Here is a 72,089-nt window from a genome sequence, read left to right as displayed (position 1 = left end):
GCTTAGAGAAATAGCTGTTCAATCGAAGGGATTGCACGAGGACTCGAGGGCATACAATGCGATTAGAGGAGAAGCGTTTTAACCTCAGGCAACGTGGGGGGTTCTTTACTGTGAGGGCTACAAGATTGTGGAATTCTCTACCACAAGAGGTGGTTTCTGCGGGTAGTATAGTGGCTTTCAAAAGACTCTTAGACGTACATCTCAGGGATCAGAACATTCAGGGCTATGTGAGATGATTACGGCCACACACACCTACACAGGTTGAACTGGATGGACTATTGTCTTTATTCACCCTCATCTAATATGTAACTATGTAACTATGTAGGGTTCCACAGAACTTTGGTTGCAGATGGATGACCCCATAACTATTCAGGCACCATCAGATGAAAGGTCAATCATGGTTTAAGAGGAGGTCAGTCAACAGAACAGTAGGGTTACACAGAACCTTGGTTAATGATCGATGGCCCCAGAACTATGCTGGCACCATCAGATGAAAGGTCAATCACGGTTTAATAGGAGGTCAGTCAATTAGCTCAAGGAACCCCGAGCAACCTCTAGAGGAGCTATAGAGTTCCACACAACCCTGTTTGAGAATGGTTAGCCCCAAAACTATTCAGGCACCATCAAATCGATGGTCAATCACGGTTAAATGGGATGGTAATCAATTAGCTTCCGGAACCCCTAGCAACCTCTGGAGGAACTCATAGGCTTCCTCAGAACCTTGGATGAAGATGAATGGCCCCAGCACTATGCAGGCACCATCAGATGAAAGGTCAATCTCGGTTCAATCAGCTCAAGGAACCCCTAATAACCTCTGGAGGAGCCATAGGGTTTTACAGAACCCTGGCTGAGAATGGATGGCCGCAAAACTATTCAGGCACCATCAAAGGGAAGGTCAATCACCAATAAATAAAAAAAAAAAAAAAATTCCTGCGAGCTACCTCTCACTATTAGATTTTTAAAATGCCGCAAACACCTCACCTCTCACTAAAAGTGTAAACAATCTAAAATATACAAAATGTGTTGCGCAGAATAAAAATCTATGCCATATGATAAATATCTTCAATAAATGGTTAGTGCATAAAGAAAACCTTTTTTTTATTTTTACCTTTTATGCACTAACCATTTATTGAAGATATTTATCATATGGCATAGATTTTTATTCTGCGCGACACATTTTGTATATTTTAAATTTCAATCACCAATAAATGGTATGTCAATCAATCAGCTTCAGGAACCCCTAGTAACCATTGGCTTCCACAGAAGCTTGGTTTAAGATGGATGGCCCCAGAACTATGTAGGTACCAACATTTTAAGGGTCAGCCATGGTTTAATAGGAGGTCAATAAATCAGCTCAAGGAACCATAGGCTTCCACAGAACCCTTAATGAGAACGGTTGATTCCAGAACAATGCAGGCACTATAAAATGGAAGATACATCAACCAGCTCAAGTAACTCCTAGCAAACTCTGGAGGGAACTGTAAGCTTCTGAGAAACCCTGGTTGAGAGTGGTTGGCCCCTGAACTATTCAGGCACCATCAAATGGAAGATACATCACCATTGAATGGGGTGTTAATCAATCAGCTTCAGGAACCCCTAGACACCTCTGGAGGACCCACAGGCTTCCACAGAATATTGGTTGAAGATGGATGGCCCCAAAACTATGCAGGCACCATCAAATGGAAGGTCAATCAATTATCTCAAGGAATCCCTATAAACCATTGGAGGACAGACCCTTGGGTAAAAAAGGATGAATCCAAAACAATACAGGCACCATCAGATGGAAGGTCAATCATGGTTTAACCACTTTACCACCGGAGGATTTTGCTGTCTTACGTCCAGGCCACTTTTTGCGATTCGGCGCTGTGCGACTTTAACTGACAATTGGGCGGTCGTGCGACGCCGTATCCAAACGAAATTTACGTCCTTTTTTTCCCACAAACAGAGCTTTCTTTTGGCGGTATTTGATCACCTATGCGATTTTTACTTTTTGCGCTATAAACAAAAAAAGAGCGTTTATTTTGAAAAAATAACAATATTTTTAACATTTTTTAATATGAAATTCCCCCCCCCCCCCCCCAAAATGTAAAAATCAATTTTTTTTTACATTTTTGGCCAATTTGTTTTCTGATACCTATGTTTGGTAAAAAAAAATCACAATAAGCGTATTTTGATTGGTTTGCGCAAAAGTTATTGCGTTTACTAACTAAGGGAAAGATTTCTGTCATTTTTGGTGTTTTTTTTTTTTTAACGAGTAATGGCGGCGATCTGCGATTTTTTTTGCGGGACTGCGACATTGCGGCGGACAGATCGGACCCTTGACTGACATTTTTGACACTTTTGGGGGTACCAGTGACATTACTGCAGTAATCAGTGCTATATATATGCACTGTTACTGTAAAAATGACACTGGCAGGGAAGGGGTTAATTTTATTGGAGAGGGAGGGGTTAATGTATGCCTGGTGCTTACTGACGTGTGGGGGGGGAGGTGACTGAGTGACACAGGGACAGATCGGATGTTCAGCTATGCTGAACACTCCGATCTGTCACTCCCTGTCACTGAGGAGATCCGCCCGCTCTGTTAACACAGGCGGGCGGATCTCCAAACTGGATTCCCCGACGATCGGGGAAGAGCAGCGGCGATCGCCGCCGCTCCTCCCCTGGCCCGACTCCCGCTGTGAATGAAAACAGCGGGAGCGCGCCTCTGGCGGCACGCGATCGCCGCCTACAGGGGGAGGAGTCCAGCAACGTAGTACTACGTCGCTGGATGATAACGAACCACTTTGCCGCAGTACAGTCAACGTGGCCGGTCGGCAAGTGGTTAAAAGGAGGTTGATCAATCAGCTCAAGAAACCCCTAGCAAACTCTGGAGGAACTATAGGCTTCCACAGATTCCCTGATTGAGAATGGTTGGCTCCAGAATTATGCAGGCACCATCAAATGGAAGGTCAATCAATCAGCTCACGCAACCACTAGCAACCTCTGGAGGGCTTAGAGAAACCCTGGCTGAGAGTGGTTGGCCACAGAACTATGCAGGCACCATCAAATGGAAGGTCAGTCAATCAGTTCAAGGAACACCTAGCTGGAGGAGCTATAGAGTTCCACAGAACAGAGGCGTAACTAGAACCTCCAGGGCCCCGGTGCAAGAAACCGTGAAGGGCCCCCCGAACCCCTGACGAGGCCCTTCCCTTCAAGCCTGGGGCTCTTCCCACTGATCCTGGGGCCCTTTACTCTCATTGCGGGACCCTTTCACAAGTTCTGCAGTGGGCCCCCTTCCTGCCATCTTGGGTCCTCCCCATGGTGGTGGAATGCAAGGGCCTGGTCGCAACCTTTGACCTTTGCGATCCTGGAAGTTCATCCACTGGTGTCAGTAGTTTTTATTTTTTGGTATTTTAATTGTATTTTTTTTTTATCACTTAATTTATTTAATTTTTTTTACAATGTCACTGACTATGACTCTGTCCATTCAGAAAAGGAAGCAGCTGGTAAATTACATATTTACTGATCCTTTCCTGGTTCTCTATTGTGACATCCTATCCTATCCTATCCAGGTGTACAGGGGAGCCGCACAGGCCCCCTGGAGCATGGGGCCCGGTTGCAAATGCAACCCCTGCAACCCCTGTAGTTACGCCCCTGCCACAGAATCTTGGTTGAAGATGGATGGCCCCAGAACTATGCAGGCACCATCAGATGGAAGGTCAATAACAGTTTAATAGGAGGTCAATCAATCAGTACAAGGAACACCTAGCAAACTCTGGATGAGTTATAGGTTTTCACAGAACCCTGGCTGAGAATAGTTGGCCCTAGAACTATTCAGGCACCATCAAATGGAAGGTAAATCGCCATTAAATAAGATGTTAATCAGTCAGTTTCAGGAACCCCTAGCAACCACTGGCGGAGCTGTAGGGTTCCACTGAACCTTGGTTGAAGATGGATGGCCCCAGAACAATGCAGGCACCATCAGATGCAAGGTCAATCATAGTTTAACCACTTGCCGACTGCCTAACGCCGATCTACGTCGGCAGTCAGCCCCTCACAGGCAAAGTGACGTAGGGCTACGTCACTAGCTTGTGAGGGTCTAGGGAGCGAGCGCGCGCCCCCGGAGGCGCGCTCCCGTGTGGTCACGGACCCCCCCCGCGCACGTGACCAGCGGACCCGATGTCCGCCGGTCACTCGGCGATCGGCGGGGGAGAGGGAGAAAGTCAGGCGGCTTGTGTAAACAAGCCATCTGTCATTCTCCCCGGGGTATGAAGGCTGATCATACGGTTCTACTATGTAGAACCGTCGATCACTCTTCATACATCTGAAGCCACAGCCAATCACAGTAGAAAGCACGCCCCTAGGGACACACATAGCCCCTCCTTCTCTAATAAATTTAACCCCTTCACTACCAGTGTATTTTTACAGTAACAGTGCATATGTATAGCACTGATTACTGTAGAAATGTCACTGGTAACCCCAAAAGTGTCAAAAATGTCAGTCAAGGGTCCGATCTGTCCGCCGCAATGTCGCAGTACCGCAAAAAAAAAAATCGCAGATCGCTGCCATTACGCGTTAAAAAAAAAACAACAAAAATGACAAAAATCTTTCCCTTTGTTAGTAAACGCGATAACTTTTGCGCAAACCAATCAAAATACGCTTTTTGCGATTTTTTTTTTACCAAACATATGTAGCATAAAACAAATTGGCCGAAAATGTTAAAAAATTTTGATTTTTACATTTTTTTTTGGGGGGAATTTCATATAAAAAAAATGTGAAAAATATTGCTATTTTTGCAAAATTGACGCTCTTTTTTTGTTTATAGCGCGTGATCAAAAAATCGCACAGGTGATCAAATACCACCAAAAGAAAGCTCTGTTTGTGGGAAAAAAAGGACGCCAAATTTGTTTAGGTACAGCGTCCAACGACCGCGCAATTGTCCGTTAAAAAACGCAGTGCCGAATCGCAAAATACCCCCTGGTCGGAATGGGGGTAAAATCTTCCGGGGCTTAAGTGGTTAATAGGAGGTCAATCAATCAGATCATGGAACCCCTAGCAACTTCTAGAGAAACTGTAGGGTTCCACACAACCCTGGTTGAGAATAGTTGGTCCCAGACTTATTCAGACATCATCAAATGGACGGTGAATCACTGTTAAATGTGATGGTAATGAAGCAGCTCCAGGAACCCCTAGCAACTTCTGGATAATGTACTTATCTTAAACCCTAACAATCAGTTTCTCTTATTTGCTTTGATTTTTTTCTGTTAAATATGCCATTGACACCAGTTTATTGAAAGTGTTTTGCTATACCTGTATACATGTTAATCCAGCCAGACTTCTTGTGCTGCTCTGTTTCCAGGATGCAATCTCAAAAAAGCTTCATCTTTCTGCAAAGATTTCCTCTGGAGATTACAGAACATCTCCACCCTTCATTATGGAGGTGCAGAGATTGGGGGGTGATCAGCAGTCCCAACACACTTTCCTACGGTGACAACACTGTGTCTCTAAAGATACAGTATAGTAAGAAAGCATTGTCACCCTAGGACAGGAAATGTATTATTGGCAGGATCACCAGGTAAAAATAAAGGAAACTAATGCAGTCAACACATCCAAGGATCCAAGGTACATTTTTGTTAATATGGGACTTATTAGGAGAATCCTTACCTTTCACAACAAAAGTTTACAACATAAATACAATATACATAATTTAATTAGCCATTTGGATACCTTGTCTAGGATAGGGGAAGCCTCAGATATCACAACAAAAACATCAAAAATTAAAAAAAAGTTACAAAAAAATCACAGATACTGGAATTCACAGTGGGAGGGATTCAGCGGGAGAGGCAGTGCTCTCAATCCAGAAAGCAGTGAACAGGAGTGGGTGTGGCCAGGTGCTGACTGGCAAGTTATAGGCTGAATCAGCAGTGACAATAGTCACACCCCCTAACCAGTGCTGTATCCTGGCCTAGGCCCAGGCCTAGGGTGGCACTTTGCAGGGGGGTGGCAAAAAAGCTGGCCCTGTCTCCACCTGAGACTCCACTGGCCACTGGTTGCTAGACTCGCCTGGCGTCTAGTAACCAGTAGCATCGCGGATGCGACTCCCTGGCCCTGCCCATAATTTAAAGCGGAGAAAGATTTTACTTCCTCCTCCTCCGCACTTAGTGCTCATGGGGCCCAAAGCAGCTGCCAAGAGAGTCTCGCCTGTCCGGTGCCAGCAGGGTGCAGGGCAGTGGAGTTAAATCCGTCAATCCGATGCCGACAGCAGCGTCTGGTACTGAGCTACAGCGTCTTCACACAGCGAGTGAGTGGCACTGGAAGCTGGCTAGTACCAAGATCCCAGGAAGGAGAAGACCTCCACCGCTACCCTTACCTAAGCAGCAACGGGCACAGCATCCCTGGCGCCTCCTAATGCCTGCCCATCTTCTCCAACCTTCTCTCCACTCCCAGCTGTGACATCAACAGGAAGACAGGCTGACCGAGGGCCCAGAGGACGAGAACAGGCGAGAGGTAGGTGCATCACACACACCTACCCACAGGCAGGGGGGCACAGGAGGGACTGCAGGCAGGGTTAGGGGGTCTCCAGACCCCCCTTTCTCTCTTAAAGCCCTCTTTCTCCCACCCCCTCTCTCTCAACCCCCTCACCCACCCCCTCTCGCTCTCTCTCACCCCCCTCTCTCGCCCCTTTCTCTCCCAACCCTCTCTCTCACCCCCCCTCAGTCTCATCCTCCCTCTCTCCCACCCCCCCTCTCCCTCTCTCACCCCTCTTTCTCTCCCACCCCCCATTGTATCTCACCGTCTTTCTCTCACCCCCCTCTCATTTTCTCACCACCCTTTATCTCTCTTGCCCCCTCTCCCTCTCTCACCCCCTCTCTCTATCACCCCTCTCTATCGCACCCCCTCTCTCTCTCTCTCTCTCACCCCCTCCCCCTCTCTCACCCCCCTCTCTCTCATCCCCCTCTCTCTCTCACCCCCCTCTCTCTCATCCCCCTCTCTCTCTCATCCCCCTCATTCCCCTCTCTCTCTCTCACCCCCCTCTCTCTCATCCCCCTCTCTCCCTCATTCCCCTCTCTCTCTCTCACCCCCCTCTCTCTCACCCCTCTCTCTCTCTCACCCCTCTCTCTCTCTCACCCCCTCTCTCTCTCTCTCTCATCCCCCTCTCTCTCTCTCATTCCCCTCTCTCTCTCTCTCTCACCCCCCTCTCTCTCTCTCTCTCTCTCTCACCCCCCTCTCTCTCATCCCCCTCTCTCTCTCTCTCTCTCATCCCCCTCTCTCTCTCTCTCTCATCCCCCTCTCTTTCTCTCTCATCCCCCTCTCTCTCATCCCCCTCCCCCTCTGATCCTCCCGCTCTCGTTAGATCTCAGGGGTTCATGCTGGCACTTGTAGTCCTTCAATTTTGGAAGGAGTCACATCCATTAAACAGGAAGGGGTTAGGCAAATTTACATAGGAGGGGGGCGCCCAATTTTAGTTTTGCCTAGGGCAGCACAAAATCAAAATACACCACTGCCCCTAACAACATCATCTCCTCCCACTGTAGTACAGCCAGGCACAGCCTACATGAGGGTGGCAACTCTGCTTTTGAATTCAGGAACAGTGCAGCATCATTGCTTCCCCATCACAGGAAGCTGCATTAGGTGGACTTCATTGGCAGGATCAACAGGTGTTTGCAGGAGGACTAAGAGGAAATTGTAAGTGCAGATACACATTTAAAAGAGCTAATGATGTCCAATCACAGCTGATCACATGTAAACATGGAAGTGCCGGTAATCGGCTCTCCTCGCCACACACTGATAGAGTGTGAGGAGAGGAGAGCCGATCAGTGGCATCTCCTCACAGGGGAGACCTGTTCAGATAATCAGGGCACTGATCATCAGTGCAGGCCCAGCAGTGATGCCAGTCTGTGCCCATTAGTGATGCCAATTTGTGCCCATCAGTGAAGCCATTCTGTCCCCATCAGTGATGCAACTCAGTGCCCATTGGTGCCTGCCCATCAGTGCCGCCTATGAGTGTCCATCAGTGCTGCATATTAGTGCCTCCTCATCAATGCCCTTCAGTGCCGCCTCACAAGTGCCCATAAGTGCAGCCTCATCATCGCACATGAGTGAAGGAGAAACATTTTTTTATTTACAACATTTTCTGACAGAAACTAAGAAAACATTTTTTTTTCACAATTTTTTGGTATTTTTCGTTTTTTTAGCAAAAAATGAAAAACCCAGTGGTGAATACCACCAAAAGAAACCTCTATTTGTGGGGGAAAAAATGGAAAAATGTATTTGATTACAGTGTAGCATCACTGAGTAATTGTCATTCAAATTGCGACAGCACTGAAAGATGAAAATTGGCCTGGGCAGGAAGGGGGTGAAAGTGACCTGTAGGCAAGTGGTTAAAGAGACAATTCGCCAGCTGTCAGCCAGTTTTAAAATGTGTGCTTGCTAATTTGACCACTAGGAATAGGAGGCCACCTCCTCTGAAAAGTGATCTGCAGTGGATTGCTTTTTAGAAGCATTTGATAGGCAGTGGGGAGGTGATATGTCGCTTTCTCAGGGCCTGTTTTAACCTTGGAAATGCCAACCTATCACATTGCAACTGCGTGCATTGAGTGTCTTTGGATGACCCCACTTTCTCATTGGATATACAACCCAAACCCTTTGATGGTGCTCCTGGGTAGTGACCCATTCATTTGAATGGATCACGTTCAGTATTAGTACCGCCGGGCAAATGTGACATGCTGTTCATTTTTTATCACAAAGGAAAGTACGGTGTCTGTGGCATGTATACAGCACTGAGCAAATGAATGTCTTTGTTTGGGTTGGCAGTCAGGGGAGCGGTAAAATCTCAGCTAATATTCCTGCTTTTGCCACATGCTTATACGAGCCCTTAAAGGGCACAACACGGGTCACAGTGGATTTATGGCTTGGGGTAGATCAAGTAGCAGCTATAGGTGATGTTGGTGGCCATGACAAGTGTGGTGACAACAGTAGATGGCATTGGACTGGGCAACTCAGTGGCTTTGTGGTTAGCACTTCTGCCTTGCTGTACTGGGGTCAGCAGTTTGCTTCCCAACCAGGACACTATCTATACCAAACAAAATTATAAACTCAACACATTTTTTGCCCCCATTTTTATGAGCTGAACTCAAAGATCTAAGAAAACCAGGGCCGGACTGGCCTACTGGGATACCGGGAAATTTCCCGGTGGGCCGCCCGCCCTGGGGCCGCTTCAAGATAGGGTCGCAGGAGCAGCGCCGCTTTAAGCATTGGGGCCGGCCGCGCTGCTGCATTGGGGCCGCTGTGATAATGATGGCCGCTGCAGCCCCGTCCCCGGCCCCTGCTGCGCTCCAGACAGAGACATGACGGTCTGTCCAATATGTACGTCTGCCGCTTTGAGCGGCATTACATCACGGGGCGGCTGCGCGGCCGGCGGTGGATCAAATGAGACTGAGTGGCTGTAAGACTGTTATGGGCGCGCCAACGCCGATCCCTCCTCCCCCAGGCTCCCAGATGGGACGTCACGACTCATGTGCCAGCAGCAGCACGATCGCAGGTGAGCCTGAGGTCAGTGCAGACAGACTGAAGACAGAGACAACCTTTGTCAAAGTAAAACTGTTACAGAAATGCAGCAGTAATGTCAGCTAAATGACTCCATGGACAATCTACATTCTGTCCCTGGAATTAACACAGTGCACTTATCTCCCATAATAGTTCATGTAACTTCAGTATTTTTTGTTTTTTAGTTTTGGATAGAGTAGGGTTTTTTTTTTTGCCATCCATGTCCCAATCAAGCCATTTGAATAATTTCCTATCTATTGGACACAAATGGAAGTGAGAGGAATTCCCTCTAAAATAAGCCCTGCACCATACCCTCAGCCCTGTATCTCAGCCCTGCATCTTCTGCACCATGCCCTCATCCCTGCATCTCCTGCACCATGCCCACAGCCCCTGCATTATGCCCACAGCCCCTGCATCTCCTGCACCATGTCCGCAGCCTCTGCATCTCTTGCACCATGCCCGCAGCTTCTTCCTCTCCTGTACCATGCCCGCAGCCTCTGCATCTCCTGTACTATGTCCGCAGCCCCAGCATCTCCTGTACCATGTCTGCAGCCCCTGCATCTCCTGTACCATGTCTGCAGCCCCTGCATCTCCTGTACCATGTCTGCAGCCCCTGCATCTCCTGTACCATGTCTGCAGCCCCTGCATCTCCTATACCATGTCTGCAGCCCCTGCATCTCCTGTACCATGTCTGCAGCCCCTGCATCTCCTGTACCGTGTCCACAGCCCCTGCATTTCCTGTACCATGTCCGCAGCCTCTGCATCTCTTGCACCGTGCCTGCAGCTTCTTCCTCTCCTGTACCATGCCCGCAGCCTCTGCATCTCCTGTACTATGTCTGCAGCCCCTGCATCTCCTGTACTATGTCCGCAGCCCCTGCATCTCCTGTACCGTTTCTGCAGCCTCTACATCTCTTGTACCATGTCCGCAGCCCCTGCATCTGCTGTACCATGTCTGCAGCCCCTGTATCTCCTGTATCATGCCTGCAGCCGTTGCATCTCCTGTACCATGCCCACAGCCCCTTCATCTCCTGCACCATGTCTGCAGCCTCTGGCATGTCCTCCTGTACCATGCCCGCAGCCCCTGCATCTCCTGTACCATGCCCACAAAGCCTATGACCACCTCCTGTACCATGTTAGCACTTTTACAGCTTTTACCTGGAATTTGCTTTTATATATATATATATATATATATATATATAAAGCCCTATATGCTTTCATATCTGTCTTATCTATAATACATTCTTCAAATGTGCTTTAAAATGCATGTTTTTTCCTTTTATGAACAAGAAAATAATGACGTTATGCTGTTGGGGTGGTATAATAATGCTATGGGGCTGGTATGAAATTATTTCCAGGGCTGAATTTTATTCCCAGTCCGGCCCTGAAGAAAACCGAGATTCATCCGTGAAGAGAACACCTCTCCAAAGTGCCAGACGCCATCGAATGTGAGCATTTGCCCACTCAAGTCGGTTCCGACGAGGAACTGCAGTCAGGTGGAGACCCCGATGAGGACGACTAGCATGCAGATGAGCTTCCCTGAGACGGTTTATGCAGAAATTCTTTGGTTATGCAAACGGATTGTTGCAGCAGCTGTCCGGGTGGCTGGTCTCAGACCATCTTGGAGGTGAAGATGCTGGATGCGGAGGTCATGGACTGGTGTGGTTACACGTGGTCTGCGATTGTGAGGCTGGTTGGATGTACTGCCTAATTCTCTAAAACGCCTTTGGAGACGGATTATGGTAGAGAAATGAACATTCAATTCACGGCAACAGCTCTGTTTGACATTCCTGCAGTCAGCATGCCAATTGCACGCTCCCTCAAAACTTGTGACATCGTGCTGTGTGAAAAAACTGCACATTTTAGAGCAGCCTTTTACTGCGCAATAATAAAGCCGTCCAATCAGCATCTTGATATGCCAAACCTGCCAGGTGGACGGATTATCTCGGCAAAGGAGAAGCGCTCACTAACACAGATTTAGACAGATTTGTGAACAATATTTGAGAGAAATCGGCCTTTTGTGTACTTTGAGTTCAGCTCATGAAAAATGGGGGCAAAAACAAAAGTGTTGTGTTTATAATTTTGTTCAGTGTACATGGAGTTTGCATGTTCTCCCCGTGTTTGCATGGGTTTCTTTCCACACTCCAAAAACATGGAGTAAAGCCCCGTACACACGTACCGATTGTCGGCCGTAAATATTCGGCCGACGACCGATCAGCCGATTGTAGGCTTGTTAGTATGATGCTTCCGACAGCCGACAGCGCATTTTCGGCTGAACAGAATCTGTCGTGCAGGCATTAAAATTTTTGTTGGCCAACACCAGAACGGCCGATTGTTCACCAGTCAGTATAGAATTCGGCCGACAGACAGCAGATTAGCAAGACTGGGCATGCTCAGAAAAGAAAAAAGACCAGGAAAGTTAACCAGAACATGACATCACTTCTGCAGTCGGCTGTTGTTGGCTGACAAAATTCGTGTGCAGTCTTTTGCAGTTTTCAACAGACGCGACAGCCCTGGACAAAAGACGGCCGATCATTCGGCCGACGATCAGTACGTGTGTACGGGGCTTTAGCAAACCGATTGTTGCAGCAGCTGTCCGGGTGGCTGGTCTAAGACCATCTTGGAGGTGAAGATGCTGGATGTGGAGGTCCTGGGCTGGTGTGGTTACACGTGGTCTGTGGTTGTGAGGCCGGTTGGATGTACCGCCAAATTCTCAGAAACGCCTTTGGAGACGGCTTATGGTTAGGGCTGCCACCTCATCCCTTTAAAACAGAACACATATTAATTACACAGGTTCTGTGGCTGATTAGGGTTGTAATTAAACTCATTTGGTGCCTTATCTACATTAAATTGGCCCCAGAACCTGTGTAATTAATATGTGTTCTGTTTTAAAGGGGTGAGGTGGCAACCCTACTTATGGTAGAGAAATGAACATTCAATTCATGGGCAACAGCTCTGTTTGACATTCCTGCAATCCGCATGCCAATTGCACGCTCCCTCAAAACTTGTGACATCTGTGACATCGTGCTGTGTGATAAAACTGCACATTTTAGAGTGGCCTTTTATTGTGGCCGGCCTAAGGCACACCTGTGCAATAATCATGCTGTCTAATCAGCATCTTGATATGCCACACCTGTGAGGTGGATGGATTATCTCGGCAAAGGAGAAGCGCTCACTAACACAGATTTAGGCCCCATTCACACTAGTGCAACTTGTCCCACGATTTTGGACCGCAAAAATCGCATGACAAGTCGTTTTCCATTATTTTCAATGAGCCCCATTCATATCAGTGCGTTTTGAAGTCGCACCGACTTCAAAGTAGTTCCTGCACTACTTTGCCACAATTTTAATGCGTTTTGAGGCATATAGCCTTGCCATTGCTTTCAAAATCGCGTCAAAATTGCGGTAAAATTGCGTTGCATAAGTGTGAAAGGGGCCTTAGACAGATTTGTGAACAATATTTGAGAGAAATCGGCCTTTTGTGTACATAGAAAAGTCTTAGATCTTTGAGTTTAGCTCATGAAAAATGGGGGCAAAAACAAAAGTGTTGCGTTTATAATTTTGTTCAGTGTACATGGAGTTTGCATGTTCTCCCCGTGTTTGCATGGGTTTCTTTCCACACTCCAAAAACATGGAGTTAGACATATTGTCTCCTGTCTAAATTGGCCTTGTATGTGAGTTAGGGACCTTAGATTGTAAGCTCCTTATGGACAGGGACTGTTATATAAAAAGTACAGTATATAAAAAGCTAATTGATCTGCTGGTGCTAAAAAAAAAACTGGTGGGGCATAGGGTAGAATGTCCTCCTCCTGGAGGCCTACAGATTGTAGTTCAACCTGTTAAAGGAGAAGGACAATACTGACTTATGCCGTACTTACGTCCACCGGTTTTGTGTGTGCCTCAAGCTACGACTTCAAAGATCGTGACTTCTTCCCTTTAATATTTCTAGAGGTCCGATTAGTAAACACACCGCTGGAAATCGGTCTATAAATAGAAACTACATTTCCAGAATCTACATTTCTGAGCTTCTTTTCTAAAGATAGAAACTTCAGAAGTCCTTCTAAATGTGTACATAAAAGTATGGCGGTCCTTCTAAATGTGTACATAAAAGTATGGCGGTCCTTCTAAATGTGTACATAAAAGTATGGCGGTCCTTCTAACTGTGTACATAAAAGTATGGCAGTCCCTTGTACCTCGGAGGGAAGAGAATGTCTGTTTTTAATAATATTTAACATTTTCGTTCGGCCTTGTTTTTCATAAAATGATTTTGATTATTTTTGTTACGTTTTTATTTATGTGTTAACCACTTAAGCCCCGGAAGATTTACCCCCTTCCTGACCAGGGGGTATTTTGCGATTCGGCACTGCGTGACTTTAACGGACAATTGCGCGGTCGTGCGACGCTGTACCTAAACTAATTTGGCGTCCTTTTTTTCCCACAAACAGAGCTTTCTTTTGGTGGTATTTGATCACCTGTGCGATTTTTTGATCATGCGCTATAAACAAAAAAGAGCGACAATTTTGCAAAAATAACAATATTTTTCACATTTTTTTATATGAAATTCCCAAAAAAATAAAATGTAAACATCTAAATTTTTTAACATTTTCAGCCAATTTGTTTTATGCTACATATGTTTGGTAAAAAAAATTGCAAAAAGCGTATTTTGATTGGTTTGCGCAAAAGTTATCGCGTTTACTAACAAAGGGAAAGATTTTTGTCATTTTTGTTGTTTTTTTTTTAACGTGTAATGGCGGCGATCTGCGATTTTTTTGGCGGGACTGCGACATTGCGGCGGACAGATCGGACCCTTGACTGACATTTTTGACACTTTTGGGATTACCAGTGACATTTCTACAGTAATCAGTGCTATACATATGCACTGTTACTGTAAAATGACACTGGCAGGGAAGGGGTTAACTTTTTTTTTTGAGAGGGAGGGGTTATGTGTGTCCCTAGGGGCGTGATTCTAACTGTGATTGGCTGTGGCTTGAGCTGTAGGAACAATGATCAACGGTCCTACATAGTAGAACCGTATGATCACCATTCTTACACAGGGGAGAACTGACAGGCGGCTTTGTTTACATTAGCCGCCTGCCTTTCTCCCGCTGTCAGGAACGATCGTGAGTGCCCACGCGCGGGGGGGGGGGAGGGGTCCGGTGGCGCGCGCTCGCTCCCCAGAGCCTCACAGGCTAGTGACGTACCGATACGTCACTTTGCCTGTGAGGGGCTGACTGCTGCAGTATATGTACTTGAGGCGGTCGGCAAGTGGTTAAATAAATATTACATTCTATTTTTTAATGTAGCAGTTATTGGTTTCAATCATTTTATATATATATATACACACACTCACTGGCTACTTTATTAGGGACACCTGTTCAGTTGCTTGGTAACAAAAATTGCTAATCAGCCAATCAAATGGCAGAAACTCATCAATGCAGCAGTGGTAAAGACGACTTGCTGAGGTTAAAACTGAGCATCAGAATAGGGAAGAAAGGGGATTTAAGTGACTTTGAACATGGCATGGTTGTTGGTGCCAGACGGGCTGGTCTGAGCATTTAAAAAACTGTTGATCTATTGGGATTTTAACACACGACCATCTCTCGGGTTTACAGAGAACGGTGGGGAAAAGAGAAAATATTCAGTGAGCGGCAGTTATGTGAAGGAAAATGCCTTGTTGATGTCAGAGGAGAATGGGCAGACTGGTTCGAGATGATAGAAAGGCAACAGTAACTCAAATAACCACTCGTTACATCCAAGGTATGCAGAATACCATCTCTGAACGCACAACACATAAAATCTTGAAGCAGATGGGTAACGGCAGAAGAAGACCACACCGGGTGCCACTGCTGTCAGCTAAGAACAGGAAACTGAGGCTACAATTGGCACAGGATCACCAGAATTGGACAATAAAAGATTGGAAAAACGTTGCCTGGTCTGATGAGTCTCCATTTCAGCTGCGACATTCAGATGGGAGGGTCAGAATTTGGTGCATGGATCCATCCTGCCTTGTAACAATGGTTTAGGCTGGTGGTGGTGGTGTAATGGTGTGGGGGAGGAGGGGAGGGGGGGTAATGGTTCAGGCTGGTGGTGTAATGGTGTGGGGGATATTTTTTTGGCACACTTTGGGCCCCTTAGTACCAATTGAGCATTGTTTAAACACCACGGCCTACCTGAGTATGGTTGCTGACCATGTCCATCCCTTTATGACTACAGTGTACCCATCTTCTGATGGCTCCTTCCAGCAGGATAATGCACCATGTCACAAAGCTCAAATCATCTCACCACTGGTTTTTTCACCATGACAATGAGGTCACTGTCCTCCAATGGCCTCCACACTCACCAGATCTCATCCAATAGAGGACCTTTGGGATGTGGTGGAACGGGAGATTGGCATCATGGATGTGCAGCCAACAAATCTGCAGCAACTGTGTGATACTATCATGTCAGTATGGACCAAAATCTCTGGAGGAATGGTTCCAACACCTTGTTGAATCTACGCCACAAAGAATTAAGTAAGTTCTGAAGGAAAAAGGGGGTTCAACCCGGTACTATCAATGTGTACCTAAGAAAGTGGCCGGTGAGTGTATCCTGGTGAATACTGGAGATCCTGGAAGACTTGGCAGGGATCCTGTGAATACTGCAGGTCCTAGGAATCCTGGAAAACCTGGCAGGAATCATATAAATACTGGAGGTTGCAGGAATCTGAAAAACCCAGCAGGGATCCAGTGAAGACAGGAGGTCCTTGAAATCCTGGAAGACCTGGTAGGAATCATTGAAGACTCAGCAGGGTCCTTTAAATACTGGAGATCCTAGGAATCTTGGAAGACCCACAGAGATCATGTGAATACTGGAGATCCTAGGAATCCTTGAAGACCCGACAGAGATCATGTGAATACTGGAGGTCCTAGGAATCCAGGAACACCCAGAAGAGATCCTGTGAGTACTGGAGATCCTAGGAATCCTGGAAGACCCAACAGAGATCATGTGAATACTGGAGATCCTAGGAATCCTGGAAGACCCAACAGAGATCATGTGAAAACTGGAGGTCCTAGGAATCCAGGAACACCCAGAAGAGATTCTGTGAGTACTAGAGATCCTAGGAATCCTGGAAGACCCAACAGAGATCATGTGAATACTGGAGATCCTAGGAATCTTGGAAGACCCAACAGAGATCATGTGAATACTGGAGATCCTAGGAATCCTGGAAGACCCAACAGAGATCATGTGAATACTGGAAGTCTAGGAATTCTTGGTAGACCCGACAGGAAACCTGTGAATACCTGAGGTCCTGGGAATCCAGGACGACCCAGCAAGGATCCTGTGAATACTGGAGGTCCTTGAAATCCTAGAAGACCTGGTAGGAATCCTTGAAGACTCAGCAGGGTCCTTTGAATACTGGAGGTCCTAGGAATCTTGGAAGACCCACAGAGATCATGTGAATACTGGAGGTCCTAGGAATCCAGGAACACCCAGAAGAGATCCTGTGAGTACTGGAGATCCTAGGAATCCTGGAAGACCCAACAGAGATCATGTGAATACTGGAGGTCCTAGGAATCCAGGAACACCCAGAAGAGATCCTGTGAGTACTGGAAGTCCAGGAATTCTTGGTAGACCCGACAGGAAACCTGTGAATACCTGAGGTCCTGGGAATCCAGGATGACCCAGCAAGGATCCTGTGAATACTGGAGGTCCTGGGAATCCAGGACGACCCAGCAAGGATCCTGTGAATACTGGAGGTCCTGGGAATCCAGGACGACCCAGCAAGGATCCTGTGAATACTGGAGGTCCTGGGAATCCAGGACAACCCAGCAAGGATCCTGTGAATACTGGAGGTCCTAGGAAGCCTGGAAGTCAGGACAGAAATCCTATGAATACAGGGGTTTCTTGGAATCATTGAAATCCTGGAAGAGCCAGTAGGGTACTGGGATACTAAAGTTTCTGAGATTCCTAAAAATTCTGAACAACCTAGCAGGGATCCTGTGAATACTGGAGGTCCTTGAAATCCTGGAAGACCTGGCCGGGGAGCTGTGAATACTGGGGGTCCTAGGAATCCTGGAAGACACCGCAGGATCCTTTGAATACTGGAGGTCCTAGAAATCCTGGAAGGCCCGTTAAGAATTCTGTGAATACAAAGTCAAAATCTTCAACCACGTCACTTCCAGTGACTCCCCAGCATCAGTAATTGGAGATTTCGACGAGTTGACTGTTTTGACAGAACACCGTCAGCGTAAACACTACGGTACATGTCGAGTTGGCTGTATTGACATAAAGAGGAAAAAAGTTGTCGCCGCCTTGGAGGCGGCCATGTTGTTGGTTACTAGCAAGCAGACCAACAATCTTCATTATATCGTGCACCATAGTGTATACGCTGCCGGTGTTCTGTCAAAATAGCCAACTCTTCTAAATCGCCTATTACCGATAATGGAGAGTCACCAGAAGGGACGTGGTTGGAGATTTTGACAAGTTGGCTATTTTGACAGAACACCAGCAGGAAACCTGTGAATACCTGAGGTTCTGGGAATCCTGGAACCTGGAAGACCCAACAACGATCCTGTGAATACTTGAAGTCCTAGGAATCCAGGAACACCCAGCAGAGATCCTGTGAGTACTGGAGGTCCTAGGAAGCCTGGAAGACCCAACAGAGATCCTGTTTATACTGGAGGTCCTGGGAATCATGAAAATCCTGGAAGTGCCAGCAGGGTATTGTGAATACTGAAGGTTCTGAGAATACTGAAAATTTGAAACAACAACCCAGCAGGGATTCTGTGAATACTGGAGGTCCTAGGAATCCTGGAAAACCTTGCAAGGATCCTGTGAAAACTGGAGGTCCTAGAAGACTCAGCAGAATCCTTTAAATACTGGAGGTCCTAGGAATCCTAGAGGACCCGTTAAGAATCCTGTGAGTACTGGAGGTCCTAAGAAACCTGGAAGACCTGACAGATATCTTGTGAATACTGGAGGTCCTAGGAATCCAAGAACAACCAACAGAGATCCTGTGAGTACTGCAAATCCTGGAATTCTTGATAGACCCAGCAGGAAACCTGCGAATACCTGAGGTCATGGGAATCCTGGAAGACCTTGCAAGGATCCTGTGAATACTGGAGATCCTAGGAATCCTGGACAATTCAGCAGGGATTCTGTGAATACTGGGGATCCTAGGAATCCTGGAAGACCTGACACGGATCTTGTGAATACTGGAGATCCTAGGAATCCTAGAGAACTCAGCAGGGATTCTGTGAATAGTGGAGATCCTAGGAATCCTAGAGAACTCAGCAGGGATTGTGTGAATACTGGAGATCCTAGGAATCCTGGAGAACTCAGCAGGGATTCTGTGAACACTGGAGATCCTAGGAATTCTGGAAGACCTGACAAGGATCCTGTGAATACTGGAGATCCTAGGAATCCTGGAGATCTCAGCAGGGATTCTGTGAATACTGGAGATCCTAGGAATCCTGGAAGACCTGACAAGGATCTTGTGAATACTGGAGATCCTAGGAACCCTGGAGAACTCAGCAGGGATTCTGTGAATACCGGAGATCCTAGGAATCCTGGACAACTCAGCAGGGATTCTGTGAATACTGGAGATCCTAAGAATCCTGGACAACTCAGCAGGGATTCTGTGAATAGTGGAGATCCTAAGAATCCTGGACAACTCAGCAGGGATTCTGTGAATAGTGGAGATCCTAGGAATCCTGGAGAACTCAGCAGGGATTCTGTGAATACTGGAGATCCTAGGAATCCTGGAGATCTCAGCAGGGATTCTGTGAATACTGGAGATCCTAGGAATCCTGGAAGACCTGACACGGATCTTGTGAATACTGGAGATCCTAGGAATCCTGGAGAACTCAGCAGGGATTCTGTGAATACTGTAGATCCTAGGAACCCTGGAGAACTCAGCAGGGATTCTGTGAATACTGGAGATCCTAGGAATCCTAGAGAACTCAGCAGGGATTCTGTGAATACTGGAGATCCTAGGAACCCTGGAAGACCTGACAAGGATCTTGTGAATACTGGAGATCCTAGGAACCCTGGAGAACTCAGCAGGGATTCTGTGAATACTGGAGATCCTAAGAATCCTGGACAACTCAGAAGGGATCCTGTGAGTATTGGAGGTCCTAGGAATCCTGGAACTCCTGTAAGACCCAGCAAAGATCCTATGAGTACTGTAACTGTCCCATTAATATTTCTTATTGGTTCTAGGTGTATGGGACTCAGAATGGGTGAACTGTAAGTACACAGTATTTTAATCCAACAATACAAACGATGGACAAAAATGAGGACCTGGCTGGATTGCACTTACAGGTAGGTTGGGTCTATGGAAAGTTTTATTATACACAGGAATGTGTTATTGCCAGCAGCATGATGTGTGGGCTGTGTGTCTCCCCTGAAAGTCCTGTTGTCCTAGGCCACAGCCAACATTGGCTATGATGACATCCGACCCTGTTTTATAATTGTTTGGCCTTTGACGTCCCCTGAACACCAGCAAAGTTGTGAAGTTGTGTTATCTACCTAAGGCTACCTTTGGACAGCCTGCAGGCACGCACAACTGCAGTTCACCATTAACTTGGTGAGAAGGACGGGATGGCGCACGTTCTTGCTGGACCTGTTTGTTTTATATGAAGCAAATAGCAATGTAAGGTGGAAGCCTCAGTGCACCGCCACTATTCCCCCGGATTCCTCACATCACTTCAAAACTAATATAAAGAGCAACAAGTAAGACCAGTTAGTGAAGTGCAAATGACACGAGATATGACACAGCTAATGCGATACAGCGTGCAATCCGTTTTATTTTATTCTGAATGTAAAATAACCCTATATTGGGAAAATCAGCACATTTCTCAGAGTGTATCTGCAGGGATCTGCAGCTTCTTGTCACATGATCGATGCCATGCTACATTACCCATGGAGAATTATGTAGCAGTATTCCCATGGGAGCCGCTGAGTGTGGGTTCCCCTGGGTTACCATTAGCAACAGTAGGACATCTAAGCATGTTTCCAAGTGTGATTAACTCAGACAAGGACCAGTCCAGTTTCTTTGGTTTTTAGGGTTTATTGAGAACTTGGATAGGAGAAGGGATGAGTTGGATACTCCAACAACTGAACTATGACCAAATAGGCAGGGACTGTACAGAACTGCTGATTGATGCTGGTTAGCGCTGACCAGGGCAGGACTGGGTATGAAAACCAGCCCTGGAAAAAATTACATACCAGCCCCATAGCATTGCGGCATTATACCAGCGCAACGCCCTCCGGCCCCTCCCCCCAATACAATGTTGATCCCCCCTCCCCCTAATACAATGCTGACCCCCCCGGCCCCCTCCCCCTAATACAATGTTGATCCCCCCTCCCCCTAACACAATGCTGACCCCTCCCCGGGCTCCTCCCCCTAATACAATGCTGATCCCCCCTCCCCCTAATACAATGCTGATCCCCCCTCCCCCTAATACAATGCTGACCCCCCCGGCCCCCTCCCCCTAATACAATGCTGATCCCCCCTCCCCCTAATACAATGCTGACCCCCCCCCGGCCCCCTCCCCCTAATACAATGCTGATCCCCCCTCCCCCTAACACAATGCTGACCCCCCCCCCCCGGGCTCCTCCCCCTAATACAATGCTGATCCCCCCTCCCCCTAATACAATGCTGATACCCCCCCTCCCCCTAATACAATGCTGACCCCCCTCCCCTAATACAATGCTGATCCCCCTCCCCCTAATACAATGCTGATCCCCCCTCCCCCTAATACAATGCTGACCCCCCCTCCCCTAATACAATGCCGACCCCCCTCCCCCTAATACAATGCTGACCCTCCCGGCCCCCTCCCCCTAATACAATGCTGATCCCCCCTCCCCCTAACACAATGCTGACCCCCCCCGGCCCCCTCCCCCTAATACAATGCTGATCCCCCTCCCCCTAATACAATTCTGAACCCCCTTTCCTTAACCACTTACCGCAAAGTGACGTAGGGCTACGTCGGTAAACTTTGCGGTAGTATACCGGGATGATGCCTCTAGCTAGAGACACCATCCCGGTACCGTGGTTTAGAGCCAATGGTCGGCTTTCCGTCGGTAACGACCGATGCGGCTCGATCGTTACCCAGGTGAGCGGGAGGGGACGTTCCCCCCCTCCCGCCGCCTTCCGTGACTTTGCTCGGGGCTCCCGTCCCACCGGTTGGATGGAGTCCTGATCAAAGCTGGAAACGGCTTCGATCGGGTCTCCGATGACGTAACATGGAGGCGGCGTCCAGGACGTCACTTCCGGGTTACTGTGCTGCAAAAGGCGGCAAATTTAAAAAACGGCTGTATGCAAAAATGCAGTTTTTGGGGTTTTGCATACATGAAAGTGTAGTGGAGGGGTTTGGGGTCTTTTGGACCCTCGATCCCTCCATAAAGAGTACCTGTCACTGCATATTGGTGTCACAAGGGATATTTACATTGCTTGTGACAGCAATAAAAGTGATCAGATTTTTTATTTTTTTTTAAACTGTAATAAAGTTAAAAAAAAAAAATAAATAAATAGGAAAAAAAAAAATTTAGCCGTCACCGTTAGCTCGCGCACAAAAAAAAACGTATACAGAAGTCGAGCCGCGAATGAAATCGCTGTTCAAACCACACATGTGAGGTATCGCCGCGATCGCCAGAGCGTGGGCAATAATTTAAAAAAAAAGAGCTACACTCTAACTCTAAACTGGTAACTGTTAAAAAAATTAAAAGCGTCGCCTATTGAGATCTCTATTGACCGTAGTTTGTCGCCATCCCACGGGGGGCGCAATTTTAAACCGTAACATGTTGGGTATCTATTTACTCGGCGTGACATCATCTTTCACAATATTCAAAAAAATGGGCTAACTTTACTGTTTAGTATGTTTTAAAATGCAGTGAAATGTGATTTTTGCAAATTTTTTCCAAAAAATGGCGTTTTAAAGACCGCTGCGCAAATACCGCGTGACAAAAAATATTGCAATGACCGACATTTTATTCTCCAGAGTCTTTGCTAAAAATATATATATATATATATATATATATATATATATATATAATGTTTGGGGGTTCTAAGTAGTTTTCTAGGAAAAAATACTGATTTTAACTTGTGAACAAAAAGTGTCCAAAATAGGGCTGGGGCTTAAGTGGTTAATACAATGCGGATTCCCTCCCCCTAATACAATGCTGTTTCCCCCCCCCCCCAAAAAAAATTGTAGGGGATCAGCATTGTATTGGGGGAGGGGGCCAGGGGGGGGGCAATAGTATATTAGGGGGAAGGGGGGGCGGATCAGCATTGTATTAGGGGGAGAAGGATCAGCATTGTATTAGGGGCCCTAATACAATGCAGATTCTCCCCCCCCCCAAATGCAATACACTCAGGTCCCCCCCCCCCCCAAGCCCCTTTACTCTTACCTGGCTGTCTACAACAGAGCAGCTCTGCTCTGCTCAGTCAGTGTCTCACAGTGATGCCTGTTGGCTGCTCCGATGCTGGTGCATGTCTGTGTGGGAGGGAAGGTAGGGATCGGATGACGCTGTCATGTGAGTGTGCGTGCAGCCGGATATGACGTCATGCCGCTCACAGCGGCTGGCCGGCGGCCGCGTAAGAGAGAGAATCCATCGCTCGAGTGAGTGCAGCGGGCCGTCAGCGCCGCCGCCACATCTTAAAGCTGCCCCAAGGCCGACGGCCTACCGGGAAATTTCTCGGTATCCCGATAGGCCAGTCCGGCCCTGGTGCTGACTGACGCTGGTCACGGCTATGTCGCTTACTTTAGCTTCACCTTTGACTGTCAAAAGTCCTTTAACCACTTGCCGGCCGCTGCACGACTATTTACGTCGGTGGTCAGCCCCTCACAGGCAGAGTAACTTAGGGCTACATCGCTAGCCTGTGAGGGTTTAGGGAGCGAGCGCGTGCCGCCGGAGGCGCGCTCCCGCGCGGTCACGGACCCCCCCGCGCGTATGCCCGTCGGACCCGATGTCCGCCGGTCACTCGCGATCGTCCGTTAGATCGGGAGAAAGGCAGGCGGCTAATGTAAACAAGCCGCCTGTCATTCTCCCCTATGTATGAATGGTGATCATACAGTTCTACTATGTAGGACCGTTGATCACTGTTCCTACACCTCAAGACACAGCCAATCACAGTTAGAATCACGCCCCTAGGGACACACATAACCCCTCCCTCTCAAAAAAAGTTAACCCCTTCACACGCCAGTGTAATTTTACAGTAACAGTGCATATGTATAGCACTGATTACTGTAGTAATGTCACTGGTAACCCCAAAAGTGTCAAAAATGTCAGTCAAGGGTCCGATCTGTCCGCCCCAATGTCGCAGTCCCGCAAAAAACAAAAAAACAAAAAGCAGATCGCCGCCATTACGCGTTAAAAAAAAAGAAAACAACAAAAATGACAAAAAAATGCGCAAACCAACCAAAATATGCTTTTTGCGTTTTTTTTTACCAAACATATGGTAAAAAAAAAAATTGGCCCAAATGTTAAAAAAATTAAGATTTTTACTTTTTTGGGGGGGGGGGAATTTCATATAAAAATAATGTGAAAAATATTGTTATTTTTGCAAAATTGACGCTCTTTTTTTGTTTATAGCGCAAAAATTAAAAAAATCGCACAGGTGATCAAATACCACCAAAAGAAAGCTCTGTTTGTGGGAAAAAAAGGACGTCAAATTAGTTTAGGTACAGCGTCGCACGACCGCGCAATTGTCCGTTAAATTCACGCAGTGCCGAATCGCAAAATAGGCCCTGGTCAGGAAGGGGGTAAAATCTTCCGGGGCTTAAGTGGTTAAGCTCCTTAAAGCGAAGTTCCAGCCTAACCGCACACTCACCTGTCCCACGGTCCAGGGATGCGCCGTCTTCTCCCTCTCTGCTCCGCGGCGCGGGCATCACTGATGTGGGGACCCGGCTGTGACAGTTTGCGGCTTCACAGCCGGGTACGCACTGCGCATGCGCGAGTTGCGCTACGCGTCGTGATTGGCCGGCAATCTTCTGGGACCTCTGACAAGTCCCAGAAGATTGCAGGGAGGGAGGGTGAGAGGAGAACTTCCGTTCAGGGCGCCGCAGCGCTCCGAGCGGAGGTGGGAGCGGGTACCTGTCAAAACTAGGTACCCGCCCCCCCCCCCCCCCCCAAAATGACATGCCAAATGTGGCATGTCAGGGGGTTAGGACTATTTAAAGCGGAAGTTCCACTTTTGGGTGGAACTCCGCTTTAAGGTATTCTTTCCTGAGGTAGCTGACTTGTAATGCAGACGGCACTGCTGAGACACTTCAGGGCCCTTCCTGGCGCCCCCTTTACTCCCTATTCTTCAGGGCCCTTCCTGGTGCCCCCTTTACTCCCTATTCTTCAGGGCCCTTCCTGGCGCCCCCTTTACTCCCTATTCTTCAGGGCTTCACAACTTGGCACCCCCTTTACTGCAACATCCCGGGTTAGCTGGCTCTCTGATCCCCTTGACCTCTCTGGAGTGATCCCCTCTCTTAGGCCGACCCCTGGGCAGATCTTGAGTACTCACAACCAGAAGAATCCTGCCCCACAGCTTCACTTGGTCAGCACACACTGGATCCTCTGCAGCACAGCTCAACCCCTGGTCCCTAGGCCGACTGCTTGGACCACTTTCCTTAGCAACAGGAAGAGAGACAGCCGTCACCCTCCTCCTGGGACCTGGCTTCCCGCCCAAAGACCCCCTGTCACTTGCTCCCCTCCTATTTATGTGCAATCCCAGGATGCATTGCAGGAATGCCCTCCCACTGGAACTGACATAAAACAGTGTGTCAATGGCTGGTTTCCTCCACTGTCCAATGAGCTCCCTCATTGGCTGCAGTGGGGACACTCCCTCAGACCTAGTGAATCACACCTAGAAACATGTGACAGGCTAGTAGATCAGACCCTCCTGATAAGCAGAATAGGGCCATAACTAAGCTTTACCTAGCACCTACCTAGGAGGGTGCTACAATTAATAAGCAACAACCGGGACATTTAACCTTGTGCTTTAGCCAGTGACCTAAATATAATGGCATAAAGGTAGTGCGGCAACTTTCTTCAAAGTCTCAGCTATTTTTAACGGTTCCAGTGGGGGTGCGACTTGTCATGTAATTCGGAACTGTCAAATTGCATGAAAAATCTCACCTGTGTGAATGGGGGGCGAAGAGACAGAGGGATTTAACCACTTGCCGTCTGCTTACATGGACACTACTGCGGCAAAGTGGTTCGTTATCGTCTGGCGACGTAGACCTACGTCGCCAGACACTCCCCTTTCTCGGCGGCGCGCGCCGCCGGAGGCTCGCTCCCGCTGTGTTCAGTCACAGCGGGAGTCGGGCCAGGGGAGGAGCGGCAGCGATCGCCGCTGCTCTTCCCCGATCTTCGGGGATCTAGTGTGGAGATCTCCTAAGTGACAGGCAGGGTCAGATTGCAGGGTTCACCATAGCTGAACCTGCGATCTGTCCCTGTGTCACTCAGTCACCTCCCCCCACACACGTCAGTAAGCACCAGGCATACATTAACCCCTCCCTCATTTTTACAGTAACAGTGCATATGTATAGCACTTATTACTGTAGTAATGTCACTGGTACCCCCAAAAGTGTCAGTCAAGGGTCCAATCTGTCCGCCGCAATGTCGCAGTCCTGCAAAAAAAAAAACACCGCAGATCGCCGCCATTACTCGTTAAAAAAAAAAAAACACCAAAAATGACAGATATCTTTCCCTTAGTTAGTAAACGCAATAACTTTTGCGCAAACCAATCAAAATACGCTTATTGTGATTTTTTTTACCAAACATAGGTAGCATAAATTGACCTAAAATGTAAAAAAATTTTGATTTTTACATTTTTTTTGGGGGGGGGGGGGGATTTCATATAAAAAAAATGTGAAAAATATTGTTTTTTCAAAATTTACGCTCTTTTTTTGTTTATAGCGCAAAAAGTAAAAATCGCACAGTTGATCAAATACCACCAAAAGAAAGCTCTGTTTGTGGGAAAAAAAGGATGTAAATTTCGTTTGGGTATATCGTCGCACGACCGCCCAATTGTCAGTTAAAACCGCACGGCGCCGAATCGTAAAAAGTGGCCTAGACGGAAGACAGCAAAATCCTCTGGTGGTAAAGTGGTTAAAGGCAGCGTACATCCACAGAAGATCTATGCTCAGTTCTCCAAGATGTTTGGAACAACCTACCTGCCAAGTTTCTTCAAAAACTGTGTGTAAGTCTACCTAGACAACTAGGGAATATGTTGCATTTCTTTTGGAAATCAAGGTCCGAGAGTCTGGAGGAGTGGAGAGGCACAGAATCCAAGTTGCATGAGGTCCAGTCTGAAGTCTCAACAGCCCGTGATGATTTGGGGAGCCATGTCATCTGCTGGTGTTGGTCCACTGTGTTTTATCAAGTCCAAAGTCAGTGCAGCCCTCTACAAGGAAATTCTAGAGCTCTTCATGCTTCCCTCTGCTGACCAGCTTTATGGAGAGGCTGATTTCATTTTCCAGCAGGACTTGGCACCGCCCACACTGCCAAAACTACCAATACCTGGTCACATGATCATGGGATCATTGTGCTTGATTGGCCAGCAAACTTGCCTGACCTAAGCCCCATAGAGAGTCTGTTGGGTATTGTCAAGAGGAAGATGAGAGACACCAGACCCAACAATGCAGGTGAGCTGAAGGCCGATATCAAAGCAACCTGGGCTTCCATAACTCCTCAGCAGTGCCACAGGCTGATCCCCTCCATGCCACACTGCAATGATGCAGTATTTCATACAAAGGGAGCCCCGACCAAGTACTGAGTGCATACTATACTGTACATGGACAGACTTTCACTAAGCCAACATTTCTGTTTTAAAAATCCTTTATTATTATTGGTCTTATATAATATTCTAATTTTCTGAGATACTGAATTTCAGGGTGTCACTAGCTGTAAGCCATGATCATTAACATTAAAAGAAATGCTTGAAATCTCTCCCTCTGTGTGTAACGCATCTATATAAAATATATCAGTTTCATTTTTTGAATTAAATTACTGAAATAAATGAACTTTTTGGTGATATTCTAATTTTATGAGATGCACCTGAATATAAAATGTAACACACAATAATAGCTCTGGATCACACGTGTAAACAATGTAACACACATGGATAGATCAAGATCACGCATGTATACAATGTAACACACAATGATAGATCTGGATCACACATGTATACAATGTAACACACAATGATAGATCTGGATCACACATGTATACAATGTAACACACAATAATTGATCTGGATCACACATGTATACAATGTAACACACATGGATAGATCAAGATCACGCATGTATACAATGTAACACACAATGACAGCTCTGGATCACACATGTATACAATGTAACACACAATGACAGCTCTGGATCACACATGTATACAATGTAACACACAATAATTGATCTGGATCACACATGTATACAATGTAACACACAATGACAGCTCTGGATCACACATGTATACAATGTAACACACAATAATTGATCTGGATCACACATGTATACAATGTAAAACACAATGACAGCTCTGGATCACACATGTATACAATGTAACACACAATAATTGATCTGCATCACACATGTATACAATGTAACACACAATGACAGATCTGGATCACACATGTATACAATGTAACACACAATGACAGATCTGGATCACACATGTATACAATGTAACACACAATGACAGCTCTGGATCACACATGTATACAATGTAACACACAATAATTGATCTGGATCACACATGTATACAATGTAACACACAATAATTGATCTGGATCACACATGTATACAATGTAACACACAATAATAGATCTGGATCACACATGTATACAATGTAACACACAATGACAGATCTGGATCACACATGTATACAATGTAACACACAATAATAGATCTGGATCACACATGTATACAATGTAACACACAATGACAGATCTGGATCACACATGTATACAATGTAACACACAATAATAGATCTGGATCACACATGTATACAATGTAACACACAATAATAGATCTGGATCACACATGTATACAATGTAACAGACGGTGGTTCTGAGCACTTCCTGGAGGCAGACCCGCCCCTCCTGCACCTGTCAGCACTGGGAGGATGTCTGGGAGGACTGGGAGGTGCTGGGACAGTCCAGGGACAGCACACAGAAGTCCTCCTGCACTCCCTGCCCCAGCACAGCTCCTCCAACCATCGGATCCTCATCCACATCCACAGCCATGAGTGTCATAGAACACAAGAATACAGGCAAGCAGATGAGCAGCCCCCTGCAGACTGTGAGTATGATCACCTGTCTATGGGGACACTACTCCTCCCATCATACAGTCTTCATATCCTTCCCCTGTAGTACTACAGAACTCAACATCCCCCCCCCCCAGTACTACAATACTCAATACCCTCCTCTAAGTACTACAGAACTCAGCACCCTTCCCCCCTATAGTACTACAGAACTCAGCATCCCCCTGTAGTACTACAGAACTCAGCATCCCCCCTATAGTATTACAGAACTCAGCATCCCCCCTATAGTACTACAGAACTCAGCACCCCCCCCCCCTGTAGTGCTACAGAACTCAGCATCCCCCCTATAGTACTACAGAACTCAGCATCCCCCCTATAGTACTACAGAACTCAGCAGCACTCCCCCTCCCTGTAGTACTACAGAACACAGCATCCCCCCTGTAGTACTACAGAACTCAGCACCCCCCCCCCATAGTACTACAAAACTCAGCAACCCCCTTGTAATACTACAGAACTCAGCAACCCCCCCCCCCCCATAGTACTACAGAACTCAGCATCCCCCCAACCCGTAGTACTGCAGAACTCAGCATCCTGCCCCCACCCCGTAGTACTACAGAACTCAGCATCCCCCCTGGAGTACTACAGAGCTCAGCATGTCCTCCCCCCTGGAGTACTACAGAGCTCAGCATGTCCTCCCCCTGGAGTACTACAGAGCTCAGCATGTCCTCCCCTGGAGTACTACAGAGCTCAGCATGTCCTCCCCTGGAGTACTACAGAGCTCAGCATGTCCTCCCCATAGTCATCCTGGGATCATGGAGCTGGGATGCCCTGCAAGTCCATCATGCTTGTCCTCTACCAGACCAGCTCCAGAGACTTTTCAGCCACAGGGGAACTACAAGATTCAGCATGGCGTGTCCAGTTCTGTTCTGGGACTTGTAGTACCACAACAGCTGGAGGGACTCCAAACACAAATGTTTAGCTTATGCTGGGGAATGGGAGTGGGCGAATTAAAGTATTCATCTCCAAACTTTCTAACCAAAGACCCAGTTTACTGTTCTTCAGACTTTAAGGGGGGCTGCACTGTGGCCAGTAGGGGTAGAAATTGTCCTGTCATCAGTGGGATTAAACAACGCCTATCCTTGGTGCCAGTGGAAGGAATAGTCCCCCCATCATTGGTGTCAGTGGGAGGAATATTGCCCCATCGTTGGTGTCAGTGGGAGGAATAGTGCCCCATCATTGGTGTCAGTGGGAGGAATATTGCCCCATCGTTGGTGTCAGTGGGAGGAATATTGCCCCATCGTTGGTGTCAGTGGGAGGAATAGTGCCCCATCGTTGGTGTCAGTGGGGGGAATAGTGCCCCATCGTTGGTGTCAGTAGGAGGAATATTGCCCCTTCGTTGGTGTCAGTAGGAAGAATAGTTTCCCATCATTGGTGTGAGTGGGAGGAATCGTTTCCCATCATTGGTGTCAGTGGGAGGAATAGTGCCTCATTGTTGGTGTCAGTGGGAGGAATAGTGCCCCATCATTGGTGTCAGTGGGAGGAATAATGCCTCATCCTTGGTGTCAGTGGAAAGAATAGTGCTTCATCATTGGTGTCAGTGGGAGGAATAGTTTCCCTTCATTGGTGTCAGTGGAAAGAATAGTGCTTCATCATTGGTGTCAGTGGGAGGAATAGTGTTCAGTCATTGGTGTCAGTTGAAGTGCCCTGTCCTCAGTATCAGTGGGAGGAATAGGGCCCTGTTGTCAGTGGGAGGAAAAGGCCCTGTCATTGGTGTCAGTGGGAGGGATAGTGCCCCATCATTGGTGTTAGTGGGAGGAACAGGACTTTGTCGTCGGTGTCAGTGGGAGGAATAGGACTGTGTCGTCGGTGTCAGTGGGAGGAACAGGACTGTGTCGTCTGTGTAACTGGGAGGAATAGTGACCCATCATTGGTTGCAATGTGAGAAATAGCTCCACATCATTGGTGTCAGTGGGAGGAATAGTGCCCCATTGTCGGTTGGAGGAAAAGGCCCAGTTGTTGGTGTCAGTGGGAGGATTAGGGCCCCATCATCGGTGTCAGTGGGAGGAATAGGCCCCCGTCATCGGTGTCAGTGGGAGGAACGGGACTGTGTCATCGGGGTCAGTGGGAGGAATAGGGCCATGTCGTAGGTGTCAGTGGGAGGAATAGTGCCCCATCATTGGTGTCAGTGGGAGGAATAGTGACCCATCATTGGTGTCAATAGGGGGAATAGTGCCCCATCATTGGTGTCAATAGGGGGAATAGTGCCCCAAAGGCTAGGCTTGCAGTGCTTCACTAGTTTTTAGCGCCGGTTATGGTGTTGGCGGGATTGTTACAGCTTTTTGTGTCTTTGTTGCAGTAGTGATGAGCTCACGCATGTTCAGATCCCAGTCCAAACCCACCTGAGTGACCCCCCCCCCCCCTAAGAAGCTGCCACTGTACTTGGCCAATCATAGGTGTCCGAGGCATACCCCCCACCTTGCAGCAGCACATAAATAGGGGGGGGGGGGGGGGAATGCCTCGGCCATTTATGATTGGCCAAGTAGAGTGGCAGCTTCCTAACAAGGTCTCTCGGTTGGGTTTGGACTGAACACGCCTGAGATCATATCTAGTTAGCAAGGGTGTGCCACCAATTGAGAAAAAGCGAGGCAACCGCCTAAGGCAGCACTTTGTGGGGGCGGCACTGAGTCCATCCCAGACACTCCATCCTCACATAGGTTAGCCTTACTAAGCTGATTGCTAGGATCCTGAGAAGTGGGATGAAATCCCCCCCATAGGGAATGCAAGATAACCTTCTCCTACTCTATCCAGGACCGAAACATTTTTTTGGGCCATAATTGGATATCAGTAAATAATCTGGATTATAAATTAGATTATATATATATATTTTTTTTTTTTTTTGAGGAATGTAATACCCTCAATCAGGATTTAAATAATCAGTTTTTTTTTTTTATGTTGAGAGCCAATTTGGACATTCCATGTAATCTAACGATTGGGGAAGGTTTATTATGTCAGACCATGAAATGATTTGGCAATCAATGCAATTTACAAGGGTTGCGCCATTTGGAATGAGGATTCCTGTTCTAAGACTCGCACAGCCATATGTTTGTTCTGCTTTAAAGAGAATCAGAAAATGTTTTCCATTCTATGGATGAAAGTGACAACCTTACCCGCACCCTTCCCCCTCCCCTACTGATGATTTGCCGGGCTTTCCTCACTTGGAATCTGGCCAAACAACTGCTTAAAGCCGGACTTCATCCTTCACTACCTTTTAAAAAACACAGTAAATTGACCAGCAATAATGTCAATGACACTAGATGGAGTTTCTCTATTGGGTTGAGCATACCCAGCCCACTTTCTGTGAGCCCAAGCTGTCGGGCCCCCCCCCCCCTTCTCCTGGGGATGTATTAACCAATTGCCGACCGCCGCAAGTACATATACTGCGGCGGTCAGCCCCTCACAGGCAGAGTGACATATGGGTACGTCACTAGCCTGTGAGGCTCTGGGGAGCTCCCGCGCGCCGCCGGCGGCACGCTCCCGCGTGGTCACGGACCCCCCCCCCCCCCCCCGCGGGTGTGACCGGCGGACCCGATGTCCGCCGCTCACTCTGCGATAGTCGGTCCAGAGGGAGAAAGGCAGGGGGCTAGTGTAAACAAGCCGCCTGTCATTCTCCCCTGTGTAGGAATGGTGATCATACGGTTCTGCTATGTAGGACCGTTGATCATTGTTCCTACAGCTCAAGCCACAGCCAATCACAGTTAGAATCACGCCCCTAGGGACACACAGCCCCTCCCTCTCAAATAAAGTTAACCCCTTCACTGCCAGTGTAATTTTACAGTAACAGTGCATATGTATAGCACTGATTACTGTAGAAATGTCACTGGTAACCCCAAAAGTGTCAAAAATGTCAGTCAAGGGTCAGATCTGTCCGCCGCAATGTCGCAGTACCGCAAAAAAATCGCAGATCGCCGCCATTACTCGTTAAAAAAAAAACAACAAAAATGACAAAAATCTTTCCCTTTGTTAGTAAACGCAATAACTTTTGCGCAAACCGCTTTTTGCGATCTTTTTTTTTTTTTTTTTTTTTTTTTTTTTTTTTTTGTTTACCAATCATATGTAGCATAAAACAAATTGGCCTAAAATGTTAAAAAATTTTGATTTTTACATTTTTTTTTGGGGAATTTCATATAAAAAAATGTGAAAAATATTGTTATTTTTGCAAAATTGACGCAATTTTTTGATTTATATCGCATGATCAAAAAATCGCACAGGTGATCAAATACCACCAAAAGAAAGCTCTGTTTGTGGGAAAAAAAGGACGTCAAATTCGTTTAGGTACAGCGTCGCACGACCGCGCAATTGTCCGTTAAAGTCACGCAGTGCCGAATCGCAAAATACCCCCTGGTCTTTCAGCAGCCAAATCCTCCGGGGCTTAAGTGGTTAATATACTGGCTCACAGTAACATTGTACTCAAAGGGACTCCTTCCTCCTGCCGATGATTCCTCTCAAGATAACTAAAGGTCTATATAGAGATATCTGAAATTCTTTCCCCAAACTGGTGATCCCTCTAGTGATGATAACTAAAGATCTATATAGGGTAATCGGAACCTCCTTCCTCCTGTTGGAATTCCCTCTAGTGATATAAATACCACTTGAAAAAGTATTCATACCCCTTGAAATTTTAACTATTTGTCATGTTACAGCCAAAAACGTAAATGTATTTTATTGGGATTTCATGTGATAGACCAACACAAAGTGGCACATAATTGTGAAGTAGAAGGGAAATGATTTTCAAAATGTTTTACAAATATCTGAAAAGTGTAGAGTGCATTTGTATTCAGCCCCCCCCCCCCCCCCTTTACTCTGATACCCCTAACTAAAATCTTGTGGAACCAATTGCCTTCAGAAGTCACAAATTAGTAAATATAGTCTACCTGTGTGTAGTTGAATCTCAGTATAAATACAGCTGTTCTGTGAAGCCCTCAGAGGTTTGTTAGAAAACCTTAGTGAACAAACAGCATCATGAAGGCCAAGGAACACACCAAACGGGTCAGGGATAAAGTTGTGGAGAAGTTTAAAGCAGGGTTAGGTTATAAAAAAACCTTTTCCAAGCTTTGAACATCTCACGGAGAACTGTTCAATCCATCATGGGAAAATGGAAAGAGTATGGCACAACTGCAAACCTACCAAGACATGGCCGTCCACCTAAACTGACAGACCGGGCAAGGAGAGCATTCATCAGAGAAGCAGCCAAGAGACCCATGGTAACTCTGGAGGAGCTGCAGAGATCCACAGCTCAGGTAGGAAAATCTGTCCAAAGGACAACTATTAGTCGTGCGCTCCACAAATCTGCCCTTTATGGAAGAGTGGTAAGAAGAAAGCCATTGGTGAAAGTAAGCCATAAGAAGTCCTGTTTGCAGTTTGCGAGAAGCCATGTGGGGGACACAGCAAACATGTGGAAGAAGGTGCTCTGGTCAGATGAGACCAAAATTTTAACTTTTTGACTTAAAAGAAAAACGCTATGTGTGGAAAACTAACACTGCACCTCACCCTGAACACACCATCCCCACCGTGAAACATGGTGGTGGCAGCATCATGGTGTGGGGATGCTTTTCTTTACCAGGGACAGGGAAGCTGCTCAGATGGGAAGATGGATAGAGCCAAATACAGGGCAATCTTAGAAGAAAACCTGTTAGCCTTGTACACACGAACCGATTGTTGGCCGACCAATCGGCCGTCTTTTGTCCAGTGTTGTTGTGTTGGTTGAAATGTGCTCTAGAATGCACACAAATTTTATCGGCCAACGACAACCAACTTCAGAAGTGATGTCATGTTCTGGTTTACTTTTTGTCTGTTTTTTCTTCTCTGAGCATGCCCAGTGTTGCTCATCAGATTTTTGTCTGCCGAAATCAATACTGACTGACGAACAATCGGCCGTTCTGTTGACGGCCAACAAAAATTTTATAGCATGCACACCAGATTTTGTTCGGCCGAAAAGTCGCAGTCGGTTGTTGGAAGCATCATACTAACAAGCCGACAATCAGCCGATCGGACGTTGGCCGAAAATTCACGGCCAACAATCGCGTACGGGGCTTTAGTCTGCAAAAGAGTTGAGACTGGGGGCGGAGGTTCCCCTTCCAGCAGGACAACGGCCCTAAACATATAGCCAGAGCTACAATGAAATGGTTTAGATCAAAGCATATTTATTTGTTAGAATGGCTCAGTCAAAGTCCAGACCTAAATCTAATTGAGAATCTGTGGCAAGACTTTAAAACTGCTGTTCACAGACGCTCTCCATCCAATCTGACAGAGCTTGAGCTATTTTGCATGGAAGAATGGGCAAAAATGTCCCTCTCTAGATGTGCAAAGCTGGTAGAGACTTCCCCAAAAAGACTTGCAGCTGTAATTGCAGGGAAAGGCTGTTAACAAAGTATTAAGTCGGGGGGGGGGGGGGGGAATACTAATGCACACCACATTTTTCACATATTTATTTGTAAAAAATGTGGAAAACAATTTATTATTTTCCTTCCACTTCACAATTATGTGCTGCTTTGTGTCGGTCTATCACATAAAATCCCAATAAAATACATTCACATTTTTGGCTGTAACATGACAAAATGTGGAAAATTTCAAGGGGTATGAATACTGTTTTCAAGGCACTGTATATAGGAGGAATCAGGATCTCCTTCCTCTTGCTGGTGACCCCTTTAGTGATAACTAAAGATCTATATAGTGGAATCAGGACCTTCTTCCTCCTGCTGATACCCTCTCTAGTGATAACTTAAGATCTATATCAGGGGTCTTCAAATTATGGTCCTCCAGTTCAGGAACTACAATTCCCATCATGCCTAGTCATGTCTGTGAATGTCAGAGTTTTACAATGCCTCATGGGATGTGTAGTTCCAGAACAGCTGGAGGGCCGTAGTTTGAGGATCCCTGATCTATATAGTGGAATCAGGACCTTCTTCCTCCTGCTGATGCCCTCTCTAGTGATAACTAAGGATCTATATAGGGGAATCAGCACCTCCTTCCTCCTGCTGGGGATCCCTTTATTGATATAAGGATCTACAAAGAGGAATCAGGACCTCCTTCCTCCTGCTGGTCATTTCTCTATAGAAAGATCTACATAGAGGATTTGGGACCAACTTCCTCGTGCTGGTGATCCCTCTAGTGATATAAAGATCTATATGGAGGAATTGGGACCTCCTTCCTCCTGCTGGTGAGTGGTGACCCCTCTAGTAATATAAAGATCTATATGGAGGAATCAGGACCTCCTTCCTCCTGCTGGTGACCCCTCTAATGATATAAAGATCTATATGGAGGAATCAGGACCTCCTTCCTCCTACTGGTGACCCCTCTAATGATATAAAGATCTATATAGAGTAGGGGTGGGGAACCTTTTTTCTGCCAAGGGCCATTTGGGCATTTATAAAATCATTCGGGGGCCGTACAAAATTATCAACGAATGTGATGGCTGCAATTGCTTCTCTTTGGTGAGGTGTGTGATGTTAGCTGGTATTGATGATGTTGCTACTCGCAACTGGTTTTCCAGGTTTGCATCGGTCAGTCTGGAGCGCAGTTGACTCTTTGTGGTGGTAAGTTTTGAAAAGAACTGCTTGCGGGTACTGCTGGTGGGTACAGCTGGCTGGTACTGCTGTGAGTACTGCTGGCTGGTACTGCTGTGAGTACTGCTGGCTGGTACTGCTGTGAGTATTGCTGGCTCTGGCTGGTACTGCTGTGTGTGCTGCTGGCTGGTACTGCTGTGAGTACTGCTGGCTCTGGCTGGTACTGCTGTGAGTACTGCTGGCTGGTACTGCTGTGAGTACTGCTGGCTCTGGCTGGTACTGCTGTGTGTGCTGCTGGCGGGAAATGCTGGCTAGCAGCAGCGCTGTGCTGGAGGAAGAGGCAATGTTTCCTGTATTGGTCACAGGTGGAGTGCATTTGATATCACTCCGCCTGTGACTCACTCAGACTATCAGAACGGAGCCGAAAAGTATACAGGAAGCATCGGCTCCATTCTGACAGATCAGCTGAGAGACACAGACTCAGCTGGACGGGGGCCGGACCAAATGACTTCAAGGGCCGATGCGGCCCCCGGGCCATAGGTTCCCCACCCCTGATATAGAGGAATCAGGACCTCTTTCTGGTGACCCCTCTAGTGATAACTAAAGATCTATATAGGAGAATCAGGACCTCCTTCCTCCGCTAAATATCTAAAAAATACAAACACTTGTGCTTGGGCTTTAAAAATTAAAATATAAGAAATATAAAAGCAACTAGCACATATTTTTGTAGGCAAGACACCTCGTATAAAATGTAATAATAAATGCAATGCTATCAATTTGGAAATGGCAAAAGTTGGTAAGCATATGACACCACTGGGGAAAAGTGCAAACACATAGAAACAAATGAATAACATACAGTGGGTACGGAAAGTATTCAGACCCCCTTAAATTTTTCACTCTTTGTTATATTGCAGCCATTTGCTAAAATCATTTAAGTTCATTCTTCTTCCTCATGAATGTACACATAGCACCCCATACTGACAGAAAAACACAGAATTGTTGACATTGTTGCAGATTTATGAAAAAAGAAAAAACTGAAATATCACATGGTCCTAAGTATTCAGACCCTTTGGCTCAGTATTTAGTAGAAGCCCCCTTTTGATCTAATACAGCCAGGAGTCTTTTTGGGAAAGATGCAACAAGTCTTTCACACCTGGATTTGGGGATCCTCTGCCATTCCTCCTTGCAGATCCTCTCCAGTTCTGTCAGGTTGGATGGTAAACGTTGGTGGACAGCCATTTTTAGGTCTCTCCAGAGATGCTCAATTGGGTTTAAGTCAGGGCTCTGGCTGGGCCATTCAAAAACAGTCACGGAGTTGTTGTGAAGCCACTCCTTTGTTATTTTAGCTGTGTGCTTAGGGTCATTGTCTTGTTGGAAGGTAAACCTTCGGCCCAGTCTGAGGTCCAGAGCACTCTGGAGAAGGTTTTTGTCCAGGATATCCCTGTACTTGGCCGCATTCATCTTTCCCTTGATTGTAACCAGTCGTCCTGTCCCTGCAGCTGAAAATCACCCCCACAGCATGATGCTGCCACCACCATGCTTCACTGTTGGGACTGTATTGGACAGGTGATGAGCAGTGCCTGGTTTTCTCCACACATACTGCTTAGAATTAAGGCCAAAAAGTTCTATTTTGGTCTCATCAGACCAGAGAATCTTATTTCTCACCATCTTGGAGTCCTTCAGGTGTTTTTTAGCAAACTCCATGCGGGCTTTCATGTGTCTTACACTGAGGAGAGGCTTCCGTCGGGCCACTCTGCCATAAAGCCCTGACTGGTGGAGGACTGCAGTGATGGTTGACTTTCTACAACTTTCTCCCATCTCCTGACTGCATCTCTGGAGCTCAGCCACAGTGATCTTTGGGTTCTTCTTTACCTCTCTCACCAAGGCTCTTCTCCCCCGATAGCTCAGTTTGGCCGGACGGCCAGCTCTAGGAAGGGTTCTGGTCGTCCCAAACGTCTTCCATTTGAGGATTATGGAGGCCACTGTGCTCTTAGGAACCTTAAGTGCAGCAGAAATCTTTTTGTAACCTTGGCCAGATCTGTGCCTTGCCACAATTCTGTCTCTGAGCTCTTCAGGCAGTTCCTTTGACCTCATGATTCTCATTTGCTCTGACATGCATTGTGATCTGGAAGGTCTTATATAGACAGGTGTGTGGCTTTCCTAATCAAGTCCAATCAGTATAATCAAACACAGCTGGACTCAAATGAAGGTGTAGAACCATCTCAAGGATGATCAGAAGAAATGGAAAGCACCTGAGTTAAATATATGAGTGTCACAGCAAAGGGTCTGAATACTTAGGACCATGTGATATTTCAGTTTTTCTTTTTTCATAAATCTGCAACAATGTCAACAATTCTGTGTTTTTCTGTCAGTATGGGGTGCTATGTGTACATTCATGAGGAAGAAGAATGAACTTAAATGATTTTAGCAAATGGCTGCAATATAACAAAGAGTGAAAAATTTAAGGGGGTCTGAATACTTTCCGTACCCACTGTAAGTCCATGGAAATGCAGATTCGCAGCTACTGGTTTTTGGAAGGTGAGACACAAATTAGGAAAGTCCTCCACAGTCACCCCAACCATACAGCCTCTTACTATAGGAATTTGACCACCATTTGAGAATGGCCAAATAGTTCAGTTTTAAACCTCATCAATCGGTTCACTGTATATGCACCACTCCTTCCATATCCAATGTCAGATAAGCCAAACCTCTCTCAAGGCAACGGCTTGCTGGAATTTATGTAAAAAAAAAAAAAATGCAATAATTGCCTCCACAATATTACAAGTTGCTGGGACAATTTTGCATTTAGAGAGATAAAAGCCGACACTCCCATGATGGCTCCAGTGATTGTAACGGGTTTACCGGCTGTTAGCTGGCTGCACATAAGTGTGATTTATCTTTGTCTGTATCTCAGTGTGGAGATTTGTCCCTAATGCGGTCCTGGTTACCAGAGTTATGAGATAAAAAGAAAGAAGCGGCACTTCCAGCATTCAGGAAAACAAAGATTTATTGCAGATACATAGTTCCAACACCCGACATACAGGACGATACTGGGTCAGCAGACGCGTTTCACACCATGTGCTTAACCACTTTACCACTAGAGCATTTTGCTGTCTTACGTCTGGGCCACTTTTTGCGATTCGGCGCTGTGCGACTTTAACTGACAATTGCGCGGTCGTGCGACACTGTACCCAAACGATTTTTACTTTTTGCGCTATAAACAAAAAAAGAGCGTTTATTTTGAAAAAATAACAATATTTTTAACATTTTTTTATATGAAATTCCCCCCAAAAAAGATGTAAAAAACTATTTTTTTTTAAATTTTTGGCTACCCATGTTTGGTAAAAAAAATCGCAATAAGCGTATTTTGATTGGTTTGCGCAAAAGTTATTGCGTTTACTAACAAAGGGAAAGATTTCTGTCATTTTTGGTGTTGTTTTTTTTTTTAACGAGTAATGGCGGCGATCTGCGATTTTTTTTTTTTTTTTTTTTTTTTTGTGGGGGACTGCGACATTGCGGCGGACAGATCGGACCCTTGACTGACATTTTTGACACTTTTGGGGGTACCAGTGACATTACTGCAGTAATCAGTGCTATATATATGCACTGTTACTGTAAAAATGACACTGGCAGGGAAGGGGTTAATTTTATTGGAGAGGGAGGGGTTAATGTATGCCTGGTGCTTACTGACGTGTAGGGGGGGAGGTGACTGTGTGAGACAGGGACAGATCGCATGTCCAGCTATGCTGAACACTCCGATCTGTCACTCCCTGTCACTGAGGAGATCCGCCCGCTTGTGTTTACACAGGCGGGCGGATCTCCACACTAGATCCCCGACGATCGGGGCAGAGCAGCGGCGATCGCCGCCACTCCTCCCCTGGCCCGACTCCCGCTGTGAATGAAAACAGCGGGAGCGCGCCTCCGGCAGGGCGCGCGAGCGCCGCCTACAGGGGAGGAGTCTGGCGACGTAGGTCTACGTCGTCAGACGGGATCGTGCCACTTTGCCGCAGTACTATTCAAGTACTCAGCGGTAAAGTGGTTAATCATTGAAGCAAAACGTTTTCCTGAATGCTGGAAGTGCCGCCTCTTTCTTTTTATCACATGGACTTTCAGGCTGCGGACCTTGGCGAGCACCCAGCCCTCTAGGATTATTACAGCCTTCCCTGGAAATTTAGCCTGCAGCAAGCTTTTGGAGCGGTGTATCCAGGGCTTTTTTTCAGCGGGGAACGCAGTTCCGGCACCTCCAGCACTGAATGTATGCCATGGCAAGGGGTGCTGGAGGGTCTACCGATGCTGACTGCTGGGGGGGTCTATTGATGCTGGAGGGGATCTATTTTTGCACGGCAATCTATTGTTGCTGGTGGAGGATCTTTTGATACTGGGGGTTAATTGTTGCTGGAAGGGATCTACTGTTTAGGGAGGGGTCTACTGTTGCTGGCTGCTAGAGTGTCTATTGATGTTGGCTGCTGGGAGATCTTTTGCTGCTGCTGGGGGGAGTCTGTTGCTGCTGGCTGTGGGGGATCTATTTTATTGCTTTTCTTGTTATCATAACCAAATTCCATACATTCCACTACAAAATTCTACTTGGCTTTATATTCTCTAAAAGGGACTGTACTGGAAGCTGGGAAGGGGGTGGATTCAAGGGTTAGTGCTCGGAGGTGGGTAGGGGCGGAGACACAAAGTAACTTAGAAGGGGGAGTTCCTGCACCTATTCTCTGAGAAAAAAAGCCCTGGGTGTATCCATTTCCACTCCCCCCCCCTCCTTCTTTGTCTTGGACTACCAGAGCTATGAGACAGTTGGGATTGTATAAAGTTGGTGGTCTCTGTATTGCTCTGCTGTAGACTGAACGGCCCATGTACTGGTAAAATTGTCCCAGCAACCAGTAATATTGTGGGGGCAATTATTGCACTTGTTTTTTTCCAAAAATTACAAAAGCGGTTGACTTGAGAGATCTGGCTCAGCTGACATTGGACTGAGAAGGAGTGGTGCATATACAAACAGTAAACTGATTAACCACTTTACCACTGGAAGATTTTGCTGTCTTACGTAAAGGCCACTTTTTGCGATTCGGCACTGTGCGACTTTAACTGACAATTGCGTGGTCATGCAACGCCGTACCCAAACGAAATTTACGTCTTTTTTTCCCCACAAACAGAGCTTTCTTTTGGTGGTATTTGATCACCTCTGCGCTTTTTATTTTTTGCGATCTTAATAAAAATATGCGAAAATTTTGAAAAAATAACAATATTTTTCTACTTTGACAGTTAAAAAATATCCAATATATTCAATTTTTGTCATATATTTAGGCCAAAATGTATTTAGCTACATGTCTTTGACAAAAAAATTCTCAATGAGCGTATTTTTAACCGCTTTATGACCGGAAGGTTTTACCCCATTCCTGACCAGGCCATATCTTACGATTTGGCACTGCGTTATTTTAACGGACAATTGCGTGGTCATGCAACGCTGTACCCAAATTAAATTTGTGCTTTTTTTCCCCACAAACAGAGCTTTCTTCTTTTGGTGGTATTTGATCACCTGTGCGATTTTTACTTTTTGCGCTATAAACAAAAAAAGAGCGACAATTTTGAAAACATAACAATATTTTTCACTTTTTTTATATGTAATTCCCCCCCAAAAAAATTTAAAAATCAAAATTTTTTTATCATTTTAGGCCAATTTGTTTTCTGCTACATATGTTTGGTAAAAAAAAATCACGATAAGCATATTTTGATTGGTTTGCGCAAAAGTTATTGCGTTTACTAACTACGGGAAAGATTTTTGTCATTTTTGTTGTGTTTTTTTTTTTTAACGCGTAATGGTGGCGATCTGCGTTTTTTTTTTTTTTTTTTGCCGGACTGCGACATTGCGGCTGACAGATCGGACCCTTGACTGACATTTTTGACACTTTTGGGGGTACCAGTGTCAAAAATTACAAAAAATTTACACTGGCAGGGAAGGGGTTAATTTTTATTGGAGAGGGAGGGGTTAATGTATGCCTGGAGGGTCCCCCACCCTCCCTTACATCACAGTGCACCTCCCTTACCTTGTGGTGCTGCTGGGAAGAAGCTGGAGGCATTGCTGGAAAGCAGAAAGTATAAGGTCTGGAGGAGGACTGGTGCTCTCCTGCAGCTACAGGAGAGGTGCGAGGGCCACATAAAATGGCCTGGAGGGCCGGATTCGGCCAGCGGGCCATGTGTTTGACACCTGTGATCTATATAAAGGAATCAGGATCTCCCTTCTCCTGCTGGTGACCCCTCTATTGATATAAAGATCTACATAGAGGAATCAGGACCTCCATCCTCCTGCTGGTGATCCCTCTATTGATATAAAGATCTATATAGAGGAATCAGGACCTCCATCCTCCTGCTGGTGATCCCTCTAGTGATATAAAGATCTATATAGAGGAATCAGGACCTCCATCCTCCTGCTGGTGACCCCTCTAGTGATATAAAGATCTATATAGAGGAATCAGGACCTCCATCCTCCTGCTGGTGATCCCTCTATTGATATAAAGATCTATATAGAGGAATCAGGACCTCCATCCTCCTGCTGGTGATCCCTCTAGTGATATAAAGATCTATATAGAGGAATCAGGATCTCCTTTCTCCTGCTGGTGATCCCTCTATTGATATAAAGATCTATATAGAGGAATCAGGACCTCCATCCTCCTGCTGGTGATCCCTCTAGTGATAACTAAAGAGCCATGTAGAGGAATTGGGACCTCCTTCCGCCACCTAGTGAACGCTCCAGTGATATAAAGATCTATATAGAGGAATTCCACCAACTTTCTCCTGCGGTGACCCCTTTAACCGTTTGCCAACCGCCGCACGACTATTTACTGCAGCGGTCAGCCCCTCACAGGCAAAGCGACGTAGGACTACGTCACTAGCCTGTGAGGCTCTAGGGAGCGAGCGCGCCCCCCGAAGGCGCGCTCCCGCTCGGTCGCGGAGCCCCCCCCCCCCCCGATTTTGCGACTTTTTTTTTTTTTTTTTTACCAAACACATGTAGCATAAAACAAATTGGCCAAAAATTTTAAAAAAATTTTGATTTTTCCATTTTTTTGGGGAATTTCATATAAAAAAATGTGAAAAATATAGTTATTTTTGCAAAATTGTCGCTCTTTTTTTGTTTATAGCGCATGATCAAAAAAATCGCACAGGTGATCAAATACCACCAAAAGAAAGCTCTGTTTGTGGGAAAAAAAGGACGTCAAATTCGTTTAGGTACAGCGTCGCACGACCGCGCAATTGTCCGTTAAATTCACGCAGTACCGAATCGCAAAATAGGCCCTGGTCAGGAAGGGGGTAAAATCTTCCGGGGCTTAAGTGGTTAAATGATAACTAAAGATCTACAGAGGAATCGAGGCCTCCTTCCTTCTGCTGGTGATCCTTTTTGAGATAACTAAAGATCTACACTCACTTACGCCATTTTCTTAGGTACACATTACTAGTACCGGGTTGGACCCTCTTTTTACCTTCAGAACTGCCTTAATGCTTCGTGGGATAGATTTAGAAAGGTGTTGGAAACATTCCTCAGAGGTTTTGGTCCATACTGACATGATAGCATCACACAGTTGCTGCAGAGTTGTTGGCTGCACATCCATGATGAGAATCTCCCTTTCCACCACATCCCAAAGGTGCTGTATTGGATGGGATGTGGTGAGTGTGGAGGCCATTGGAGGACGGTGACCTCATTGTCATGGTGAAGAAACCAGCGGTGAGATGATCAGAGCTTTGTGACATGGTGCATTATCCTGCTGGAAGGAGCCATCAGAAGATGGGGACACTGTAGTCATAAAGGGATGGACATGGTCAGCAACAATACTCAGGAAGGCTGTGGGGTTTAAACAATGCTCAGTTGGTACTAAGGGGCCCAAAGTGTGCCAAGAAACTATCCCCCACACCATTACATCACCACCAGCCTGAACCGTTTATACAAGGCAGGATGGATCCATGCTTTCATGTTGTTTACGCCAAATTCTGACCATTCTACCATCTGAATGTCACAACTGAAATTGAGACTCCTCAGACCAGGCAACATTTTTCCAATCTTCTATTGTCCAATTTTAGTGAGCCTGTGCAAATTGTAGCCTCAGTTTCCTGTTCTTAGCTGGCAGGAGTGGCCCCTGGTGTGGTCTTCTGCTGCTGTAGCCTATCTGCTTCAAGTTTTGATGTGTTGTGTATTCAGAGTTGGTATTCTGCATACCTTGGGTGTAACGAGTGGTTATTTGAGTTACTGTACCTTTCTATCATCTCAAAAAACAGCCTTCCCATTCTCTTGTGACCTCTGACATCAAGGCATTTGACATCAAGGCATTTTCCTCCACACAACTGCCACTCATTGGATATTTTCTCTTTTTTGACCATTCGCTGTAAGCCTGAGAGATGGTTGTGTGTGAAAATCCCAGTAGATCAGCAGTTTTTGAAAACTGCCTGTCTGGCACCAACAACCCTGCCATGTTCAAAGTCAATTAAATCCAGTTTCTTCCCCATTCTGATGTTTGAACTTCCGCTACTCGTCTTCACCACGTCTAGATGCCTAATTGCATTAAGTTGCTGCCATGTAATTGGCTGATTAGCAATTTGTGGTACCAAGCAATTGAACAGGTGTACAGATAATTAGTCTGACATGATCAGCCTTCGGTAAACCCATGCTGCTTTGGGTCCAGCAAGTTGTGTATTTTTAAATAAACAATTCGTTTTAGGGGTGATTCCTTTTAATTTTACTACTTCAGATGTTAAAATTACTGGCCTGTAGTTACCAGCTTCTACCTTGCTACCCTTCTTGTGGATAGATACAATATTAATTGTCCGTTAGTCATGCGGAACTTCTTCTGTTAGAAGAGATTGATTTAAAAAACAGTTAATGCTCCAGTAACTATGCCTAAGTTCTTTTAGAACTCTGGGATGAATATCATTAGGATCTATGGATTTATTAAGCTTTAACCGCTTGCCGAGCGCCGCAAGTAAATTTACTGTGGCGGTCAGCCCCGGCCAGGCAGAGTGACGTTAATTAACGTCACTAGCCTGGGAGGGTCTGGGGAGCGAGCGCGCGCCCGCGCGGTCACGGACCCCCCCCGCGCGTGTGACCGGCGGACCCGATGTCCGCCGGTCACTCGGCGATCGTCGGGGGAGAGGGAGAAAGTCAGGTGGCTATTGTAAACAAGCTGCCTGTCATTCTCCTCGGTGTAAAAACACTGATCATACGGTTCTACTATGTAGAACCATTGATCAGTGTCCTTACACCTCAAGCCACAGCCAATCACAGTAAGAATCACGCCCCTAGGGACACACATAGCCCCTCCCTCTCAAATAAAGTTAACCCCTTCACTACCAGTGTATTTTTACAGTAACAGTGCATATATATAGCACTGATTACTGCAGTAATGTCACTGGTAACCCCAAAAGTGTCAAAAATGTCAGTCAAGGGTCCGATCTGTCCGCCACAATGTCGCAGTACCGCAAAAAAAATCGCAGATCGCCGCCATTACTCGTTAAAAAAAAAATGACAAAAATCTTTCCCTTTGTTAGTAAACGCGATAACGTTTGCGCAAACCAATAAAAATATGCTTTTTGCGATTTTTTTTTTTTTTTTTTTTTTTTTTTTTTACCAAACATATGTAGCATAAAACAAATTGGCCGAAAATGTTAAAAAATTTTGATTTTTACATTTTTTTTGGGGGAATTTCATATAAAAAAATGTGAAAAATATTGTTATTTTTGCAAAATTGAAGCTCTTTTTTTGTTTATAGGGCAAAAAGTAAAAATCGCACAGGTGATCAAATACCACCAAAGGAAAGCTCTGTTTGTGGGAAAAAAAGGACGTCAAATTCCTTTAGGTACAGCGTCGCACGACCGCGCAATTGTCCGTTAAAGTCACGCAGTGCCGAATCGCAAAATACCCCCTGGTCGTTTAGCAGCCAAATCCTTCGGGGCTTAAGTGGTTAAGCAAGCTAGTTAAACTGCTACCTCTGCTGCCTCCACAAAATCCGAAAATGAACCTTCAATGCTAGAACCTTCTAACTCGCTTTTATTGGTGTCATTACTTTCTGAGAAGACTGAACAGAAGTCAGTGTTTACATCAGCATTTTTAACATGAAGGAACCCTTGAAATAACTTTCTGGGGCTCAGTGAACCCTTGCAAATAATTTCCATATCTTTAGCTCGCAGTACATTAGGATGATGGTCATTGGGAAGAATGCTCCTTACATTTGTGGCCATTGGGATGAATCCCTTCTTCTCTTTACAGATCGCTAATAAGATCGTTGTTTTCAGTGTCAGTGGTTACTCATCTGAGAGGCAGAAAATGCTCTTTGCTTAAAGTGATTGTAAAGTCTCGTTTTTTTTTTTTATAATAATAATAATTAACAACTTGTCATCTCGCCCAGTGGTGGGATTCAGCCGATTCGCACCGGTTCTATGGAACCGGTTACTAAATTTCTGCAAGTTCGCAGAACCGGCACCTGAGAGCAGCAGCGGTCATCGGATCAGGACAGATGTTCAAACTCAGTTGTGAGTTTGAACATCTGTCCTGATCCGCTGACCGCTGCTGCTCTCTGTCGGCGCTGTCTCTCTGCAGGGAGACGGCCGGAGCCCACACACAGTCAATGGTTGCTAGGCTAGAGCCGTTTAGCGTCTAGCAACCAGTGAAATCACCCCTTCTCCTTCAGGCCGCCGCCTCCCAGACAGATCAATGCCATTGGTCGAGACTCGAGGAGGAGGCGGGATGCGGGAGAGGACTCGAGGAGAGTGGAGACACGGGGACTGAAGAAAAGAAACCGCTAGTAAGGTAAGTCAAGTGCACTGGTCTGGGGGGCTTGGCAAGTTGGCACGCTGTTCACTCTGCATTGAAGGGGGCACGATGATTTCTGCACGCAGCACGCTGGTCTCTGCAGACTGCATTGAAAGGGGGCACGAATGATGATCTCTGCATTGAAGGGGGCATGAATGATGATCTCTGCATTGAAGGGGGCACGAATGATGATCTCTGCATTGAAGGGGGGCACGGCACGAGCACGATGATCTGTGCATTGAAAGGGGGCACGCTGGTCACTGTGCATTGAAAGGGGGGCACGCTGGTCACTGTGCATTAAAAGGGGGGAACGCTGGTCTCTCTGCATTGAAAGGGGGGCACGCTGGTCACTGTGCATTGAAAGGAGGCACGCTGGTCACTGTGCATTGAAAGGGGGAACGCTGGTCACTGTGCATTGAAAGGGGGCACGCTGGTCATTCTGCATTGAAAGGGGGCACGCTGGTCACTGTGCATTGAAAGGGGGCACGCTGGTCATTCTGCATTGAAAGGGGGCACGCTGGTCACTGTGCATTGAAGGGGGCACGCTGGTCACTGTGCATTGAAGGGGCATGCTGGTCACTGTGCATTGAAGGGGGCACGCTGGTCACTGTTTGAAAGGGGGCATGCTTGTCACTGTGCATTGAAAGGGGGCACGCTTGTCACTGTGCATTGAAAGGGGGCACGCTGGTCATTCTGCATTGAAAGGGGGCACGCTGGTCATTCTGAATTCAAAGGGGGCACGCTGATCACTGTGCATTGAAAGCCGGAACTGGTTACTAACATTTTTGAATCCCACCACTGATTTCGCCCCCGGCAACTCTTCGCTACCTTTAATTCTCTACTCCGTCCTCCACTGCCTCCACCCACTGATTCACTCACTGCCCAAGAGATTGCCAACCACTTCAAAACAAAAGATTGATACAATCCGTAAGGAGATCATTGCTGTTCATATACCTTCCGTGCTTTACGCTTCATGCCCACAGGTGCGATCACTACTTACCTCATTCAACCCCACCACTATAGACGAGGTTGCTAAACTACTTGGTAATGTCCACTTAACCACCTGCCCTCTGGATCCTGTTCCCTTGCAATGCTACGTTCACCCTCTGGTCCTATTCTACGCTCTCTACCCCACATCTTCAATCTCTCCCTCTCTTCTGGCATCTTCCCCAACGCTCTAAAACATGCACGAGTCAGTCAACTTAGAAAAACCCTCACTGGACCCAACTGATCTTAACAACCTACGTCCTATTTCCTTGCTCCCCTTTTTATCCAAACTCCTTGAACGTCTGGTCCACAACCAACTGTGCGACCACCTTGCCGAGAATAGCCTCCTTGATCCCCTTCAGTCTGGATTTCGGCCTCAACACTCCACTGAAACTGCTCTCCTAAAACTGACAAACGATCTACTAATGGCCAAAACCAATGGACACTATTCTGTACTCCTCCTCCTGGACCTTTCTGCTGCCTTTGATACGGTTGACCATCCCCTCCTCCTCAAAAAACTCCATGCCTTTGGTCTCCGTGACTGTACTCTTCACTGGTTACCTTCCTACTTATCCAACCGCACCTTTAGCGTTACTTACGATTCCACTTCCTCCATGTTCTTGTTCCATGTTCTTCAATGTCAGAGACAGACATTCTGTCACTGGCGGTCTCTTCCTATTGTCTGTGTATTGAGGTAATATGTGGATTCTGTTAAGCCTGTCTGTCCCATTGTTAATTGTTGATGAACTCGCATGTTGTTTCTGTCTAGATGGCTAGATAATTAGTTCAGGTTAATTCTATTTCTGTATACAATTTCATCTGCATATGATAATGTAATCAGGCAACCCCTGACCTGATGGGGTAATTTTGATCAGGAGGGGGATTTCCATGCTGTAAATTAATTCTGTGTGACTGTTTAATAAAGGAGAAGGTTCCAAAACTTGTACAAGCTAAGTTGTTGGCTAGCTTTGTATGAGGGCGGCTAAGAAATCTAATATCTGTGTTCGAGACTGGGAGGAAACAGTATACTTATGGAAGTCCACAAGCACAGTGTGGGTCGCGGTTCAATTACAGACACGTTTCACAATTTCAAAGTGCTTGTTCACTACTACATTGTAGTGAACAAGCATTTAAAAGTGTGAAACTCGTCTATCTCTGTATCCTGTGTACCTTTTACGTATGTTAATAAAGGATTTATCTTGCTAGGTGGTGTGCGGCAGATTCCTCCTTCATTTCTACTGTTGCAGCGGTGGTGAGCTGAGGCCAGCACCCACAGCACTGGGATTGCTCACCTGAGCGGTGGTTGTCTTCTCATTGTCAGCCATCAGGAGGGAAAGTCCCAGGATGGCCAGGGGACTCTCCCTCCTGATGGCTGACAATGAGATGCAGCATACAGGACATTTGGTGCGCTTTCAGAAAACACAGTAAAATTACACAACCTAATAGAAGTCTATGGGACTGCGGCTAAAATAGGGGTAAATGCAGTAAAACTGTGTATATGCCAGCACTGGCACTGGACCACAGTGCATCAGTGTGAACAGGGGCTGACTGGCAACTTTTGGCCCAGGGGGCAAGTACAAACTAGAGGCCCATGGTGCAGCAACTCGGCCCCCCTCCCACTCTCTCTCTTCCGGGCCTCCTCCTGACCCCCCCATTCCTGGCTGAAGCTCCGCTCCAGGTACTCTCTACTCACTGGCCGAATCTGGGTTCCCGACCTAGCCAGAAGGGGGCAGTTGGGGGGAGCTGGGACAGCTCATTTGGGGCTTCCTGGGGGAGAAGAGTCTCCAGTACACCATCCATGCTGGGGGGGCTGCACTCTGTCCTTGTCTTCATCCTGCACTTAGTAGGTCAGCAGTAGGGACTTTTACTTCTCTTCACCAGGAATCCTTTAGGCATGTCTGTGGCATAAGCGATGCAGCCTTTTTACGGGGCATCAGAGCGGCCCGGGGGGATCTGGAAGAGAGAGGGCAGGAGGGGGTAGGAGTCCGGTCACTGTTACAGTGCTAAACCATGTAGATGGTCCCAGGAAGCTCACTGGCTCTGCCGATGACTTCTGTAGCTGTTGGCTACTCATTTAATCTTCCCGTCCCTACATCCTCTTCAAATGCAGAACACGGGATGCACGGAGTCTGGACAGACACGGGGATGGAAGAGGCATACCCGATCCAGACTCTCCCATTTGTGTGGAGGGGGGGAGCTGTGCTCGCTGGGCCATGTTACAATGTAACAGACACACAGCAGTATGACAACTACAGCTGACATCTAAATGTTTATGGACGGCTAGCAACATGGACTGGGCCCGGGCCCTCGGGCAGTGCCCGATGGGAGTCCGCCCCTAGTCTCTCTCAAGGGACCAGTTGTATCTATAAGACTAGATGTCAAGAGCATCCCCCCCCCTTACATCAGATGTCAAGAGCCCCCCCCCCACCATCAGAAGTCAAGACTTTCCCACCCTCCCTTACATAACAATGCAATTCCCCTATGTGCTGCTGCTGGGAAGAAGCAGGAGGCGGCGCAGGGAAGCAGAAAGTGCAGGCTCTTGAGGAGGATCAGAGAAGGGCTGAAATTAGCTGCCTGAGTCAACATGACTATTAATCACTTGCCATCCGCCATATAACAGTTTTACTTCCAGAGGGCAGCCGCTGTGCACAGGATCACGTGTATATATATATACGTGATCCTGCACTTCCGGGTAGGAGGCACGAATGCTCACCGCTGGCTCGCTCCCACACAGCAGGAGCTGATCAGCGGGTACAGCGGATTTGATGTCCACCAGCACCCGCCGATCATCCTGCAGATAGGCAGAACAGCAGTCTGGGAAGGTGTGACAAACTCACTCAGGACAGGGGCTTTAGGAGGGGACTGCAGGCTAGCCTCTTGCCTACAGACTATGAGCCCTGGCTTGTGAGGGAACACTGCTCATTGTGGGGTGTATACTGGGGGGACCCTTGGAGTAATGTTACTTTGGATTCAAGTCCACATCTCCCCAAGGCACACAGACTCTGGGACTCTAGGCCTAGGATCCATGTTAAAGGCCTAGCTGCCAATAGGGGACTGCTCTGCACAGTCAGACTCATGCCAATGCTAATGTCATCAGCTCAACCACCTGTCTTCCACACATTGTTGTGATTAACTCACCTATTGTCTACTGTGGGGATGTGTTTACACTTATAATAATGTGTATTGTACTTCACGAGCTTGATGACGGAAAGTCTGCGAGTTAATTAGCTCAAGTTATTAAATCACTGTCATCTATTAGTTGCTAGTGGGAAAGTAGAATACTGTTTGTGTTGGTTGTTCCTTAAATATGCATATGATAATGTAATCAGGCACCTGACCTGGTGGGGTATATATTCGGTGTGAGTTTGTTCAATAAATGTTCCAGATCTTATAAAAGCTATTCTCGGCTAGCTTTGTATGGGGGCAGCTAGAATATCTGATATCTATGTTCAGACTGGAGGAAGCGGTATTCCGACGGAAGCCCACAAGTACATTGCCGGGTCGCGGTTCCATTACAGAAGACATGGATCCTGTGTTCCTGCAAAGCAGGGACATGGATCCATGTCTTCCCCTAGTAAAAGCACCTCCCCCACTGTTATAAAACACTTCCTAAGAACACAGTTCACCCTTTGATCGCCCCTGATGTTAACCTCTTCCCTGCCGGTTTCATTAGTACAGTGACAGTGATTTTTTTTTTTAGCACTGATCACTGTATTGGTGTCATTGGTTCCCAAAAAAAAATGTCAGTGTCTGATTTTTCACTGTAATATCGCAGTTCCGCTAAAAGTCTCTGATCGCCGCCATTACTAGTGAAAACAATTAACCAATTTTTTATTTTTGGAACATTTGTTAGATGTTCTAATACTGAGTTGGGTCAAACTGAAGATTGGTTTTGACCTTAGTAACAAGAAAATTGGAAGGAGCAGGATGGAAAATGTTTCTACTCACAAACTTGTGTAAACATAGGGGCTGGGGGAGTTGATTGAGGAGATGTACACACAGAGAGAGGTGCTTATACTGTTTGCAGAATTCTTTTCCCATGATGGCGTCATAAAGAGACTCTTAATGAGCCAGTTATCCATTAATTGTCAGGTAGGGGCGGGGGGTGGAAAAACATTCTCAATGATTTGCAGAACACTTAGATGAAGCTGGGAAAAGTAATTTTTTTTCAGCTGTAATTTGGATTATGTAGAAGTTCTTAGTGACATGCATGTTGGCTAGGTAGGTCTAATTGCCTGGGATCTACAGAACAAGCCTCCTCTGTACAAATAGGAAAGACAACATCCGGTTTCCCAGGAAATGTTCAATTAATCAATGATTGACAGGTCTGTGAGACTTTAAAGCGGACAGTTAAAGCCCAACTGGGGGCACAACAAGAAAAACACCCTTATAGTGAACCCCAACGTAGGAAACAGCCATCATGCACCATTTTTAATACTGTAGCACACCACAATGCTTAGTACTACAGAGTGGGATGCAACATGTGCCTGGTATATTACTGCATAGGAGTGCCATTAAAAATGAATTGGTACCACCCACAAAAAAAAATCGTAAAATGTATATATGGCATCCTTTCATTCCTAACACATTACCCAGTCCATGTCAGTATAGATCCTAACACATTACCCAGTCCATATCAGTATAGATCCTAACACATTACCCAATCCACACCAGTATAGATCCTAACACATTACCCAATCCACACCAGTATAGATCCTAAAACATTACCCAGTCCACACCAGTATAGATCCTAGCAAATTACCCGGTCCATATCAGTATAGATCCTAACACATTACCCAGTCCATATCAGTATAGATCCTAACACATTACCCAGTCCATATCAGTATAGACCCTCCTAACACATTACCCAGTCCACATCAGTAAAGATCCGAACACATTACCCAGCCCATATCAGTATAGATCCTCCTAACACATGGATCCTCCTAACACATTACCCAGTCCACATCAGTATAGATCCTCCTAACACATTACCCAGTCCATACCAGTATAGATCCTAACACATTACCCAGTCCACATCAGTATAGATCCTAACACATTACCCAGTCCATATCAGTATAGATCCTAACACATTACCAGTCCATGTCAGTATAGATCCTAACACATTACCAGTCCATGTCAGTATAGATCCTAACACATTACCCAGTCCATATCAGTATAGATCCTAACACATTACCCAGTCCATACCAGTATAGATCCTAGCACATTACCCAGTCCATATCAGTATAGATCCTAGCACATTACCCAGTCCATACCAGTATAGATCCTAGCACATTACCCAGTCCATACCAGTATAGATCCTAGCACATTACCCAGTCCATACCAGTATAGATCCTAGCACATTACCCAGTCCATACCAGTATAGATCCTAGCACATTACCCAATCCATACCAGTATAGATCCTAACACATTACCCAGTCCATACCAGTATAGATCCTAACACATTACCCAGTCCATACCAGTATAGATCAGTGTTTCTCAACCTTTTTTTAATCAAGGCACCCTTTACAATTCTGCATAATCCCGAGGCACCCCATAGCAAAATTTTAAAAAACTAAATTAATAGCTTTACCCAACGCAGCAACACCTATATGCATAGGACACCCAACATTAGAGGTGATTTATTGTTCCACAGAAAACAACTTTGCACACTGGTACTGACTAGTAGTCCAATGTTTCTCTTCTCCCTCACTCAGCTAATGTAACTCCAGTGCTGATGGAGAGGGGCAGGGGAAGGGCAAACAAGGGTGCTATGCAGGTGCCCAACGTTTTTCTTCTCAACCGGTGACGTCATTGATTGTTCGGACACTGGCGGCTAGAAGGTTGTAATGGTGCACAATGAAAACCTGTGGCTTTATGTAACTAATGGGCAGGCTTCATCCACCTGCTGGCTTGTATCCAATTTGGGCAATTTCTAGGCATTTTTTCCAAGGCACCCCTGAAGACACCAGAAGGCACCCTGGTTGAAAAAGGCTGGTATAGATATCAAGCACGATATGTTTCCCCATTGAGATCTGATGGGTTTTCAAATTGTTCCTTTTAAATTTTTTTTGAGCAGTGTATATAGTTACATAGTTGTATAGAAAATGTGTAACATTTTGGCCAAAATTTAAACCTAGCCATCACCTGTGGGTGTTTGCCAACATAGCTGAGAACATGCATTCAAGAAGCACCCCGTATAGACACAGGCTTAAGGAGCTGAAAAGCTGGCGAAGAATCTAGGCAGTGGGATATGGTAAGGATCGTAAAATAACCTTTATTGAATGGTGACAGAGTGCAATGAACTTAAAAGAGATTACTCACCTATGCCGTAAGTAACATCCAACAAACAACATGAATACAATTGTAGACAATCGGCCGAGGCCAGGTACCTCTTGCATATAGACGGGTTCCCACGGCATACACTGTATGAAGGCCACCAATTATGGATACTAGGGATCCCTCTATATGCAAGCCCCTGGGAGCTCGAGCTCTGATAGGAAAAAAGAGGGATGGTGGATATCACCAATGGGGTGGAAAAGAGAGCAGTGTAGGATGGTCAATATCGGGCAGTGTTATATAGTTGGTCTGGTTGAAAAAAGACACAAGTCCATCCAGTTCAATCCTATATACAGTCAGGTCCTTAAATATTGGGACATCAACACAATTCTAATCTTTTTGGTTCTATACACCACCACAATGGATTTGAAATGAAACAAACAAGATGTGCTTTAACTGCAGACTTCCAGCTTTAATTTGAGGGAGGGAGAGGGAGGGATTATGTGTGTCCCTAGGGGCGTGATTCTAACTGTGATTGGCTGTGGCTTGAGGTGTAGGAACAGTGATCAACGGTCCTACATAGTAGAACCGTATGATCACCATTCCTACACAGGGGAGAATGACAGGAGGCTTGTTTACATTAGCCGCCTGCCTTTCTCCCTTCCCGCCGAACAAATCGCGAGTGATCGGCGGACATCGGGTCCGCCGGTCACACGCACTGACTTGTCTGGGAATGAGCCGGGGCGCGCTCGCTCGCTATTGGCTCACAAGCCAGTGACAGGCTAGTGACGTATATATACGTCACTTTGCCTGGCCGGGGCTGACCACCGCAGTATATCTACTTGCGGTGGTCGGCAACCGGTTAAGCATTGGGACATCAACACAATTCTAATATTTTTGGTTCTATACACCACCACAATGGGTTTGAAATGAAACAAACAAGATGTGCTTTAACTGCAGACTTTCAGCTTTAATTTGAGGGTATTTACATCCAAATCAGGTGAAAGGTGTAGGAATTACAACCGTTGGAAAATACAAGACCTAGTACACACCAGAGCATAGCTGGCTTTTGTGTACAGCATATCCAAAAGTGATAAAAAATTATTATTGTACATTTTTTTTTTTTATCATTAATCTAAAAAAAAAAAAAAAAAAAAAAACCCGCCATAAATCATAAAAAGCTTTAATAGAACAAGAACAGACTGAAATAATAATATGGAACCCATCCTTCCAATATGCCCATGCATCACTTTCACCTGAAAGCTTTACTTCTCTATAACATTTTAATTAAGATGGGAGTACTCAAGGGACTCCAAAGCCTACCTCCCACCCCACCGCCACTCACCGACGGCCTAACCCTTGTCCCCAACCATCTACTGAAAAACATTTCCTCCTATAGTCAATGTTACATTGCAAGTCACATTATTGACCTTTAGATGCCTTTTAGAATGTAGAAATTTTAAAATATGTATTTGTATCATCTCCAGCATATTGTAATCTTCCTTAATCTCCTTTACAGATGTCCCCGATCGTACAGCTAAACATCGGTGGTGATACCTACACCACAACACTGGGAACTCTTAAGAAGTACCAGGGTTCCAAGCTGTTTGAGATGTTTAATGGGCAACCCAAACTCCGCACTGACTCGGAGGGGAGGTATTTTATCGACCGGGATGGGAAATACTTCAAATACATCTTGGAGTATCTTCGAAATGGCCAAGTCCCCAACCAGTGCATCCTAGAAGTCTACAAGGAGGCCCTGTTCTACGAGATCGAACCCCTGGTGAAGAAACTCGAAGAGACTCCTCAGATCTTTGGGGAGCAAGTGGGGAGGAAGCAGTTCTTGTCACGAGTACCCAACTACCACGAGAATATCGAGGTGATGATTCGCATTGCTAGGGCTGAGGTGGTTGCATCACGCCACTCCAACGTCTTTGTGTGTATCGTAAGGACTGAAGAGGATGCGTCTAAGTGCCAAGATGCCCTAAACACGCTTGATATGGACAAAGAATCTGTGGTCAAGTTTGGACCATGGAAGGCGTCTCCTGGCATCACGGACCTCTTGGATTGTATTAAAGGGGATATTGAAGACAAGGGCTATAAAGTTTCCTATATGGCCCATGTAGCTGACAAAGGATTTCGGTTTAAGACCTATGACTTTTTTTACAAATTTGTTTTTACGTGGTGGTAAAAAGTGGAATAGAAATCCATCCACAGCACTGGAGAAGAGACTTTCTGCTAAAGAGGAGGCCTAACTTTACTCTGTTTACCAATGGATCAAACACTACTTAGTTCCATAACATTCTGCTGGCCTCTCAAACAGGAAATACAACCGATCAACTGAGAGTTTAATCTCTACTTTAAGGAATAAACTAACATCATACCAAGCATGAATGGATTCATGCAAATGTCAGGAGCCATGAAGGCTAACCCAATGAGACAGCAGCTTTATTTTACGAGTCACTCAAATTAAGCTTTTATTAAGATCAAAGAGAAGGCTCAAAATGTTTGGCACAAGTTATAATTGTTCAGACCTAAATTATTATCAGGCCCAGGTATTTCCAACGTTATATTATGCATACATTTAACTGGCCAATCAGAGGCCAGCATTTTTATTTTTTTTTGGTTTTATGACAACCTTTGGAAACATTCCTTTCCAAATGACGAGGAACTACAAAACCCAGCATGATCTGAGTTGAGGTCTGCAAGATCTCCGTGTTTATTTTGATTCTGCAAACTAATATCTGATTTGCTTGATTTGGCATTCACACATATTTACCACTTCGGCCCCCGGAAGGTTTTACCTCCTTCAGGACTAGGCCATTTTTTGTGATACTATACTGCGGTATTTTAACTGACATTTGCGTGGTTATGCAATGATGTACCCAAAAAAATTGATGTCCTTTTTTTCCCACAAATAGTTTTCTTTTGGTGGTATTTGATCACCTCTGTGATTTTTTTTTTTTGCGCTATTAAACAAAAAAAAAAAAGCAACAATTTTGGAAAAAAGCGCACTTTTTTTTACTTTCTGCTATATAACATTCCAAATAAAAAAAAAATTAAAACATCAAATTTTTTCATAATTTTAGGCCAATTTGTATTCTGCTACGTATTTTTGGTAAAAAACAAAACCCCAATGAATGTATATTGAACAGGCAAAAAATTTGGGGGAGCATACCCATGTATTTCTAAAGCTGCTGCAGCTATGAACCAAAAGACATGTATATTAAAAAAGAATAGCGCGCAAATGCAAAAGAAATAACTACCAAATCTGAAGACAATCCATAAATAAAAATGGGGGTTTGGTCCCACCATATGGCCATATCGTGCTCAAGCCCACTACTGAGTCAAAGTACCCCATTATCAGTGGCATGTATATTGAATATATACAGTGGGTACGGAAAGTATTCAGACCCCCTTAAATTTTTCACTCTTTGTTATATTGCAGCCATTTGCTAAAATCATTTAAGTTCATTCTTCTTCCTCATGAATGTACACATAGCACCCCATACTGACAGAAAAACACAGAATTGTTGACATTGTTGCAGATTTATTAAAAAAGAAAAACTGAAATATCACATGGTCCTAAGTATTCAGACCCTTTGCTGTGACACTCATATATTTAACTCAGGTGCTTTCCATTTCTTCTGATCATCCTTGAGATGGTTCTACACCTTCATTTGAGTCCAGCTGTGTTTGATTATACTGATTGGACTTGATTAGGAAAGCCACACACCTGTCTATATAAGACCTTCCAGATCACAATGCATGTCAGAGCAAATGAGAATCATGAGGTCAAAGGAACTGCCTGAAGAGCTCAGAGACAGAATTGTGGCAAGGCACAGATCTGGCCAAGGTTACAAAAAGATTTCTGCTGCACTTAAGGTTCCTAAGAGCACAGTGGCCTCCATAATCCTCAAATGGAAGACGTTTGGGACGACCAGAACCCTTCCTAGAGCTGGCCGTCCGGCCAAACTGAGCTATCGGGGGAGAAGAGCCTTGGTGAGAGAGGTAAAAAAGAACCCAAATATCACTGTGGCTGAGCTCCAGAGATGCAGTCAGGAGATGGGAGAAAGTTGTAGAAGGTCAACCATCACTGCAGCCCTCCACCAGTCGGGGCTTTATGGCAGAGTGGCCAGACGGAAGCCTCTCCTCAGTGTAAGACACATGAAAGCCCGCATGGAGTTTGCTAAAAAACACCTGAAGGACTCCAAGATGGTGAGAAATAAGATTCTCTGGTCTGATGAGACCAAAATAGAACTTTTTGGCCTTAATTCTAAGCGGTATGTGTGGAGAAAACCAGGCACTGCTCATCACCTGTCCAATACAGTCCCAACAGTGAAGCATGGTGGTGGCAGCATCATGCTGTGGGGGTGTTTTTCAGCTGCAGGGACAGGACGACTGGTTGCAATCGAGGGAAAGATGAATGCGGCCAAGTACAGGGATATCCTGGACAAAAACCTTCTCCAGAGTGCTCTGGACCTCAGACTGGGCCGAAGGTTTACCTTCCAACAAGACAATGACCCTAAGCACACAGCTAAAATAAGGAAGGAGTGGCTTCACAACAACTCCGTGACTGTTCTTGAATGGCCCAGCCAGAGCCCTGACTTAAACCCAATTGAGCATCTCTGGAGAGACCTAAAAATGGCTGTCCACCAACGTTTACCATCCAACCTGACAGAACAGGAGAGGATCTGCAAGGAGGAATGGCAGAGGATCCCCAAATCCAGGTGTGAAAAACTTGTTGCATCTTTCCCAAAAAGACTCCTGGCTGTATTAGATCAAAAGGGGGCTTCTACTAAATACTGAGCAAAGGGTCTGAATACTTAGGACCATGTGATATTTCAGTTTTTCTTTTTTAATAAATCTGCAACAATGTCAACAATTCTGTGTTTTTCTGTCAGTATGGGGTGCTATGTGTACATTCATGAGGAAGAAGAATGAACCTAACTGATTTTAGCAAATGGCTGCAATATAACAAAGAGTGAAAAATTTAAGGGGGTCTGAATACTTTCCGTACCCACTGTATATATTGATATAAAGTTATCTTTTGGTGGTATTTGATTACCTCCTACGATTTTTATTTTTTGTGCTATAAACAAAAAAAGAGCGACAATTTTGAAAAAAAGCACACTTTTTATTTTTTACTTTCTGCTATATGACATTCCCAATAAAAAAAAAATTTAAAATCAATTTTTATCATAATTTTAGGCCAATTTGTATTCTGCTACGTATTTTTGGTAAAAAAAAAATCCCAATGAATGTATATTGAATATAAATATATATATATATATATATATATATATATATATATATATTGATATAAAGTTATCTTTTGGTGGTATTTGATTAACTCCTACGATTTTTATTTTTTGTGCTATAAACAAAAAAAGAGCGACAGTCTTGGAAAAAAGCACACTTTTTTACTTTCTGCTATATAACATTCCAAATAAAAAAAAAAATTGAAACATCAAATTTTTTCATCATTTTAGGCCAATTTGCATTCTGCTACGTATTTTTGGTAAAAAAAAAATCCCAATGAATGTATATTGAATATATATATATATATATATATATATATATATATATATATATATATATATATATATTGATATAAAGTTATCTTTTGGTGGTTTGATTACCTCCTACGATTTTTTATTTTTTGTGCTATAAACAAAAAAAGAGCGACAATTTTGAAAAAAAGCACACTTTTTATTTTTTACTTTCTGCTATATGACATTCCCAATAAAAAAAAAATTTAAAATCAATTTTTATCATAATTTTAGGTCAATTTGTATTCTGCTACATATTTTTGGTAAAAAAAATAAAATACCAATGAATGTATATTGATTGGTTTGCGCAAAAGTTATCTTTTGGTGGTATTTGATCACTTCTGCGTTTTTTTTTTTTTTGCGCTATAAACAAAAAAAGAGCGTCAATTCTGAAAAAAAGCACATTTTTTTTCACTTTCTGCTATATAACATTCCCAATTAAAATTTTATTTTAAAAATCAAATTTTTTCATCATTTTAGGCCAATTTGTATTCTGCTACATATTTTTGTTAAAAAAAATAAAATAAAATAAAATACCAATGAATGTATATTGATTGGTTTGCACAAAAGTTATGTTTTGGTGGTATTTGATCACTTCTGCGTTTTTTTTTTTTTTTTTTTGCGCTATAAACAAAAAGAAAAGCGACAATTTTTTTTAAAAAAAGCACACGTTTTCTTTTTTACTTTCTGCTATATATTATTCCCAATAAGAAAAAAATTAAAAAATCTAATTTTTTTTATCATTTTAGGCAAATTTGTATTCTGCAACATATATTTTTGGTAAAAAAAAAAAAAATCCCAATAAATGTATATTGATTGGTTTGCATAAAAGTTCTCATGTCTACAAACTATAGGATATTTTTATTGCATTTTTATATTTTTGTTTTTACTAGTAATGTTGGTGATCAGTGATTTTTAGCAGGACTGTGACATTGAGGTGGACAAATCGGACACCTGACTGACACTTTTTTTAAACTTTTTTGGGGACCAGTGACAGTATTACAGTGGTCACTGTAATAATATTGGTGGTATTTGATCACCTCTGCGATTTTTTTTTTTTTATTTTTTTGTGCTATAAACAAAAAAAGAGCGACAATTCTGAAAAAAATATATATAATTTTTTACTTTCTGCTATATAACATTCCCAATAAAAAAAAAAAAATTAAAAATCAAATTTTTTCTTCATTTTAGGCCAATTTGTATTCTGCTACATATTTTTGGTAAAAAAAAAATCCCAATAAATGTATATTGATTGGTTTACGCAAAAGTTATTGCGTCTACAAATTAGGGGAAAGATTTATGTAATTTTTAATTTTTTTTTTTTTTTTACTAGTAATGGTGGCGATTTTTTTTTTTTTTTTTTTATAAATCAGGAAAATGTTTTATTGTAACAATATAATACAGTCACAGTACATTGGCAATCCTCCCCCCTTTTTTATTTTTATTTTTTTGGGTTGCATTTGTGGGCATAGAAGTCATACAAATATTGGTAGCTATATACGGTCAAACCATTACTTAAATATCCAAAATTATACTATTGTAGTTCAACCCAACCAATAATCCATAAGAAGTGCAGCTATTGTTATGCAACTGTTAAAGACTTATCTTCATTTTCTACAGTTTATTCGAGCATACCAACAATCTTTGAAGTTCCAGTTCCCGTGGACTAAGTCCAGGGATTTCCAACCATAGGCCCCACAGCTTTTTTGCTTTTTAGTTATACTTTAAAAATGACAACAGGGAGAGTGAGATGTCCATGGGACATGCCACACGACACCGAATGATTTTATAGCTTTATGTATCCATTTTCTGTAGGCCCACAATAACAATGAAAAAAAAAGGTATCACTGACTTACCTCCAATGTGCTATAGCTGGATGTCAAGGGGCACACAAAACATTGATGATGTCATCATTTATATCCATCTACCTCATAAGCACTTTTCAACTCGCTGAAAACTGTATATATTTTATAAGGTTCATTATTGTGTTCTCTGTGACAAGAACTGTAAGTGTCATGTATGGAATATTCTTCGGTTTCAAAGAATAAAATTCCTTTCATAAATATTTAGCTGGGGAAATAAACGACTTTTGGAACTCTTCCTCCTGAGATGATGGTTTTATTTATTTCATTACAGCATTTCACCTTTTTATTTTGATTTCCTTTCTATCAGGAATGTGAGTGTGGACGAGCGTGCCGAGGATATAATGAGGGTCCTGAAAATTTTGAGTGCACACAACAGAAGGTTACAAGTAAAGCCAACACGTTTCAGGAGCTCGCCAGTCCTTCATCAGGGCTTATATGGTAGACCAGGGTTCCTCCTGAGGTTGCTAGGGGTTCCTCCTGAGATGATGGTTTTATTTATTTCATTACTTCATTTCACCTTTTTATTTTGATTTCCTTTCTGTCAAGCCCTCCACTGGCTTTTGCTCACCCAATGAATCAAATTCAAAATACTAAAAACATCTTACAAAGCCATCCACAGCTTAGCCCCCAACTACATCACTATCCTAGTCTCAAAATACCAACCTAATCGCTCTCTTCATTCCTCTCAAAACCTCCTGCTCTCTAGCTCCCTTGTCACCCCCTCCCATGCTTGCCTCCAGGACTTTACCAGAGCCTCTCCAATGCTATGGAACTCCTTACCCTTACCTGTCCGATTATCTCCTACTCTATTAGCTTTTAGGCGATCTCTGAAAACCCTCCTCTTCAGAGAAGCCTATCCTACCCATCCGTGAAAACCCTCCCCTTTTAGAGAAGCCTATCCTACCCACACCTAACAGCTCTACCTCCATTTTATCCATCTGCCCATCCCCCTCGGTTACTGCCTTTTGTTTCACTTGACCCTCCCTTCTAGATTGTAAGCTCTAACGAGCAGGGCCCTCTGATTCCTCCTGTATTGAATTGTACTGTAACCGAATTGTCTTCCCCCACACTGTAAAGCCCTGCGCAAACTGTTGGCGCTATATAAATCCTGTATAATAATAATAATAATAATATCAGGAATGTGAGTGTGGACAAGCGTGCTGAGGATATAATGAGGGTCCTGAAAATTTTGAGTGCACCCAACAGAAGGTTACAAATAAAGTCAACACGTTTCAGGGGCTCACCAGTCCTTCATCAGGGCTTATATGGTAGACCAGGGTTCCTCAACCAGGGTTCCTTCTGAGGTTGTTAGGGGTTCCTTGAGCAATGGGCAATTTCTGCCTCCCAGATAAGTTCCCAATGTCACCATTGTTCCTTTTATCTATCTGTAAGGGGGGTAATTCTTCCCAATGATGACAAGAGTAAGGAGCAATCTTCCCACTGACTGTCACACTAATGTGTCATGAGTTGTAGATTTTTAATTTTTATCAGGGGTTCCCCAAGACCAGGAATTTATTTCAAGGGTTCCTCTATTTAAAAGGTTGAGAAAGGCTGTGATAGCCTGACTCAGATTAACTAAAGCCCAACTCTGGATGAAAACATTTCTTCCCTATGCAGTGGGGTGGTGCCCACACTGCACGGGTCACCTGCTCGTTCTGTCTGAGGGTGAGCAGAAAACCTATACTCACCTGATCCTCCGGAAAATGGTGCTTTTCCCCATGGTCTAAGGGTAGACTGTTCCTGGTCTATGGAATCTGCTCTGGATGTGATGATGTCATGAACAGTCCAATATTCAAGTGGGGGGTAGGGAACCGATGCTGGGAGGATTGGATGATTAGGTAGGTATATCTCCTTTCTTCTCTCCTGTAGAAAAAAAAAACGAGCAGTTGACCCGTGCAGCGCCAGTACAGCACCACTGCATGGGAAAAATGTGGGGGTTTTTTTTTTTTTTTTTTGCCTGGAGTTAAGCTTTAGGCCCCTTTCACTCTTGTGCGACCTAAAAGTTGCTGATTTTGCCGTGATCTTTTGCCGCTATTTTGACTCGACTTGAAGCAATGATTGTGTAATCTTGAGGTCTGTGGACCTCAAGTCGCATCAAAGTTGGACCAAAGTAGTGCAGGGACCACTTTGAAGTTGCTGTGACTCGAAGTCACACAAATATAAACGGTACTCATTGGAAATCATGGAGTACAACTTGTCTTTGCAGTCCCAAGTTGCAGGACATGTCGCACAAGTGTGAAAGGGGCCTTAAAGTGATTACGAACACTTTGTTTTTTTTTTTTGTTTTTTTAATAACAAACATTTTATACTTGTAGCACTGCAAAAATGGAAAAAAAGAGAACCCCCTGAGGGAATGGGACTTTGGAGGCCAGAATAACACCAGAAATTAGTAAAAACATAAATTTATTGGTTTAACATAAAATCAGCTATAGAAAAAACAGGCCAAATATACAGTACATAGCGTAACATTGTAAAATGTTTGTCACTTCAAACAAGAGAAAATTGGAGCATGGACTAATAAAGGACACCCATCACCCTACGCATGGCAGGAAACCCTTCATCAGGGGTGTGAGTAATGACGTCCAAAGTGCTGAAATGTAGGTATTTCTGGAATAGAAAGTACACAATAATAGTATACAGGCAAAATATGTGAAACCAAAAAGATTAATACATAAATATGCCCAAAGAACAAAGTCTCAGATTGTTAACATAATGCAATTTTGTGCATTTATAAAACAAAACAAAATATATGAGTAACATACCCAGAAAAATGGCCAAGTCGAGTTGGAGAAGAAATGTACAAACAGGTTGACTGAAGAAAAATAGGAAGAGCTTTAACCACTTTACCACTAGAGGATTTTGCTGTCTTACGTCTGGGCCACTTTTTGCGATTCGGCGCTGTGCAACTTTAACGGACAATTGCGTGGTCGTGCGACGCTGTACCCAAACAAAATTTATGTCCTTTTTTTCCCACAAACCGAGCTTTCTTTTGGTGGTATTTGATCACCTGTGCGATTTTTACTTTTTGCGCTATAAACAAAAAAAGAGCGTTTATTTTGAAAAAATAACAATATTTTTAACATTTTTTTATATGAAATTCCCCCCAAAAAAATGTAAAAATCAAAATTTTTTTAAAATTTTTGGCCAATTTGTTTTCTGCTACCTATGTTTGGTAAAAAAAAAAATCACAATAAGTGTATTTTGATTGGTTTGCGCAAAAGTTATTGCGTTTACTAACTAAGGGAAAGATTTTTGTCATTTTCGGTGTTTTTTTTTTTTTAAACGAGTAATGGCGGCGATCTGCGATTTTTTTTGCGGGACTGCGACATATCGGACCCTTGACTGACATTTTTGGGGGTACCAGTGACATTACTGCAGTAATCAGTGCTATATATATATATGCACTGTTACTGTAAAAATGACACTGGCAGGGAAGGGGTTAATTTTATTGGAGAGGGAGGGGTTAATGTATGCCTGGTGCTTACTGACGTGTGTGGGGGGAGGTGACTGAGTGAGTCAGGGCATAGCTGAACATTGCGATCTGTCACTCCCTGTCACTTAGGAGATCCGCCCGCTCTGTTTTAAAGACCACTCTAACTACACTAGATATTCCCTCCCTCCCTGTCACTTAGGAGATCCGCCCGCTCTGTTTACACAAGCGGGCGGATCTCCAAACTAGATTCCCCGACGATCGGGGAAGAGCAGCAGCGATCGCCGCCGCTCCTCCCCTGGCCCGACTCCCGCTGTGACTGAAAACAGCGGGAGCGCGCCTCCGCGCGCCGCCTACAGGGGGAGGAGTCTAGCGACGTAGTACTACGTCGCTAGACGATAACGAGCCACGTTGCTGCCGTAGCAGTAACGTGAGCAGACGTTATGTGGTTAAAGGTGGAGATGAGGAAGAGGTGGTCAAAGATATCTCCAAAAACAAGTCCCTGAAGGGTCCATGTGTGAAATGAAAAAATTGGAAATAAATATATAAGCAGCAAACATGCTATCTAAAAAAATCTTAAATGTATAACCCTGTTGGAAACCGATAGTACACCAAAGTACCTGTCAGGTGGAGAGACAAAAGCTCAACTTGCGTCAGAGTTCTGATATTAGATCAATATGACTATATAAAAAGTCAGAATGAAGTAGCCACATAGGAACCCAGAAGTGGCCGGCAGGCATTATATAGTGACCGTCAATTTAAATGGCTAAAGGGAGTGCAGATGGTCCAAGCCCAAAGCCCAGGTAATGCACACATGAGCTGCAGGAAAAAGTCACAAAAGTGCGTATGAACAAAAGCATAGATAGTATACTAGCTTTTGAAACTGCAGCATAGCGCTGCTTAATTCCAATAAAAGTGACTAGTATCAAAGAGGACTGAATGTGCCGGGCTGAGCCCCCAAATATTAAAAATATGCTGCAAAAACGCCTACCTAGTCAGGAGAGACAGTGCCTGGGACCGCCATCTGGGTCGGTGATCAGCCGACTGGCGAGACAGAGACCCAAGATATGACCGTCATTGGCTAGAGCGCCCGCCAGCCAATGGCCGCACGGCGCACACATGGCAAAACGGCCAATTGGGAACTCGCAGGTCGTGGAGCGCACGGCGCCGCCCCCAGAGAGGTCGGGGCCGCGTCATCCGTTCCACGGTCTCCGGCGCAACGACCAGGACGTGTGGACGGCCCTGCAAGTGGAGAACCGCCCAGTGGACCAGTGTTAATTTTGGCAGCAAATTTCAATTTAGTTTTAGTCTTAGTCTTAGGACTAAAATGGCCTTTTAGTTTTAGTCCCATTTTAGTCTTCTGCAAGTGTTTTAGTTTTAGTCGTATTTAGTCGACTAAAACTCCAGTATATTTTAGTCGACTAAAACGCCCTACATTTTAGTCGACTAAAACTCATTTTAGTCATCTATAATCAAATGGGTGTAGTGCAATTGTAATTTGTAATGCATTATTTAAGCATTTCTCTACAATTTCCAAACTCATTATATACTACTGCTGGTCCTGGAGTGAAAAATCTAATATGTTATTATTTATGCTTTGAGCATGCACCAGTGTTCATTTTTGGCAGCAAATTTCGATTTAGTTTTAGTTATAGTCTTTTGACTAAAATGCCATTTTAGTTTTAGTCATATTTTAGTCTTAAGACTAAAATGCCATTTTAGTTTTAGTCGTATTTTAGTCATCTGAATTGTGTTAGTCGACGAAAACGTTTTAGTCAGTTTTAGTCGACGAAATTAACACTGCAGTGGACACTGGAAAGCAGGGGGAAGAGTGAGAAAGACAGAGCGCAGCCAGTGCGCCATCTGTCGTTCAAACATGGAACCCCCCGGGTGCGCCGGATGGAGACAAACTATCAACCACGTGAAAAAGAAGAAAAGTAAAGAAAAAAAAGGGGGGAAAAACATAGGAGAAAATATAGAAAAAAAGAAAAAAAAAGGGGAAAGGAAAAAAAGAAGAAAAGAAAAAGGGGAAAGAAAAAGGGCATGGAAAAAAAAAAAAAGGGGAGATAATGATGAAAATGAAAAGAAAAAGGGGAATAGGACAAGTAAATGGGGGCAAAGAAAATAAATGAAATAAAAAATTGAATGAATGTGAAAATAAATGAAAAATAAAAATGAATATGAAAAATTAAAATAATAAAAAAGAAAATAAATGTAAATAATAAGTAAATAATGATGATAATAATATGATAATAATATGAAAAATGAAAATAATACATGTGAAAATGAAAATCAATATGAATGAAAATGATAATGATGATAATAATAATGAATGGAAATAATAAAAAATAAAAATAAAAATGATTATAAAAATTAATACTTGTAGCACTGCCCCTTGAGGACTGCTGGATAACACACTCTCGGGTCCCCCTGAGTTACCGTTAGCAACACCGACATTCACAAATTAACACTTTACTTCTTTGACTCAGTCAATGATCAGTCCAGGGGTATTTAGTTGTTTTTTTGGTGTTTATTTTAAATAGGGATGGGAGAAGGGAAGAGTGGGAAACTCCAAATTGAACTATTCACAATGGATGAAATGCAGCCAGGGTGCAGATTCCCCTTGCCACTAGATGAATTTAAGTCTCTGTTCAAACAACTTAGTTGGATAGATTATCTTCAGGATACCCGCCTAGTATCCCCTTTCACTCCACAGACTGACACCCGTCCTCTGACTATCCTACACTGGGGTGGCCCCCCTCTGGTCAGGCCCTTAGACACAATCCCCTTGCCTCACGATAATGTTTTTCGAGGGTATCCAGAGTCTCTAACCCTCCAGGCAGTTCTCCTGGACCTCTGGGTTCAGTTCCTTTCCTCTGGTCCCCAGGCCGACTGCCTGTGACCGCGTGCTACTGCTACAGAGGAGGAGGCAGCCGCCATCCTGCCTCTGGGACTCTGCTCACCAGCCAAAGACCCTGCAGCACATATGCTCCTGGCTTTTATACATAATGCACCTTGACAGCCAGTCTCTACCAATCACTGGGACTGTATCAAAGCCTGTGTACCCATTGGTCAGGTATCCTCCCACTGACCAACATGCCTCCCTATTGGACCAGTGTGAAACACTCTCTAGACTCAATTAATCACACACTGAGCAGACCTAACTCACAGAACCTGCTCTCAGGTAGGCAGAGAACAATATAGATTTCCCTGCTTCTCCTCTGATAGGCAGACAGAGCCAAAAACTATACTCACTCACTAGCACCTACCTAGGAGGGTGCTACATACTTACCAGCTCTTACAGTGGTTTTGCACAGAGCAGCCCTGATCCCCTTCTTTTCGGGTCCCCCCCCCCCGGCGCTTCTGGCTCCTCCCCCTCAAGCTGTGCTCCCAGAGGAAGCTGCTTGCCCTGGGGGCACCGCTGCATGCTCGATCCCGAGCTGCTGCTCCATGCATCCATAAGGCACATAGAGCCGTGGCTGGGCCCTGTCTACGCTCTCTCCTCATTGGCTCACTGGCTGTGATTAGCAGCAGTGGGAGCCAATGGGCTCCTGCTGCTGCCTCAGCCAATGTGGAGGGAGAGTCCCTATACAACCAAGGATATCGTGAACATCGCTGGATCGAAGGGGGCTCATGTAAGGATTGGGGGGGGGGGGGGAGCCGCACACAGAAGGTTCTTTACCTTCATCCTTAAAAAACCTTCAACCTTAAGAACCACTTTAAGTGATATTCTTGAATAGTGTATCAGTCAGCAGATCCAATTGGTGCATCAGTCAAACAGCCAAACTATTCCAAATTTCATTGAATTATTCCATCTCGCCTTACCACATAGACTGTGATGATAGGGGGCCAGTGAGCCCCCGAAAAGTGTTGATTTTGTGACCTTCTTTTATGGGCAATATTGATTTACTGGACTCACGTTATAACCTTCTAATGTTTTCTTAGATTACTCCAGATAACATGGTTGACTGAGAGCTGTCTTGAAATTCTGAAGTCTTATGCCTCGTACACACGCAACGATTGTTGGCCGTGAATTTTCGGCCAACGTCCGATCGGCCGTTTGTCGGCTTGTTAGTATAATGCTTCCGACAACCGACTCTGACTTTTCGGCCGAACAAAATCTGGTGTGCAGGCTATAAAATTTTTGTTGGCCGTCAACACAACGGCCGATTTTCCGTCAGTCAGTACAGATTTCGGCAGACAAAAATCTGATGAGCAAGACTGGGCATGCTCAGAGAAGAAAAAACACACGGAAAGTAAACCAGCACATGACATCACTTCTGAAGTTGTTTTTTGTTGGCCGAGAAAAATTTGTGTGCAGTCTAGAGCACATTTCAACCAACACAACAACACTGGACAAAAGACGGACGATCGGTCGGCCGATAATCGTTGCGTGTGTACGAAGCTTTAGGTTAGGTTCACACTTTCCACTTCACTCATCCAATTTGCATGATAGGAAAGTGATCCCGACCCCCAATGGAGGCGGTTCGCACATCTCCGGGGCAGCTGCGGAGCACATTGCAGAATGGTCCAGTGCTTCTTTGGCTCCGCTTAACCACTTAAGCCCCAGAAGATGTTACCCCCTTCCTGACCAGGACCTATTTTGCGATTCGGCACTGCGTAACTTTAACGGACAATTGCGCGGTCGTTCGACGCTATACCTAAACTAATTTGACATCCTTTTTTTCCCACAAACAGAGCTTTCTTTTGGTGGTATTTGATCACCTGTGTGATTTTTACTTTTTGCGCTATAAACAAAAAAAGAGCGACAATTTTGCAAAAATAACAATATTTTTCACATTTTTTAATATGAAATTCCCCAAAAGAAAATGTAAAAATCAAAATTTTTTAACATTTTAGGCCAATTTGTTTTATGCTGTATATGTTTGGTAAAAGAAATCGCAAAAAGCGTATTTTGATTGGTTTGCGCAAAATTTATTGCATTTACTAACTAAGGGAAAGATTTTTGTAATTTTTGTTGTTTTTTTTTTTTAACAAGTAATGGTGGTGATCTGCGATTTTTTTGCGGGACTGCGACATTGCGGCGGACAGATCGGACCCTTCACTGACATTTTTGACACTTTTGGGGTTACCAGTGACATTACTGCAGTAATCAGTGCTATACATATGCACTGTTACTGTAAAAATGACACTGGCAGTGAAGGGGTTAACTTTTTTTGAGAGGGAGGGGTTAAGTGTGTCCCTAGGGGCGTGCTTCTAACTGTGATTGGATGTGGCTTGATGTGTAAGAACAGAGATCAACGGTCCTACATAGTAGAACCGTATGATCACATTACATTAGCCCCCTGCCTTTCTTCCGGTGTAACGGACGATCGCGAGTGACCGGCGGACAACGGGTCCGCCAGGCACACACGCGGGGGGGGGTTCCGTGACCTAGCGGGAGCGCGCCTCCGGGGGCGTGCGCTCGCTCCCTAGAGCCTCACAGGCTAGCGACGTAAATAGTCGTGTGGCGGTCGGCAAGCGGTTAAGTAAAAGTAATTCGACAGCTTTAGAGCCGCCTGATTACTTTTAGGGCTCGTTTACCCTTGCTTCACAATGAGGCATTGAAGAAGAATGGAAAGATGTCATCAGCAGTCACTTCAGGTTCATGTGTGTATATTCTGGAAAATCTGGTGTGCAGTGTGGAGCAGGAGGAAGGTGAATGGGGTCCAGACAGGGAAGGACTGGTCCAGGGGGCAGGGGAGGCAATTGCCCCCAGGGCCATTCTGATGCCCCAAAAAGGCTGCACCACTTCTGCCACAGACATAAAGGATTCCAAGTGAAGAGAAGTAAAAAGTCCCCACCGCCGACCTACTGAGCGCAGGATGAAGACAAGGACAGAGCACAGCCCCCCCCCCCCCCCAAGCATGGATGGTGTAAACCGTATCTGAGCAGAAGCCGGTTCCATGCCCCACTGGAGACTCTCCCTTGGCCAGCCCCAACTGAGCTGTCCCAGCTCCCCTGAACCGCCCCCTTCTGGCCAGGTTGGGAACCCGGATTCGGCCAGTGGGTAGAGAGTACCTGGAGCGGAGCTTCAGCCTGGAATGGGGGTCAGAAGGAGGCCGGGAAGAGGGAGAGTGGGAGGAGGGCCGAATCGTTGCACCATGGGCCTTTGGATTGTACTTGACCCCTGGGCCAAAAGTTGCCAGTCAGCCCCTATGTCCAGACCAGAGCAGAGCATCTAGCAGACGTTATACAGGGTGTGCAACATGGGAACAATATAGCAGAAGGGCACCGGAATGAGAGAGGACTGAGCGGTGGAGGATCAGCAGAGCCTGGGGACTGGAACACGAGAAACTAGCAGATGTCACATGTGGTGCGCAGCATGGGAGCAATATAGCAGGAGGTGAACAGGGACAGGAGAGAGAGGAGGAACAGCAAACCAGATGGTCAGCAGAGCTGCAGGTTACTACTGAGTGGGGATCAGCAGAGCTGCAGGTTACTACTGAGTGAGGATCAGCAGAGCTGCAGGTTACTACTGAGTGGGGATCAGCAGAGCTGCAGGTTACTACTGAGTGGGGATCAGCAGAGCTGCAGGTTACTACTGAGTGAGGATCAGCAGAGCTGCAGGTTACTACTGAGTGGGGATCAGCAGAGCTGCAGGTTACTACTGAGTGGGGATCAGCAGAGCTGCAGGTTACTACTGAGTGAGGATCAGCAGAGCTGCAGGTTACTACTGAGTGGGGATCAGCAGAGCTGCAGGTTACTACTGAGTGAGGATCAGCAGAGCTGCAGGTTACTACTGAGTGGGGATCAGCAGAGCTGCAGGTTACTACTGAGTGGGGATCAGCAGAGCTGCAGGTTACTACTGAGTGGGGATCAGCAGAGCTGCAGGTTACTACTGAGTGGGGATCAGGAGAG

At 45.1% G+C, this 72,089-nt stretch overlaps 1 protein-coding gene across 1 annotated transcript; it reads left to right on the top strand.

Annotated features, from left to right (window-relative positions):
* The first annotated feature begins 28,732 nt into the window (after nucleotides 1–28,732).
* Nucleotides 28,733–56,805, top strand: KCTD14 (potassium channel tetramerization domain containing 14). Its single transcript, XM_082245966.1, has 2 exons — nucleotides 28,733–28,799; nucleotides 55,901–56,805. The coding sequence occupies exons 1-2, from the start codon at nucleotides 28,743–28,745 to the stop codon at nucleotides 56,570–56,572; spliced, it is 729 nt and encodes a 242-aa protein (XP_082102092.1). The 5' UTR covers nucleotides 28,733–28,742; the 3' UTR covers nucleotides 56,573–56,805.
* Nucleotides 56,806–72,089: the final 15,284 nt, after the last annotated feature.

Source organism: Pelophylax lessonae, assembly GCF_965119305.1.
Source record: "Pelophylax lessonae genome assembly, chromosome: 2".
Classification (NCBI taxonomy): Eukaryota; Metazoa; Chordata; class Amphibia; order Anura; family Ranidae; genus Pelophylax; species Pelophylax lessonae.
Note: the sequence above shows the minus strand (reverse complement) of the source record. Positions and strands in the feature narration are given on the sequence as shown.

What these genes read in the sequence shown, in the direction of transcription:
- KCTD14 (XM_082245966.1), top strand. Translation starts at nt 28,743, where the DNA reads ATGAGTGTCATAGAACACAAGAATACAGGCAAGCAGATGAGCAGCCCC. An exon ending in TGAGCAGCCCCCTGCAGACT is followed by an intron (nt 28,800 to 55,900) that starts GTGAGTATGATC and finishes TCTCCTTTACAG; the next exon opens with ATGTCCCCGATCGTACAGCT.